General features: G+C 38.2%; 2 protein-coding genes across 2 annotated transcripts in view; one reads left to right on the top strand and one right to left on the bottom strand.

Annotated features, from left to right (window-relative positions):
- Positions 1 to 16,633: 16,633 nt before the first annotated feature.
- On the top strand, positions 16,634 to 48,008 carry LOC103507959 (protein dachsous). Its single transcript, XM_026822576.1, has 23 exons — positions 16,634 to 17,721; positions 20,917 to 21,229; positions 21,775 to 21,937; positions 22,798 to 23,289; positions 23,366 to 23,573; positions 30,515 to 30,660; positions 31,092 to 31,255; positions 31,479 to 31,591; positions 33,064 to 33,402; positions 35,280 to 35,655; positions 39,719 to 40,297; positions 40,421 to 40,461; positions 40,651 to 40,998; positions 41,559 to 41,731; positions 42,349 to 42,479; positions 42,651 to 42,725; positions 43,587 to 43,690; positions 44,047 to 44,337; positions 44,687 to 44,714; positions 44,842 to 44,970; positions 45,342 to 45,574; positions 45,709 to 47,003; positions 47,198 to 48,008. The coding sequence occupies exons 1-23, from the start codon at positions 16,749 to 16,751 to the stop codon at positions 47,960 to 47,962; spliced, it is 7,479 nt and encodes a 2,492-aa protein (XP_026678377.1). The 5' UTR covers positions 16,634 to 16,748; the 3' UTR covers positions 47,963 to 48,008.
- Positions 48,009 to 54,691: 6,683 nt separating this feature from the next.
- LOC103507952 (dual oxidase maturation factor 1-like) overlaps positions 54,692 to 72,089 on the bottom strand; it is a 48,390-nt gene continuing 30,992 nt past the window's right edge. The window contains exons 2-7 of the mRNA XM_026822563.1: positions 70,821 to 70,988; positions 59,903 to 59,960; positions 57,846 to 57,980; positions 56,227 to 56,553; positions 55,044 to 55,392; positions 54,692 to 54,771 (exon numbers count right to left, since the gene is read on the bottom strand). Coding sequence (XP_026678364.1) covers positions 55,055 to 55,392; positions 56,227 to 56,553; positions 57,846 to 57,980; positions 59,903 to 59,960; positions 70,821 to 70,979 — 1,017 coding nt within the window. The 5' untranslated portion in view covers positions 70,980 to 70,988 and the 3' untranslated portion in view covers positions 54,692 to 54,771; positions 55,044 to 55,054. The remainder of the gene's footprint in view (positions 54,772 to 55,043; positions 55,393 to 56,226; positions 56,554 to 57,845; positions 57,981 to 59,902; positions 59,961 to 70,820; positions 70,989 to 72,089) is intronic.

Here is a 72,089-nt window from a genome sequence, read left to right as displayed (position 1 = left end):
AATACTTCGAGAAATAGCTCATGTATACAAATGTCCAAGGTATCCTTGATAAATTCTTCCTATGCACCCAGTAACCTCTCGTTATGACTATTTCAGATGTTCTTTTCCAATATTATTATTAAAACCACAACACAATTCAAAATGGTGAAGAAGTCTTTTTCTGTGTAGCCTCCAGTCTATCATTAGAGATGATTATTAGGTTCTTTTTTTATGAATTTGTTTCGTGGAACAGAAGTATGATGAGATAGGATCATTTGGAAATAGATTCGAAGTAGACTTGTGTGTGAGTTCATGTACATATGTGCTTTTTCATCAATAAAATCAATAATAGCTCTCCAAAAAGTGCCATTACATGCTCCATCTGATTCTCGAATCTTTCTTGCTAACTTAAGATGCCAAACGATAAAATCGACGGAATAGTCACAGACATTCTAAAACCAGAACTAAATACAAAGTTATTTAATCACACGTTACATGTTCAAATATTTCAATAACAGGGAAATATTTTCTCTTACATAAAATCAAGCATGAAAGTGATTTTAGCAAGTAGGACTAACTGCATTAAGTTTCATAATGTTCTTTGATAGATTGAATGCTGAAAGTGATTTTAGCAAGTAGGACTAACTGCATTAAGTTTCATAATGTTCTTTGATAGATTGAATGCTGTCTACAAATGTACATATCTATTAGGTATTATTTCGTGAAAGTGAAATTTGTTCAAAGTCTCAAATGATAACGAGTCAAATCATAGGAAAGATTACAATTTACTACATTAGGAATTTCAAAATCAAAAACTCTGTCATTAACAAATAGTATAAGGAGTTCTATCAAAACATCTTGAGATCTATAATGACAAGTTTAAGGGTATGGTACTCAACGAGAGATTTCATAATGACCTGATGATGGTCAGAATCAAGAGGAACTCAACATCGGGCAATTAAAATGAACGAGGTGATGTTTGGGTGTAGACATCAAGAGTGTTGTAGTGCCATTAAAGTCATCAAAGTATTAGATACATACTTGTGTAAAGAAGAATAAATGAGTCTCCCTGGTGAAATGTTAGCAGGTCAACAGAACTGGTGAACTAATAGGCTATTTGGGGGAAAAAAATACACAACAAAGTTTCATTTTGGATAAAATGGTTGCACAACGGAATCATACTAAAACAAACTCCACCAACACACCATTCGCATTCAGGAGATTCATTTGTTTTGTCTCGGAAATTCAACAAAGACTTCACTTTGTCCGTTCAACGCGTATGCTGATGAGATAATTGGAATTGCTAATCTAGCTGAATTTCTCAAAATTGATAGAAAGAAAAAAGTAAGAACAGTAACGATCTACTATTGGAGGAGAACGTATTAAAAGAGATATTTACTTGGAGAAAAGAGGTTCATTTGAAGCTAGACAAAATCCCTTGAGCCCATAAAGGAACAGACAAAGTCGATATCAAGTTATCAACCTTCAAATCAAGGTAATCCCGACTACAAACAAAATTTAGGTACATTTTAAAAACCAAATAGTTTATTACTGTTATTTATTTTGTAGACCTGTTTTATGATATGATAGATAATGTAGAATACATAGCAGATGACACTATGGTACATTCCCATGTTTGCCTTTTGTAGCCAGGAATTCAGGATGTGCCTCTTCAGCAATTTCCCTAGTGTGCCTCATCGGATAATTTTATAAGTTGAATTACAATTTTGAGACATTGACAAACTGCAGACTATTACATAGCTATGATAGGATCTTTCACCATTTTCCTGTTGCTATTTAATGTTTTATTGGGTTTCCTTACCTCTGTCTGTGGCAACAACCGGGAACTCGTACGAACTTCGACTTTCAAAATCCAAATCCTGTGATATACAAATCTCCCCACTAACGGATTTCATGTAGAAATGGTTGGTACGGGATGGACTCTCTCCCAGGGTGTAGTTGACCATGGCATTCACACCACAGTCGGGGTCCGAGGCTGAGACCTGCAACGAGAAGAAAAAGAAGATTGTTAGATAACAGTAACATAATAAACCAACAACTTTATTGTTGACAAATTTGTAGTTCATAACTCTCAACATTTTGGATTGATGGATAGGGTTTTTATCGGAAAATTTTGCTGGACAAACATCGAAAATTGGAAATTTGAAGAAAAAAAATGTTTTGCCTTTCGCCACAGGTCTAATATGAAATCTCACATGAATTGGATTTTTCAATTGGTGTTATCCTATATGTGAAAATTTTCCCTGATACGGATTTCTGGGGAAGCATTTTGCAGTTTCCCTAGGAGTACAGACAATTTTCTTCTTTGATAAATAATAACACGAATTAATATTTTTAATTACATTTTTACTTTACTCCCTCTTTGTTGCTGCAGAAAGTAATAATGATTTTAATTTACTTTAACACTCTCGTAAACCAAACATTTCATTTGATTTTCCAGTTCACCTTGAAATTTTTGAGATATGTTTTGGCATGGCTTGTGCAAAGTTGAAAGCTTCCATGTATTCTATTGATATTAATATGGTTATTGATAGATGTTTGGCGAGATTAGTATTGAAAGCTCCCGAGTTGTGATTACTATACCATATCAGCAGTGCGCGGATACAGGGAAAATGGGAATGTAAAAATCTTGGTTGTCTTCGTGTCTCAAATCCATAACTGCAATCTGATTTCCAGTCTATTTCATAATTCGATTGAATTTTTGACCAATCCTATTCTCAGTTTTGTCCATTAGGCTTAAGTCTACCGCATCAACTATCCAATACAATGGTGTCTATTTATCACGTCGATCCGAGAAGATATAGTAAACCCCAAAAACAATTATTATTATCAATTTTCTTTATATCCCCGATTCCCAATATCCTTGGTATTTGCGGTTTCCATAATGTTCTCTAATAATACTACATGGACACTGAGACTTCCGACGCCGACAATATGATCCTGAATCCTGATTCTTATAGTGGTAAGCAATGATCCGGTACACCGACTTAGGAGGAGATCTTTACCTGATGGAACATTGCATGGAGAAAAATCATCTTCTTCTGTATTGTGGAGGGCAGCATCTTACGATATTGTGATTTTTACTTTCTCACGTTATACCTTGACTTCTCACCATTATCCCGACTCTTTCATTTCCTGTAGAGTTCTGTGTTCACACCCGTCAAATGGTCCTCTAATAGCTAGATCAGGGAGTCATAACCGCGCTACTAGGTTATTTTGTTTTATTTTTCAAAGTACCCATCTTCTAGCTTTTGAGGAGGAATCATACACCGACTTACTCAGCCTGTAAATTAGTTTTGATTTGAAATTATACATCGACGTTGTTTTTTCTAATTAACCTGACTCCGAAGGAAGAAAGGAAGATCTTCACAAATTGGAAACGACTTCTCACCATTATCCCGACTCTTTCATTTCCTGTAGAGTTCTGTGTTCATACCCGTCAAATGGTCCTCTAATAGCTAGATCAGGGAGTCATAACCGCGCTACTAAGTTATTTTGTTTTATTTTTCAAAGTACCCATCTTCTAGCTTTTGAGGAGGAATCATCGGAGGAGATCTTTACCTGATGGAACATTGCATGGAGAAAAATCATCTTCTTCTGTATTGTGGAGGGCAGCATCTTACGATATTGTGATGTTTACTTTCTCACGTTATACCTTCAGAAGTCTTGAGTTTCTGCTTAAATCGTCTGGTTACAGTTTTATTAGGACAATGACACATTGTGGAAATTTCTTCATGATAAAAGGCTTCAATCAGTTCATTTTCGATAGTTGACTCTGTAAATTCTAGTTGACAACGACAGCAAAGTGCTTCATGAAAAATAGTGAGTAGAAAAGTATTTTACAAACAGTGTGAACATTGTGCTTTGTCCAAGGGAATGTGTTTATTTTCAGACCCCGCAGGGCTACCCTATGTTTCCTTGTATTCTTTGAACCTCGTCATAATGGGAGTATTGTCGTCGTCTCTGGTTATTAGTTTCACAAAACATAGCAAACTGATTCATGCGTAATTACGGGTTTCGAACGGTTCACTAATTTACTTTGCAAAAGATACTTGTGGCTCCGGTAGTCCGGTTCAATGTATGTCAAGTAAATAGCTGGTCGCTCGCTTTGTCCTAGTGCTACAACAGTCCCTTTTCCCAAAAGTTCGGTCAAGTGATTCCGATTTGTAGAACCAGACAAGTCATGCCATTAAACTAAAAAGTTGAATCCTCGCGTGAAGAAGATAATATTTCTGTTGAGAATGAAACAAAATCCAAATTAGCAGAACTACTAGCATGGTATTAGGTAGGTACTTTTATTTCAAAGTATAGGTACAATAGGTATATTCGTACTGTGCTTAGTACTTGTAATATTTACAGAACTCATTAGATTTGCTCAGAACAATAGATACGCCAATGTTGATGTTCCATGTTCACTGCACAGAAATCTTCACCATTATAAACAATCATGATTCTTGGTTCTACGCTGCGCTCGCTGGGGAAATTATTTCGTTATGACTATTTCAGATGTTCTTTTCCAATATTATTATTAAAACCACAACACAATTCAAAATGGTGAAGAAGTCTTTTTCTGTGTAGCCTCCAGTCTATCATTAGAGATGATTATTAGGTTCTTTTTTTATGAATTTGTTTCGTGGAACAGATGTTTCTTCTTTTTAACGCAACTTGAGTCAATCGTCCTGGAGAATTCTAGATCTGTCTTATAAACGAGCATCCAATGCACTAAAAGGGGTTGTGAATCGAGTCTGGTAAGTGTTGAGTGTAATGTTAATGCATCCTGTGCTCAAGTGGTTATTCCTTTGCTTCCTTGGACAGATGTCGTATTTAGCACTCTTTCCTCCCAATATTGTTCTTATAGAAGTTCTTATCCCGATATTGTTCTTTTTGAATTCTTATTTGTTTCGGAGTGCTTTCCAATATTGGCGACCATCCTACGTATGATAACTTTGGCCTCTGATGCTTTCAATCTAAATAGTGTTTGTTCTTTGTTCTGAAAGGGTTCGTACAATATCATGATCCCGTTTCCACATCTAGCTTTCTAATGTATCGGAAACACTTTAGGTTTCAAGGTTTATGATGGGATTTGTTGTGATGTTGACATTAGTTACGCGGTCAGTTTCAATATTAGCTCGTTCATCCTCATCAAGGTGGGTGGTTGTTGTGTTTTGTTTAGTGGAAACAGGTAACACTGCCAGAGCAGTGGGTAGGATTATGAAACGTCAGTTTTGTCTGTTGCTTTGGTTCTCGAAAATTTTGAATTTATCGATTTCAAAAATAAAAAAAAATGACGTGATGATTAATTGATTTCAGGATTTTCTTCTCTTCTCTCTATTTAGTTCCTCTCTGTCTACTTAATCTTGTTAAAGTCTTCGTTCCAGAGCAGTGGGTAGGATTATGAAACGTCAGTTTTGTCTGTTGCTTTGGTTCTCGAAAATTTTGAATTTATCGATTTCAAAAATAAAAATAATGACGTGATGATTAATTGATTTCAGGATTTTCTTCTCTTCTCTCTATTTAGTTCTTCTCTGTCTACTTAATCTTGTTAAAGTCTTCGTTCTAAATTCATATCTTAGTGGTCAAAAGGAGAGTTTTTGTTTGTTTTAAGTCATGAAATTTAGTTGTCTCCATTGACGTATGCTACTGTTAACCACTGGATATGGTAAATCTTTCTGCAAATTCTTCATATTTCATTCAATCTGATTGACGCCATAAGGATTACTTTCCTAACGTATTGGTACATTTTGTTGCAATAACACATAAGCTACTGAAGTAGAAAATTCGTTTCAATTATTTGCTTGACCATTTTTTTAAAAAATAATCAACCTGAAAAGAATAAAATTAATGACTAGAACACAAGACACAAAAGATTCCTAACGTATTGGTACATTTTGTTGCAATAACACATAAGCTATTGAAGTAGAAAATTCGTTTCAATTATTTGCTTGACCATTTTTTAAAAAAATAATCAACCTGAAAAGAATTAATGACTAGAACACAAGACACAAAAGGTTCCTAACGTATTGGTACATTTTGTTGCAATAACACATAAGCTATTGAAGTAGAAAATTCGTTTCAATTATTTGCTTGACCATTTTTTTTAAAAATAATCAACCTGAAAAGAATTAATGACTAGAACACAAGACACAAAAGGAGCGGTACAGTTGAAAGCAAATGATTTCTTTTTCTTTCAAGCGACCCCGACGTAAAAGAACATTAACACATAGTCTACACTCTACATCTCTAGATTCTAGAACTCTAAAAAGATAGCAGCAAACCCCTAAAACCCCAAGGATTTTTTTTGCCCAAAATGTACTCACTTTTATGAGTACGGTAAATATTTGATTTTTCCCCTTCTTAATTCACATAAAGCGACCCCGACGTAAAAGAACATTAACACATAGTCTACACTCTACATCTCTAGATTCTAGAACTCTAAAAAGATAGCAGCAAACCCGTAAAACCCCAAGGATTTTTTTGCCCAAAATGTACTCACTTTTATGAGTACGGTAAATATTTGATTTTCCCCCTTCTTAATTCACATGTAAGACTGGGCAAACATATATAACCCTCATAAAAGTTACAAATATTTGGAAGGTTTTGGTTTATTATAGTTGTCCATATTTTTATGGCTACAATAAACCATGTTTTGAACCTTAATAATCACGTAGCTAGGGGGATATAAACATTTTGAAAGTATCATAAAGTCATTTCGAATGACAAAATAATCAATACCTGCGAGCTGCGACTGATCATGACTGATGCAAACCCATTGATGTTAAGGTTGATATTATGGGTTGAACTGGGTTAGATTACTATGTTGAGAACAATATGTACCTATCCCACGGTTCCTTTGAAATCAATGGGTATGATTTTTGTAGGACAACAATGATGTCTTGGTGTCCACAGTGACTAAGTAGTTTGGTATAGCTTATCATTAATACCCTGATGAACTCAGGGGGATATAATAAACGAGGCTTGGCATTGGAACCTTTTTTTCAGTGAAAGTTGTCTTTTTTTTATTATTTGCAATAACTTGGATCAGTGCTACTCAAACTTCGCACAAATTAAATGCAGAGAAGAATTAGGGACAACTTATTTTTATGTGGCCCACAAGACGAGACGTTCAAATAGAACAGACTACAGACGAAGGACCTACTGGAGGAGTCCGTCCATATTTGGGGACCACTGTTCCGACCCGTTGCAAAAGTAGAGCTCTAGATATATCACACCAAGACGGACTAAGATTACAGCAAAGACAGCAAATAATTAGGTACCTACCTGGGTAGTCAGGAATAAATAATAAGAAGATGAAAGTATCTAGAAAGTTTTCATATTCACAACCATTCCGTCCAAACTCCCATTTCGCGATCGTCAACTTTTCCGACCCGTTGCAAAAGTAGAGCTCTAGATATATCACACCAAGACGGACTAAGATTACAGCAAAGACAGCAAATAATTAGGTACCTGGGTAGTCCAGAATAAATAATAAGAAGATGAAAGTATCTAGAAAGTTTTCATATTCACAACCATTCCGTCCAAACTCCCATTTCGCGATCGTCAACTCAAAAGAGATTCTCTATATTTTTTCGAGTACCAGATTCACAAGCTCCAATTGGCTAGAACTCATAAAGATAATAATGAGAAATAATGTAATAGGAACAATAAAATAGAAAGTTTTGACTAATCCGAAACAATTCTAACGAGATGTGAACGCATCTCAGTTCACATCCTACGACTAATGGTTTCCTGACACAGGTTCGATGTGATAAAGCAGAACTTGGCCTCTAGCCACCTCACTAGCTGCACGTTACCACACAGAACATAAAGTACCTGAGGAGAGTGAAAACTCCACAGATATCACAGTTGTTGTCGTTATCAATTCGAAATATCTGGGCTGGGAATCTTTCATTCATTTCTCATTTGAATATGGCTAGGTTTGAATGATAACACCGCCAGCAAAATTCCCCCTCTCAAAACCTAGTGCACGCGCTACGAAGGTAAATTATAGGTATATACGAGTATCAAATACAAAGGTATCTAACACATTCAACGAACATGGTCAAATCTTACCTTGAACAGGAGACTTGAGCTGGTGAAGGTTGGTCGGTTGTCGTTTAAATCCAGAACTTCAACACGGAGTAGTCGAACCGTCTGACGGGATGGAAACCCGTTGTCCGTAGCAGCCACCGCTATCCGATAGATCGATCTGTCCTCGTGATCCAGAACGGATTTGGTTCGGATCACACCGGAAATCGGATCAATGGTGAAAACGCCGTAACCGTCTGTATCGCGACCTGAAAACATCCAGAACGGATTTGGTTCGGATCACACCGGAAATCGGATCAATGGTGAAAACGCCGTAACCGTCTGTATCGCGACCTGAAAACGAACGAAATTAATAAACAACGAAAATGGTGTTCAGCGAAATAATGGGACAAAAGTTGAACAGTGTAAAATTCTAAATAAGGTACATAGTTATTACACCAGTGGTACAATTGACATTATATCAAACACTACTCCATTTCTTCATTAGATCAAAATTTCCGAGCTCTAGCTTGAGTCCGTGTTTTTGTCTTTTAGTGCTAAAAACAACGTGATTCACGGTCTCGAGAATTTCAGTCGAAAATTGAGTTCTTAAAGTTTTTTCTTCAAATAACTTCGAATGCCAAACATAAAACTAGACAGATAATATTGTTTTAATATTAGCCCTTGTTGAGTCTAGGAGTTCTTAGAATTATCGTGCCATTATTCCAATCAGTATGGAAGAATGTTGAAAAAATATGCCTGTTCCGATATTATTGTTTTAATATTAGCCCTTGTTGAGTCTAGGAGTTCTTAGAATTATCGTGCCATTATTCCAATCAGTATGGAAGAATGTTAAAAAAATATGCCTGTTCCAGAAAAAAAAAAAAAAAATCAAATACTTGAAGACATGGAGCTGTGCTGAGATCAAGTAAGGGTTATTTAGTAAAGACCAAAAACAATGGCTCACAACTTTGTAGAATTCCTAAAATTTGGTTTCAGCTCAACAGCGAGGTTCAATATTGAAATATTAGAGAGGACTGACTTTTTGTGTGAATAAAATTAAAGACGAGGCATATTTCACTATTGGAAACACGTATAATAAGTATGAGGAAGAGGATTCATACAGGAATTCTACAATCTGAGATTTCAAATTGAATAGATTTCTCTCTGGAATACCTACGCTGCCGTGCTAAGCGAAAACGCCGTATGTCAAAACAATCGATTTTTGGTTTTTGGTGTCAAATGGTTCCTATGATCCTAAATTTTTTCTTTATCCTAAACCCCTTAAAAACCACACTAAAACGTTTTGCCGTATGTCAAAAACGTATGTTTGCGGTATAGATTGAAATCTTTGAACTCGATTTCCCGAAAGTAGGGTTTTTTGACATACGGCGTTTTCGCTTAGCACGGCAGTACTGTTGTCTCTTGAAAGAAATATGGTTCCTATGATCCTAAATTTTTTCTTTATCCTAAACCCCTTAAAAACCACACTAAAACGTTTTGCCGTATGTCAAAAACGTATGTTCGCGGTATAGATTGAAACCTTTGAACTCGATTTTCCGAAAGTAGGGTTTTTTGACATACGGCGTTTTCGCTTAGCACGGCAGTACTGTTGTCTCTTGAAAAAAATAACGAACAGAACCAATTAAATCTGATCTACAAAAGTGTCAGCATTTCCCTCAAGGTTGGAAAGAAATAACGAACAGAACCAATTAAATCTGATCTACAAAAGTGTCAGCATTTCCCTCAAGTTTAGAAAGAAATAACGAACAGAACCAATTAAATCTGATCTACAAAAGTGTCAGCATTTCCCTCAAGTTTAAGGTTGCCTTACACCTCAGACCCTTTGGACTTTTTGTGCCCTGAACTTGATTGTCAAGTTAAAGGCTTACAAACTCGGATTGAAAAGGAATTGCGCTTGGGTTAACAAGGGAAGGTTGACCCGGATTTAACTCTTAACCCCACATTGCCTCAGATTAGTAATCCCCAACTCTCTGAATTCCAGAATCAACTTACCTTTCAAGATAGAGTACGAGATGGTGGCATTGCTTCCGTCATCCTTATCCACGGCTCTCGCCCGCACCACCTCCGTGCCCGGCGGTTGTTCTTCCCGCACGGAAATTACGTCCTCCTGAGGATCGACTAGCTCCGGGGCATTATCGTTGACGTCTGTCACAGAGATTTTCACGGCGACGCGACTGCTGCGCGGGGGACTACCTTGGTCCCGGGCCTCGGCTACTAGCTCGTGAGAACTGCGGGCCTCGCGGTCCAGAGGCTCGCGGGTGCTGATTTCACCTGGGAACAGAACGGGGGGGTTTTGTTAGATTTTGAAAATTTTGAAGACGTATGGGATATGTTTCGGGAATTTTTGAGAAAGTATGGGAAATACTACTGGGGCTCAGGACCAGTACTGAGGACCCCAACAATGGATATGTTTCGGGAATTTTTGAGAAAGTATGGGAAATACTACTGGGGCCCAGGACCCCAACAGTACTGAAATACATAAAATGAATATATAAGAAGTGAATGATATGTAGAATTATTTACTAAGTCTCACCATGAACAGTATAGGCAATTGTGTATCATGTGATCATGTGACCGTTTAAATGTGAACTGGAATGAGCTAGAGACACTAGATAAAATCATGATGGATATGTTTCGGGAATTTTTGAGAAAGTATGGGAAATACTACTGGGGCCCAGGACCCCAACAGTACTGAAATACATAAAATGAATATAAATATAAGAAGTGAATGATATGTAGAATTATTTACTAAGTCTCACCATGAACAGTATAGGCAATTGTGTATCATGTGATCATGTGACCGTTCTTTTTGAGAAAGTATGGGAAATACTACTGGGGCTCAGGACCAGTACTGAGGACCCCAACAATGCTGAAATACATAAAATGAATATATACGAAGTGAATGATATGTAGAATTATTTACTAAGTCTCACCATGAACAGTATAGGCAATTGTGTGTCATGTGACCGTTTAATCATGATGATACTTCGAAAGGCGTTGAGCAGAACAACGTGAAAACCTGATACACGTATGTGAACTCTTCAGGAGCAAATAATAATTACTCATTTATAATTGAGTTAATCCAAAATTCTTCGTGGAATTTAGGAAAACCAGCAAGCTATTTTTTCCCCTCTTTTCTATTGGTTTGTTTGTTCAGCTACACCACTGGGGCGCAGATCCCAGACACGAATAATTACTCCTAATACAAAGCTCGCTTCATTATTTGGAGAAAAAATGCAAAGACAAACAAAAACAAGTAAATTCAACTATGTGGCGGTGGCATTGTGGAAATAAGCAGAAATAATTCAAGAATACGCGTGTGGTGAGATTTGAATGTGTTCCTGTTCTCACATCAATACCATTATCAAAGCAAACAGTTCTCATGGGGCTGGTTGTGTCAGGATATGTTGAGATGTCTTCATTGTGACAACAGACCCCGCCAGACACCCGGTACCTTTTCATCTTTCTAGACGTGACACACCTGACTGTATACCAGGTCACCCCAAAAACACTACCCACCTAACTTGGTAAGAAAATTTACTTTTAGTACCGAAGAATCACAAGTTATTGGGTTAATTATAATTATACGAGTAAAGCCGATATAGAATTTGAAGACTTGGTAAAAGAAAAGGATAAACCAGGTCACCCCAAAAACACTACCCACCTAACTTGGTAAGAAAATTTACTTTTAGTACCGAAGAATCACAAGTTATTGGGTTAATTAAAATTATACGAGTAAAGCCGATATAGAATTTGGAGACTTGGTAAAAGAAAAGGATAGACATTAGCCTAGGTCATGAAGATCTTGCTGCTAGGTGATTACCTGATGGGATGTTAATTATCCTGAGTAGGAGACACAGGAATGTCTAAGAAATTATCTTGCATCTCCGCGGATTTACTTTTTAGTCGAACCCAGTGAACGAGAGAATATCAGAATATAAAACTCGGACTTACCAAGAAATAGTAGGCCATTTACCTCCCATTGTTAGAATGCGAAATTACTTGGATAATTTCATTTTATTTTATCTTATTAACGGATTTTATGTTGGGTGTGTGATATAAAATGTGCTGATCTTTAGGAAACCACTTGCTTGATCTCTATTGACGAAGATGCAGTAACTCAACTAGATTAGATTTCAAATTGATTTTTCATTGTATTGAAATAGGGCAGTCAGGGCATTCGAGAGTTTTGGTAGGTATTTCATCTTTTCAAATTGTACTGTCTATGATGATGTCTTTTTTTGTCAAAGTTAGTTCTACGTTAGTTTGTAGAATGTCCTTTATACTTTTACCCCTTATGTATCTCATGTCTTTTCAGCATTTGCCCGTAAAGTATGTACTTGGTTCTCAAGTCTTCAGTATTTGGTTCTGCCACACCAGATTAATCAGATATAAAATGTGCTGATCTTTAGGAAACCACTTGCTTGATCTCTATTGACGAAGATGCAGTAACTCAACTAGATTAGATTTCAAATTTTCAAATTGATTTTTCATTGTATTGATATAGGGCAGTCAGGGCATTCGAGAGTTTTGGTAGGTATTTCATCTTTTCAAATTGTACTGTCTATGATGTCTCTTTTTGTCAAAGTTAGTTCTACTACGTTAGTTTGTAGAATGTCCTTTATACTTTTACCCCTTATGTATCTCATGTCTTTTCAGCATTTGCCCGTAAAGTATGTACTTGGTTCTCAAGTCTTCAGTATTTGGTTCTGCCACACCAGATTGATCACATGCTTGTCAGATTAGTTCTACGTTAGTTTGTAGAATGTCCTTTATACTTTTACCCCTTCTGTATCTCATGTCTTTTCAGCATTTGGCCGTAAAGTATGTACTTGGTTCTCAAGTCTTCAGTATTTGGTTCTGCCACACCAGATTGATCACATGCTTGTCAGATCTCTCTCTCTCTCTCTCTCCTAATTGTGAGTGGTGCACATTGGCATCTGACAACCGGTTTTGTCTCTCTCTATTTTCATAATCACGACATTCACACGTTTCAAAGCTCTTTTTTTTCTGTCTCCCTTTTCTTAATTCTTAATTGTTTGAGGTTTTTTGTCTCGTTTTACTGTTTGATCAATTAATTTAAGTTTCAAAAAAAAAAAAAAAAATCTGACAACCGGTTTTGTCTCTCTCTATTTTCATAATCACGACATTCACACGTTTCAAAGCTCTTTTTTTTCTGTCTCCCTTTTCTTAATTGTTTGAGGTTTTTTGTCTCGTTTTACTGTTTGATCAATTAATTTAAGTTTCAAAAAAAAAAACTTAATCTATTTCCTCGTGTCCACTTATTTTTTGTCGGTGTGATGTGCGAGGGTTTTGCTGTAAGCAGCAATTTAGTAGATATGGAATAAGATTGATTATTGTTGATTTAAAAGACGTGGTGCTCGGAATTTCATGGGCAGGTTTATCTCAAATTTCAATTCAACCTCTAAATATATGTAGATTTTCACGTCCACACCAAACATGGTTTCAAGATGCAAGTTCAAAAAAGTACCTATCGAACAATGAAGTTTGTCCCATATTGTATCACAGGTTTGTCGGTGTGATGTGCGAGGGTTTTGCTGTAAGCAGCAATTTAGTAGATATGGAATAAGATTGATTATTGTTGATTTAAAAGACGTTGTGCTCGGAATTTCATGGGCAGGTTTATCTCAAATTTCAATTCAACCTCTAAATATGTAGATTTTCATTGTCTTTGCTGTAATCTTAGTCCGTCTTGGTGTGATATATCTAGAGCTCTACTTTTGCAACGGGTCGGAATGAAACTGTCCTTTCCCCATGTTGTTTTGGTATCCATCTCTCCCAACGTTGTTTGGTCTACTTTTGCAACGGGTCGGAATGAAACTGTCCTTTCCCCGTGTTGTTTTGGTATCCATCTCTCCCAACGTTGTTTGGTCTTCTTCTTCTCTCTAAATATCACCGTTTATTACTCGTGTATTTGAAGCTAGATATACTACATCCAGGCATACTTGTTGTGTATCTTCCACAACTTGTTGTGCATTTACATCCAGATAGAGATTGGCAATGGGATGAAGAGGCTCAGGATAGAAAGTTTCATTACTATTTTTATTCTCGCTCACTCTGTGTGTCCTAATGTTGTAATTATTTCAGCATATTTTTTTACTTGTACACTATGTTTGTTCTGTATTTTATTATGTCAAGTAAAAGTTGCATAGTCTGGCTTGTTTATGTAAATGGACTCGCTGGATTCAAACAAGTGAACAATTTCTGGTCTCGAGTCTTGAGTAGGTGATGGGATATGTCTCTTGCCATGTGAGTTATATAATCGTTTCGATTTGATGTAACAATCATAAGTTCTACTCCTAGGAGTCCTAGGGTTGGTAGACATGTAGACATAATGCAAAAGTTCCATGTACCTTGGTTCGCAGTTGCTTCAGTCTCATACATAGTTCGCATTTGATAGTTTCGAATATTGTACGCATAGAAAACTGGATATAAAATGTGCTGATCTTTAGGAAACCACTTGCTTGATCTCTATTGACGAAGATGCAGTAACTCAACTAGATTAGATTTCAAATTGATTTTTCATTGTATTGAAATAGGGCAGTCAGGGCATTCGAGAGTTTTGGTAGGTATTTCATCTTTTCAAATTGTACTGTCTATGATGATGTCTTTTTTTGTCGTGCTCGGAATTTCATGGGCAGGTTTATCTCAAATTTCAATTCAACCTCTAAATATGTAGATTTTCACGTCCACACCAAACATGGTTTCAAGATGCAAGTTCAAAAAGTACCTATCGAACAATGAAGTTTGTCCCAAATTGTATCACAGAAAAGCTTTTGAATGTTAATCATAATGATAACTAGACTCTTTGTCAGCTCCATCAATCTGTTGAGTAACTAAGATTGATTATTGTTGATTTAAAAGACGTGGTGCTCGGAATTTCATGGGCAGGTTTATCTCAAATTTCAATTCAACCTCTAAATATGTAGATTTTCACGTCCACACCAAACATGGTTTCAAGATGCAAGTTCAAAAAGTACCTATCGAACAATGAAGTTTGTCCCAAACAGATTTTCACGTCCACACCAAACATGGTTTCAAGATGCAAGTTCAAAAAGTACCTATCGAACAATGAAGTTTGTCCCAAATTGTATCACAGAAAAGCTTTTGAATGTTAATCATAATGATAACTAGACTCTTTGTCAGCTCCATCAATCTGTTGAGTAACTAGGTACTTATTAAGGCAGGATTCTAATGCCATGAGGTCATGTTATGCTATATATGAATTCAAAGGAAATCTTGTGTACATAGATGTTGAGTAACTACTTATTAAGGCAGGATTCTAATGCCATGAGGTCATGTTATGCTATATGAATTCAAAGGAAATCTTGTGTACATAGACATTCCCATAAAGTCGATTCAAGCTGCTATAAAGTCTGATCAGTGATGCAATTCACTTTCATATTGACCTCATTTTCCAATCCGACCATTTGGATGCAGTGTTGCCACTACGGAGTCGTAAATAAATAATCGAGACTCAGTTTATTACCTCTTCGCGCATTGACTAACACCTCTTTAATGTTAGTAATTGCAAATAATGTATTCTCACTATTTGCATAATACTTGTAATGAACTCAGGCATTGACTAACACCTCTTTAATGTTAGTAATTGCAAATAATGTATTCTCACTATTTGCATAATACTTGTAATGAACTCAGGGGGATAGAATAAACGAGGCTTGGCATTGGAACCTTTTTTTCAGTGAAAGTTGTCTTTTTTTTATTATTTGCAAAAAGGGTGTTAAGTGTAAATTAGTTTGTTCGTTATGCATTTCTGCATAACATTATAATGCAAAAGTAATTGAAATGGAAAAGAAGTAATATGTATGTTGACTTGTTAACGTTTGGTTCTTATACCTAGGAACTTTCTATTCTCCAAGTCTTGTCATTCTTCTCTCTTAGAACTCAGAGACCAACATTTTGATCTTAATTTCAATTTATGATTATTATTCAATAACAAACTGCCAGACATTTTGACACTCATTCATTGTCATTCTTCTCTCTTAGAACTCAGAGACCAACATTTTGATCTTAATTTCAATTTATGATTATTATTCAATAACAAACTGCCAGACCTTTTGACACTCATTCCGTTTATGTAATCATATGTCCGTAGAGGTGTCAATTCAAAGGTCTACCATTATCTACATACCAATAAGTACCTAAATAACTACAGATAATGTCTACTTAACTGCATAGTTTTGTTAGTATAGGCATAGGCATTTGGTGCCCTATTAATTCGAAGCTTGAAGCTATAGGTTCCCAAGACGATAAATTGAAAGTTTGTCAATCAATTACATATGAATTTGATGTTGGGGCTATGAGTTTTCCAGTGTGCCTACATTCTACATACTCGTACAAATGTCTAATTGTCTATTCCATCGCAAAATATTATAACTTTACAACTCAAGTATTGATGTCTTTGTTCTTTTTCCTACACAAGTCCTTGAGCTAATTTCTATTTATATAGCTATGTAACCTTGCTCGGTTTCAACTCAAGTATTGATGTCTTTATTCTTTTTCCTACACAAGTCCTTGAGCTAATTTCTATTTATATAGCTATGTAACCTTGCTCGGTTCCCTCTCTGTTTCAGATCAAGGAAGATGTCCCCATAGGATTCACAGTAGGCAATGTAGTGTCTACAGATTCCACAGGGCGCGCTGGTGGTGGTCATGTCATGTATTCCCTCACATCCCTCTCCCCTACAGATCATAGTGGAGCATTTGACATTGATAAAAGCTCTGGTAGCCTAGTAGTGGCCCGTCAGTTAGACCGAGAGACATGTCCTGAGTATAAACTGGAAGTACGTGCTCTGGACACTAGCACGTCTAGTAACCCTCAGTCCAGTGCTGTGGCTATCAAGATAGAGATTGTAGATGTCAATGATAATGCACCTCGCTGGGGAGAGAATCCACTCACTATCCCTGTCAATGAAGATACACTGGTGGGATCCACCATCTGGAACTTTACCGCTACAGATGCTGATGATGGTTCTAATGGAGAACTACGCTATGGCCTCGTCCGGCAATATCCTGAGGGAAACCACTTCAGTGTGGATCATCTGACAGGCACCCTCACCCTCCTGCAACCCTTGGACTATGAGACATTGACCAGTTTTATCCTAGTGGTGAAAGTGACGGACCAGGCTGCTAATATATCAGAGAGGCTGAGTACTTCACTCACCGCCAGAGTTGTAGTTAAAGATCTGAATGATAATGCCCCCGTGTTTGTATCTCCCACGAGGGGGAGTCTTATCTATGTTAGCGAACAGACACGGGTAGGGAGTCACGTGACCAAGATGACAGCAGTGGATCAAGACTCTGGTGACAATGGTCGTGTTACATACGTTATATCAGGAGGCAATGAAGATGCAAGGTTTCATCTGGATCATGACAAGGGAATCCTATCTCTAGCGCGTGTTATATCAGAGTATGATCATCAGTCCAAGTTCCGAGCTGTTCTCAACATTACAGCTTCAGACCATGGCATTCCTCCCAAGTCTTCATCTCTTGTCATCAACATTCTATCGGAAACTGTGTCTACAAGCTTACCTACATTCCTCAGCCCAAGTTACCATGCCAATGTCTCTGAGGATGCTATCCCTGGTACCTATATCATCAAGGTTGTTGCTAGATCACCCTCTACCTATGGTAAGTGTACATTTATTTTTTATTTTAGCTGTACTGTAGGTAACTATGTTTATACTGAAGTATTCCTTGTCTCTGAGGATGCTATCCCTGGTACCTATATCATCAAGGTTGTTGCTAGATCTCCCTCTACCTATGGTAAGTGTACATTTATTTTTTCATTTTAGCTGTACTGTAGGTAACTATGTTTATACTGAAGTATTCTTTTACGTCTCTGAGGATGCTATCCCTGGTACCTATATCATCAAGGTTGTTGCTAGATCTCCCTCTACCTATGGTAAGTGTACATTTATTTTTTATTTTAGCTGTACTGTAGGTAACAATGTTTATACTGAAGTATTCCTTTACTTGCTTTCAAGTACCCAAAGAGGAACATCATCATGACAATTTACTGTGTGAAACCCACGGTGAGGTCTGATATTCTGGAATCAAATATACTTGCCTAAGCACAGGAATTTGTATCATACTCGTAAAATTCCTTTGTGCTTAATGTAGTGCCAGAAATTGCTTTGAGAATGCAAAGTCGTCATAAAATTTCGACTCTTGACCAAATTCCATTTGTTGTTCAAAGTTTATCAATATTGGTTGTACCGTGCACATTTTGGTAAATGAATATCTTTTACGATCAATTCATTTGTTAATGGCTGCATTCCTGACTGATGAGAAATCGGAAAGATGTTATCTCCACTAATGGATCTTTTTACAACATTATTTTTGAGCCACAAAAAAATAGCTAGTGCGATTTCGGTAAAACTTGCTAGATCCCTCAAGAAGATCTTTATGTTCATCTTTTCCTTGTAGCTTCCACCTTTACACTCTAAACATATGTACCTAGGTAAATATGTAGATACCGCCATACTTATGCCTAGATCTTATATTCCAACTCCAAAAATTCTGGGATTTTTTCAGAGCTCAATAATACCTAATATATTAAAAAAAAAACATGTTTCCAATAGCTTCGGTACCAAACCATGTTTCTTAAAAACGAGATTTGAGATCGATACACACATTAAAACATTATTTTTATGTCTAAACATATGTACCTAGGTAAATATGTAGATACCGCCATACTTATGCCTAGATCTTATATTCCAACTCCAAAAATTCTGGGATTTTGTCAGAGCTCAATAATACCTAATATATTAAAAAAAAACATGTTTCCAATAGCTTCGGTACCAAACCATGTTTCCTAAAAACGAGATTTGAGATCGATACACACATTAAAACATTATTTTTATTAGTTTTGGTTTAATTTTTGATATTAAATGTCGATTAAGTGAAATAAAAAGAATCTCCGAACGGACGATTTGTTTTTATTGTCATTCTGGTGGCTCTAATGTTATATTCTCATAAGTTGGAACTTGGGACTTTTATCTTCAAAATTTCTCGATTTTTACTAATTCCCCCAATAGCTGCGTTTGGTTAGATTCCGTTCTTAGAAATTTGTCCCTGCAGATCAAAATTACAACATTTATTAAGTAGGTATAACATTTATAACTCACATTATTCTATGAATCATACCTATGCCTCGCACAGATCAGGAAATCAAGCTTCAAGCGTACATTTACGTTTTCACTAAGAAGTTTTCTCAGTTTGCTCGATAGATATCGGAATTTTTCTCATTTCTTCTAGGAAGATAATGAAGTAGAAATTGACAACACAGTTCCTCAGTTCCTTGCTAGACAGGGCATTCTGTTTGTTACTCTCTTTTCACCAAGAGCTCATTAACAGCTTGAAAGTTGCGCTGGAATGTGTAATGCTGCAGTTTAGAGCAGTTTTTATTATGACAAGATATGCCTCTACATTACGTTTCTGACTTGGAGTATATTGTAATAGCTCTCAGCTCTCACCATCCAAGCATTGAGAGGATATTCCAGTTGTTAAAAATTGTTGTAATATTATCTATTATACATCGTAGGCGGCATTTCAGTACTAAAAGGTCGCCTGTTCATTGCAACCGAAAGGGAACATCACAAGTGTTCTTTGCGACTTCAGGATTTCACAGTAGAGATTATTATGTTCTTCCTGTTGACATGTTCCATAACTAGGTATCTCAGACTCAGAATCTAAATTTGGCTCCTTATTAGGAGATTAATTATGGCCAAGTGATTAAATAGCTCTTCATACATATTCACCTACTCGTATATGTAACGAACTAAATGATGAATTAGCACCTTATTTATCCACACTTGGTTTGTAATTTGTTTGATGCGAAAACCAACTAAAATCTCCTTTTCAGAAATTGTTAAATATTTTACCTTCATACATACACCTTACCTTGATTCTTTGACAATCCACTAAACTCCTGTCCTTTCGAACATTCATTAGTACAAGAGCAGCTCATTTCGCTTCAAGTGAACCACCGGCCTCGCTATGTACTTTATTGCACACTTTTACGACTACTGATAACTCTTGCAACTATTATGTCTTATTCCGAGAATCATAAAATCCAAACCAAACAGAAACCGTTGTTTCGTTCGCTCTCGGAACTTTCACGAGATGTTTGTTCTTGGAGTGACGTCAGAACAATTCGAAACGAATTCGGAAAAAATTGAAAGGAAGAATCAAACGAATTCGAGTATTTTAAGAGGAACGTCCACCCCATTAGTCAGAACATTCTAATTTCCAATTCAATCCAGGACAAAACACACTACTGTAGGTACACTGTACAGGTACAAAATACAAATTCAATTGAAACTGAGCATTCAGCAACCAACTGGACTGCGATGTTACTGGACGCTTGTAGTGTTTGTAATACAGCCATTAGGGACCGATCTTTCAGAATTATCAATCAGATTATGATAACAATAAAATTATATGTATATTTACTTGTATGCTTATTTATTTTACAAATTTCAATCATTTTATCACATGTACTTTATATCTCATTTTAAGAAGACCGTCCACCCCATTAGTCAGAACATTCTAATTTCCAATTCAATCCAGGACAAAATACACTACTGTAGGTACACTGTACAGGTACAAAATACAAATTCAATTGAAACTAAGCATTCAGCAACCAACTGATGGACTGCGATGTTACTGGACGCCTGTAGTGTTTGTAATACAGCCATTAGGGACTGATCTTTCAGACTTATCAATCAGATTATGATAATAATAAAATTATATATTTATTTGTATGTTTATTTTACAATTTTCAATCAGTTTATCACATGTACTTGATATCTGATTTTTCAGGCTACAACCTCACCTACATGATCCCGGCAGGTGTGGCAGATGACATGTTCAAAATCGACGCCGAAACCGGAGTTGTCACTCTGGCTCGATCTTTAGACCGGGAGACCGTGGACCAATACAATCTAGTGGTCCATGTGACTGACTCCAAGTCCGGAGATTACGATACAACCAATGTGTTCATAACGATACTGGATGTCAATGATAACGCGCCGGAATTCAAGTCCGGTTCCTGCTATCCGATTACAATACCGGAGAATAGTGAAGCGGCCAATGTCCATACGTTCATCGCCACGGATTTTGGCAATTTTCACAAGTCATTTATTGACTCTAGTTAAAAATTCAGTGACCGATTGAAAATTTTAATCTTTTGAGCCAAGACCGTACCGTCACACGGCCAACACTCAAATGTGAAACAGCCACAAACCAGTGTTGAATACTAAAATAATAAACGATTTTTAGTAATGAAATATGAAGTAGTTTGGCAATTTTCACAAGTCATTTATTGACTCTAGTTAAAAATTCAGTGACCGATTGAAAATTTTAATCTTTTGAGCCAAGACCGTACACGGCCGACACTCAAATGTGAAACAGCCACAAACCAGTGTTGAATACTAAAATAATAAACGATTTTTAGTAGAAAATATGAAGTAAAAATAAAATCACTTACATTCAGAATTTAAACAACAACGATGTTCATGGAGGTTGTTTTCTTCCAATCTTGCAGCGCATTCTATGCCGCGACTCAGTATAATGCACATTACATTGTATACGTCAATATCTTCGGACTAGTGTACAGATATAGGGTCTTTTCCTTGCCAAGAGCAACGATGTTCATGTTGGTCTTTTCCTTGCCAAGAGCAACGATGTTCATGGAGGTCTTTTCTTTGCCAAGAGCAACGATGTCCATGGAGGTCTTTTCTTTGCCAAGGGCGACGATGTCCATGGTGGTCTTTTCTTTGCCGTTCAGGGCAACAACATCCATGACGATTCTTTCTTGACCCATTTTGAAGAGTTTGGTTTTGTTGAACTTGAAGGAGATGAAATCTGAAAATTTAAAAGTTGAAAAAAATAAATTAAATACCTATATACTTTTGCGAAAATCAACCTGCTAAGAGGGATAGTTTACCTCATTAGAGTTCAAAAACAATGATTTAGGAAAGAGCAGCACATAAAAAGAAGGAAATATGCAAGCCCATCGGTCTTTTCCTTGCCAAGAGCAACGATGTCCATGGAGGTCTTTTCCTTGCCAAGGGCAACGATGTCCATGGTGGTCTTTTCTTTGCCGTTCAGGGCAACAACATCCATGACGATTCTTTCTTGACCCATATTGAAGAGTTTGGTTTTGTTGAACTTGAAGGAGATGAAATCTGAAAATTTAAAAGTTGAAAAAAATAAATGAAATACCTACATACTTTTGCGAAAATCAACCTACTAAGAGGGATAGTTTACCTCATTAAAGTTCAAAAACAATGATTTAGGAAAGAGTATGTGCTGCTTTAAGAAGGAAATATGCAAGCCCATCTTGTTTATTTTCTGGTAGAACTAGGTATGAAATTTAGTAAAACATGTAAAGTTAAAAAAAAAAAAAAATCACTTGGAAGAAATGAGTTAGTTTACCCACTGAGAAAATGAAAACGCGCTCACTGGTCTGGTTACAACCAATGCAGTGTTTGATTATGAGGCGAGGAGTCGGTATGCATTCACCTTGCTATCTACTGATAGTGGTGGTAGAACCTGTAAGGTCAAAGTCCGTGTTGAAATAGAAAGCAGAGATGAGTTCCATCCACAGTTCACAGAGAGAACATTCAAGTTTATCTTGTCTGGTACGGATCTACCAGTAGGTTATGTCGTAGGACATGTGGAACTATTCCATTATCTCAGCAGCAGCGTCTGGCTATACAGGCTGTGGATCCTCTCACTGGTGTTCTATCTGTACAACAACCTCTAGACTACGACACTGGCTCCTCTGAACATCTACTTATACTCAAAGTAGAGGACGGAGGCAAGCCCCCTCTAGATTCACCACTGTCCTCCATTACACACTTGAAGATAACACTGCAGGATGAGAATGATAATGCACCCAAGTTCCCTATTACAGAATACTTGGAGTTTGTAGGAGAGAATGAACCCATCGGATCTTCTGTCTTCACAGCCAGAGCCACAGACATGGACAAGGGAGATTATGGTAAACTGAACTATTCCATTATCTCAGCAGCAGCGTCTGGCTATACAGATGTGGATGACTCCTGGAAACTATTCCGTGTGGACGCGCTCACTGGTTTGGTCACGACCAATGCAGTGTTTGATTATGAGGCGAGGAGTCGGTATGCATTCACCTTGCTATCTACGTATTCCGTGTGGACGCGCTCACTGGTTTGGTCACGACCAATGCAGTGTTTGATTATGAGGCGAGGAGTCGGTATGCATTCACCTTGCTGTCTACGGATAGTACGCGCTCACTGGTCTGGTTACAACCAATGCAGTGTTTGATTATGAGGCGAGGAGTCGGTATGCATTCACCTTGCTATCTACTGATAGCGGTGGTAGAACCTGTAAGGTCAAAGTCCGTGTTGAAATAGAAAGCAGAGATGAGTTCCATCCACAGTTCACGGAGAGAACATTCAAGTTTATCTTGTCTGGTACGGATCTACCAGTAGGTTATGTCGTAGGACATGTCAGTTTTGGTTTAATTTTTGATATTAAATGTCGATTAAGTGAAATAAAAAGAATCTCCGAACGGACGATTTGTTTTTATTGTCATTCTGGTGGCTCTAATGTTATATTCTCATAAGTTGGAACTTGGGACTTTTATCTTCAAAATTTCTCGATTTTTATTAATTCCCCCAATAGCTGCGTTTGGTTAGATTCCGTTCTTAGAAATTTGTCCCTGCAGATCAAAATTACAACATTTATTTAAGTAGGTATAACATTTATAACTCACATTATTCTATGAATCACATGTCCTCTTTGAAGGCTTAATCATTAGGTACCACAGTGACCTATAGTAATATGCCTCGCACAGATCAGAAAATCAAGCTTCAAGCGTACATTTACGTTTTCACTAAGAAGTATTCTCAGTTTGCTCGATAGCGTTCTTAGAAATTTGTCCCTGCAGATCAAAATTACAACATTTATTAAGTAGGTATAACATTTATAACTCACATTATTCTATGAATCATACCTATGCCTCGCACAGATCAGGAAATCAAGCTTCAAGCGTACATTTACGTTTTCATTAACCAAAAACACTACCCACCTAACTTGGTAAGAAAATTTACTTTTAGTACCGAAGAATCACAAGTTATTGGGTTAATTATAATTATACGATATAGAATTTGGAGACTTGGTAAAAGAAAAGGATAGACAGCCCATATTAAACTGGAGGGGGGACTGGAAGATTGGCAAAGAAAAATACGAGTATGTACTATGTAGGTACCTCAAACACTAAAATTGGCAACAACAAACCCATATTTATTATTCCAAAAATTGATATCCCCATTATTTATCTGTCCTGTACAATTCACCTCTCGTTTCGTGGTCGCCACATTCTGATACACCCTGTAATTCCTCCTCTATGTTAATCTCTATCTGATAATCTCAAGTGTAGGATAAATATTGGCCCCGGTAAACACATCTCCACAATACACGAATACGCTTTTATTCTATTCTAGTGAAAATCTCGCCCGCCTTAGCTTTGGCACTGTGTTTCCCAACATATCAGAGATTTCTGGAAGATATCTGAGATTCTGGTCAATTGATGACGAGATAAGACTTTGTTGTTTGTGTACTTGGACAATACACGAATACGCTTTTATTCTATTCTAGTGAAAATCTCGCCCGCCTTAGCTTTGGCACTGTGTTTCCCAACATATCAGAGATTCCTGGAAGATATCTGAGATTCTGGTCAATTGATGACGATATAAGACTTTGTTGTTTGTGTACTTATATTTTTTGGACGTAGAACAAATATGACAATGTGGGTTCCTATTTACAAAGCTTGATGATTGATTATTTGCTGAAATTTGGCAAGAGTCTCAGGCATCAGAATATAAACCACCAGACCCTTACAACGCGACGCAATATGACAATGTGGGTTCCTATTTACAAAGCTTGATGATTGATTATTTGCTGAAATTTGGCAAGAGTCTCAGGCATCAGAATATAAAAGAAAACCACCAGACCCTTACAACGCGACGCGAAGAGACGTTTTAGAGTCAGACCCATTTACGAAACATCATTTCACAATTATTTCAAGCTTAAACCCAAATCTCCAGCAAATCAATTGACATCCCACAATTCACACACCCAACATAAAATCCGTTAATAAGATAAAATAAAATGAAATTATCCAAGTAATTTCGCATTCTAACAATGGGAGGTAAATGGAATTAAGTGAAACCCATCCTCATTCCTCTGATAGTTAAGATGGTTTCCAAGTAAAAGAATAATGGGGGTGCTACAGATCTGCCATTATAAATAAAATTATTAGGTACCTTCTTGAGGATTCCAAATCCTTAGGAAGTAGAAAGATCACAGAAATATAAAAATAAAGTATGTATTTTATTGACACTTCAACCCAAAAAACAAGTCGTTTGAACTAAAGAGCATAACTTGGATCAGTGCTACTCAAACTTCGCACAAATTAAATGCAGAGAAGAATTAGGGACAACTTATTTTTATGTGGCCTACAAGACTATACGTTCAAATAGAACAGACTACAGACGAAGGACCTACTGGAAGAGTCCGTCCATATTTGGGGGCCACTAATAACTTGGATCAGTGCTACTCAAACTTCGCACAAATTAAATGCAGAGAAGAATTAGGGACAACTTATTTTTATGTGGCCCACAAGACTATACGTTCAAATAGGACAGACTACAGACGAAGGACCTACTGGAGGAGTCCGTCCATATTTGGGGACCACTAATGTAGTCCAAACTTCGAAAGAATCGAAAATCCACGGTTTCCAAGAATTAAAAGTTTGAGCTCATAATGTCCTATATTTTACTGCACCTCTTAATTGAGAGAAGTATCAAGGCTGTAGTGAACAAATAAAATATTCGAAATGTTTTTATTAGTCAGTCGGACCATACTGGGTGAGATGATTGCGGAACGCTAGGTCGTGGGTTCGAACCCCTTTGAAAGATAGGATAAGCCCAGTGAGACCATTCTGGTAACAGATTCATTGAGCACGTTCTAGACCCAACTTGTGAGGAGTGCAAAAAAGAATTAACCATGTGGATAATGAAACCAGAAAGACTAAGAAAGAGTAATAATAGAAAAGAACAATACAGCACTTTAAGACGCCATGTTTTTATTAGTCAGTCGGACCATACTGGGTGAGATGATTGCGGGACGCTAGGTCGTGGGTTCGAACCCCTTTGAAAGATAGGATAAGTCCAGTGAGACCATTATTTTCTGCTGATATGGTCAATTTTCAAACCAATGAGAATCCATCCCACGACTGGAACCGAACCCACGGACGCCTGTTATAAAGAATACTAATGAAGACATCATCGTTGTAATTATGAGACAGGCTCAGATTTAGGATTTGAAGGAACCGTGACACTATGACACTTCTCCTGTATAAAGACACCATTAGGAATTTATCTAGCGACTACCGATTCAGCTGAATACATTGCAGAGATAGAGAGTGTTTAAACCGAACCCACGGACGCCTGTTAACCGTGCTGACCTTTGGACAGGGACAATGTAAAGACACCATTAGGAATTTATCTAGCGACTACCAATTCAGCTGAATACATTGCAGAGATAGAGAGTGTTGAAGCTATTTTTTCCACTGATTAGCAGAACAGAAGACTTACGACTCTTGCGAGTCATATTTGCTGATGCTTAACTGGGTTTGGCACGCAAAGGAAAGGTAGCTACTACTGAGCTGGATTTGCTGAAGTCTTCAGGTTCGATACCCAGTCCTGGATTACAGTTTCAGTTAATCTGATGTGGATATTTATTTTTCCCCTTTAGAGAAAAAAAGGTAATTTTAGACTACCAAACTGGCAACACATGTCGTTCCTCCATTAAAACACTGTGCTAAATTGTATGTCCTGACTTGGACTCGAACCATCAATCTCCTATGTGGGACATACCTAGCTGTATAGCTTGAAGAAATATGGTGGATATTTATTTTTCCCCTTTAGAGAAAAAAGGTAATTTTAGAGTACCAAACTGGCAACACATGTCGTTCCTCGATTAAAACACTGCGCTAAATTGTATGTCCTGACTTGGACTCGAACCATCAATCTCCTATGTGGGACGTACCTAGCTGCATAGCTTGAAGAAATATGGTTCCAAACTAACGAAATATCGATGGAATTTGACGGATTCATGTGGATATTTATTTTTCCCCTTTAGAGAAAAAAGGTAATTTTAGAGTACCAAACTGGCAACACATGTCGTTCCTCGATTAAAACACTGTGCTAAATTGTATGTCCTGACTTGGACTCGAACCATCAATCTCCTATGTGGGACATACCTAAGCTGCATAGCTTGAAGAAATATTGTTCCAAACTAACGAAATATCGATGGAATTTGACGGATTCAACTTTTCGGTGTCGATTTTTCGAGACTTCATTTCCAATCTCTTGCTCATTAGAGTTCTAAAATCCACCTTATTTTTTTAGTCTGGTGGGTTGATTTCCTTGCGGGGAGGGAAGTACATATCTGGCAAATTATATCGAAAGTGAACATTGATATTCAAGAAGCATGCGATACAATCGATAGCGAAACCGTATAATTAAATCTCAATGAATGCCAAACTCTAGGCAACAAGAGATCAAATTAACAAAACACAGGGGATCAAATTACGAACCAATTTAATTGGACGCGTGTACCAAGTAATTATGATTTGGTTGCCTAGACTTCAAGGTTAGAAAATTTCAACGAATAATTATTTGGGCGATTTTTTCCCCTCTTTATGTTGGCAGATAATAAGTACTTGTTTATGTGGACATAGCACCAGAAATATTTTTTAGGAATATCGTGTAAGCTCTCTGTCTTACATGAAATGGGTACTTAAGTACTCTAATATGATATGAAAAAGTATTCAACCCAGGATTCAATACTTTGTGAAAAAAGCAAGAAAATTACATTTGTTTGTTCTGTACTTTTGATGAGCTCTGGTCAACCCAGGATTCAATACTTTGTGAAAAAAGCAAGAAAATTACATTTGTTTGTTCTGTACTTTTGATGAGCTCTGAGCAAAATAATATCAGTCGCGCTCCTATATCACCAAAGATTGGAAAATAGATCAGTTGCGCTTACTTGGGTGATGTTTCAAAGTCATAGAGCAGGAAAAATAAGGACTAACGGAACTTCTACGACTTCTAGATACCGAGATAAATCGATTTAAATAATACCGATAAATCGTAAAGTTTGACGTCACGACTCAACCCAGGATTCAATACTTTGTGAAAAAAGCAAGAAAATTACATTTGTTTGTTCTGTACTTTTGATGAGCTCTGAGCAAAATCAATTCTCGTCCTTTCAGAAATCTTAAATTTGAAGTTCTTTAGCCATAAGTTCTTTACCTTTACCCATCTGATGATTTTACAGAAGTCTCCGTCCTTCTTTCATCAGCCTAATGTTTAGATTAGTGCTATTACTATGAACGCTGAGATGACACAAAATGGCACCTGACCATAATTTTATTTAGCCGAACATAAGAACCAAGGAAGGATTCTCCTAAACCGGTGCCCCCAATACCCCTTGTCCAAGTCCATTACTCATTAGAGCGTTCAATGTTCTTTGTGTGAACCGAAATTAACTCATTAGTTTGTTACCAGAGCAACGAGCAAAAAAAATCCTAGCATGTTAACTTCTCGAGTTGCCCAGCAAATAGCGTGTTACGGGGGAAATTGAATAGTCTGATCTTTACACTCCGGAATATTAAATCCTAGCATGTTAACTTCTCGAGTTGCCCAGCAAATAGCGTGTTACGGGGGAAATTGAATAGTCTGATCTTTACACTCCGGAATATTTAGACGAGAAGCAATTTTCTTGTAGTGAAGGAAGATCGAATTGTAATGAGTACTTGCAGTATGACACTCCGGAATATTTAGACGAGAAGCAATTTTCTTGTAGTGAAGGAAGATCGAATTGTAATGAGTACTTGCAGTATGGTATTACGGCATGAAGGAAGATCGAATTGTAATGAGTACTTGCAGTATGGTATTACGGCGGGAAGTGAGCAGGGATTTATAAGTAGCTAGCTGTAAGTACTATACCTCATGTGTAGAACAGAACAAATCCCATTTAAGTTGCTAAGAAGATCAAGATAGCAAAGTCCCTTTATTTTTCTATTCTAAAGGAAGGAGTGCCGAGGAAAGATCTGGTGTACCTATTGAGAATAGTTCAGATAAAACATTAGAATTGGAAAAGAGAGGTTGGTTGAGGGTAGAAGAAAGCCAGTCAAGTTTAGTTCGTGAGGTATAGGTATATCAATTAAGGGGTCGATTCTGGAGGCAAATTTCGAGTCCTTTACCACAAGAAAGCCAAAGCCCTCCGGAGTCAAAGTACTACACTGTGCCTAGGAAAGATCTGGTGTACCTATTGAGAATAGTTCAGATAAAACATTAGAATTGGAAAAGAGAGGTTGGTTGAGGGTAGTAGAAAGCCAGTCAAGTTTAGTTCGTGAGGTATAGGTATATCAATTAAGGGGTCGATTCTGGAGGCAAATTTAGAGTCCTTTACCACAAGAAAGCCAAAGCCCTCCATACGGAGTCAAAGTACTACACAGGTATCATTCGAATGTCAAACCATGGAATACATTTATGTGATGTTCTTATGTATTCGTACAGATGTACACTTCTGAGGTTTTGATTCTATGGATGTGATATTCCATCAAAACAGGGCAGAGTTCAGGTTTTCGAGAAAAACGATACACCAAGGTTTCAGGATATTTCCTGGATTCTAAATAAGCTAACTCCTAAGGATTAATAATACTTCTCAATGTCCCTGTCCAGATATAGTATTTCTTGGGAAGTAGGTATAATAATCCTAGTTAGAATTTATAGAATGTATTTGAATTTGATTGGAAAGGGCTACGAGTACAACCACTGGAGCATCAGCAAATGACTAGAAAGTAGGTACCTTCACCTAAGGCCCAAGTCTGGTATGTACGCGCCTGTCTTTACATTTTCTATAGCAAAGTTCATAGCAAACCCTACTACTAGACTGTATATTATGGGGTATAATAATCCTAGTTAGAATTTATAGAATGTATTTGAATTTGATTGGAAAGGGCTACGAGTACAACCACTGGAGCATCAGCAAATTACTAGAAAGTAGGTACCTTCACCTAAGGCCCAAGTCTGGTATGTACGCGCCTGCCTTTACATTTTCTATAGCAAAGTTCATAGCAAACCCTACTACTAGACTGTATAAAAATGTCGGAACACTAAAACGAGCGCTGAGGTTATAAAAAGAACAGAGGAACACTGGTTGAAAGTTGAAAATACGAAACACAAGGGATCGAACCCAGGACCTCTAGTGGGAACTTGCAACACGACTATAATTGTCGAGGACCAAAACGACAACAACCCAATTTTCCCGGTGTCCCAATACTCGCTGTCTATTCCAGAAGATGTACCAGTGGGTACTGTGGTGCAGGTGGTGTCTGCTAGTGATGCAGACCTAGGCGTCAACTCTAAGCTGAGTTGGAATGAATTAGAACCTAATGGACTGTTCAGTTCAGACTTGAGAGTAGAGTGGGTCATCAACCGAAGTGTTGACCAACATACAAACAAGTGAACATTGTCCTTCTACTAATACATATGTATAACGGAGTGCAAGTAGAGAATACTCTTCTTACCTGAGAACGGATTGATCTGGAAACTCGTGTTGCTCGGAATCAGACTGTATCTCAACGCTGCATTGCTGGCCAAATCCTCATCCGTTGCCTTCACACTGCCCACGACAGTTCCTCGCGGCAAATTCTCCTCAATGCTGAACTCATAGTCCTGTTTGGAAAACTTGGGATCGTTATCATTGGCATCCAGGACATTGATAGCCACGGTGGCGTAGGCAGTGCTCACTGGAGTACCATTGTCACAAGCGGCGATCTTGAGGAGGAATTTATCACGGGTTTCCCGGTCCATGGGTTGTTTGAGTGAGAGCCAACCAGTGTTCGGCATGATGTGAAATGTGTCGTGAACCAGTTTGTCGTCCTGGATGAGTTTGTATGTGATGCGAGCATTGTTACCAGTGTCCAGGTCTACGGCAGTGTCGTCCTGGATGAGTTTGTATGTGATGCGAGCATTGTTACCAGTGTCCAGGTCTACGGCAGTCACTTGAAGGATCTGAAACAAACATGGAACCATTAGTGAAGCTAATCCAATGTGACAAGACAAATTTCTACGGCAGTCACTTGAAGGATCTGAAACAAACAGGGAACCATTAGTGAAGCTAATCCAATGTGACAAGACAAATGAATGTAAAACTTGTACAAATAGGAACCTAAAACTAGTAAAAATGGGAAATAAGGCTACATTTTACGACCAAAAGTCAATTTTAAATCATCAATTTGACCCCGCTAAAGGAAACAGCTCAGGTCTACGGCAGTCACTTGAAGGATCTGAAACAAACAGGGAACCATTAGTGAAGCTAATCCAATGTGACAAGACAAATGAATGTAAAACTAGTAAAAATGGAAGTGAGAGTGAGACTACATTTAATGACCAAAAGTCAATTTTAAATCATCAATTTGACCCAGCTAAAGGAAACAGCTCAGGCACTCAGTAGAATACTGAAATATTATGCTCGTATTTGTCTATCCCAGTGTTTCTTAATTAGTTTGGCCCGCGGAACCCTTTCAAAAGGTGAACATCTTTGCGGAACCCTGAACTTTCAAGATTGCACCCCCCCACCCCCCTTATTATAAAAATACAACAAGTTTTTTTTATATAACCGCCCGGGGCGGATTTTATCCTAAACAGATAAAGTTTGTTCTCGGAACGGCTAGCTTTCCTCCCGAAAGGGAACATCACAAGTGTTCTTTGCGACTTCAGGATTTCACAGTAGAGATTATTATGTTCTTCCTGTTGACATGTTCCATAACTTGGCTCCTTATTAGGAGATTAATTATGGCCAAGTGATTAAATAGATCTTCATACATATTCACCTACTCGTATATGTAACGAACTAATGATGAATTAGCACCTTATCCACACTTGGTTTGTAATTTGTTTGTTGCGAAAACCAACTAAAATCTCCTTTTCAAAAATTGTTAACTCTATATTTTACCTTCATACATACGCCTTACCTTGATTTCTTGGTTTGTAATTTGTTTGATGCGAAAACCAACTAAAATCTCCTTTTCAGAAATTGTTAACTCTATATTTTACCTTCATACATACACGCATACACCTTACCTTGATTCTTTGACAATCCACTAAACTCCTGTCCTTTCGAACATTCATTAGTACAAGAGCAGCTCATTTCGCTTCAAGTGAACCACCGGCCTCGCTATGTACTTTATTGCACACTTTTACGACTACTGATAACTCTTGCAACTATTATGTCTTATTCCGAGAATCATAAAATCCAAACCAAACAGAAACCGTTGTTTCGTTCGCTCTCGGAACTTTCACGAGATGTTTGCTCTTGAAGTGACGTCAGAACAATTCGAAACGAATTCGGAAAAAATTGAAAGGAAGAATCAAACGAATTCGAGTAGGTATTTTAAGAAACCAAACAGAAACCGTTGTTTCGTTCGCTCTCGGAACTTTCACGAGATGTTTGTTCTTGGAGTGACGTCAGAACAATTCGAAACGAATTCGGAAAAAATTGAAAGGAAGAATCAAACGAATTCGAGTATTTTAAGAGGAACGTCCACCCCATTAGTCAGAACATTCTAATTTCCAATTCAATCCAGGACAAAACACACTACTGTAGGTACACTGTACAGGTACAAAATACAAATTCAATTGAAACTGAGCATTCAGCAACCAACTGGACTGCGATGTTACTGGACGCTTGTAGTGTTTGTAATACAGCCATTAGGGACCGATCTTTCAGAATTATCAATCAGATTATGATAACAATAAAATTATATGTATATTTACTTGTATGCTTATTTATTTTACAAATTTCAATCATTTTATCACATGTACTTTATATCTCATTTTTCAGGCTACAACCTCACCTACATGATCCCGGCAGGTGTGGCAGATGACATGTTCAAAATCGACGCCGAAACCGGAGTTGTCACTCTGGCTCGATCTTTAGACCGGGAGACCGTGGACCAATACAATCTAGTGGTCCATGTGACTGACTCCAAGTCAGGAGATTACGATACGACAAATGTGTTCATAACGATACTGGATGTCAATGATAACGCGCCGGAATTCAAGTCCGGTTCCTGCTATCCGATTACAATACCGGAGAATAGTGAAGCGGCCAATGTCCATACGTTCATCGCCACGGATTTGGATCTCGGACTCAACAGTCAGATTACATACTCGATAACAGGTGAGTGCTGGCTTACTACTCGTATTATTGATAATACTGGCTTACTGCTCGTATTAGCTTACAATTATTTACTGTTCAATGAACCACGGATTTGGATCTCGGACTCAACAGTCAGATTACATACTCGATAACAGGTGAGTGCTGGCTTACTACTCGTATTATTGATAATGCAGGCTTACTGCTCGTATCAGCTTACTATTATTTACTGTTCAATGAGGTTTATCCGTAGTGCGATTAGTGTTGAAACTAATCGAATTCGCATTGGGCGTTTTGATCCAAATAAATCATTGTCTTTCGATTTCAACAAATAATGTACAGTTATTACAGTTTATTTTGTCCTTTGGTAGGTATAGAATCCATCAGCTGATTTCCAGGCAATTTTTAACCAGTAAATCTTTATCACTTTGGCGAGTAGTACCTAATATATATAAAAAAATAATAATAAAAAATTGATATCTATTTAAAATTGTTTATTTAATAATTTTCCATTTATTATTTGTTGTGAATAAATACAAAGTTAAGCAGGAACGTAAAAAATATTGACCTTGAAGAAGAAAAGGCTGAACAATAAGGCATGTCATTGGAACCTAGCATTGCTTCTTATATCCAGGCGAATATCAACTATATCTATGTACTAAATGTTTTCTTCCAATCTTGCAGCGCATTCTATGCCGCGACTCAGTATAATGCACATTACATTGTATACGTCAATATCTTCGGACTAGTAATCCAATTGGCATTGGGCGTTTTGATCCAAGTAAATCATTGTCTTTCGATTTCAACAAATGTACAGTTATTACAGTTTATTTTGTCCTTTGGTAGGTATAGAATCCATCAACTGATTTCCAGGAAATTTTTAACCAGTAAATCTTTATCACTTTGGCGAGTACCTAATATATAAAGAAAATAATAATAAAAATTGATATCTATTTAAAATTGTTTATTTAATAATTTTCCATTTATTATTTGTTGTGAATAAATACAAAGTTAAGCAGGAACGTAAAAAATATTGACCTTGAAGAAGAAAAGGCTGAACAATAAGGCATGTCATTGGAACCTAGCATTGCTTCTTATATCCAGGCGAATATCAACTATATCTATGTACTAAATGTTTTCTTCCAATCTTGCAGCGCATTCTATGCCGCGACTCAGTATAATGCACATTACATTGTATACGTCAATATCTTCGGACTAGTGATATAGAGTTTGGTTATGGATGCAGGCTACATTGTATTAGCGCAGGGGCCCAGGCTGTTAGTAATTTGATCTGCAATTCAGATAGCCAACGTTATTGACTTACCAAAGCCCCGGGGCGGGTTTGAATTGGATTAGAAATATCGCTGAGCTCGTCACCTCTTTATATTTCTCTGATAGTTCTCGGAGTGGTTTCATATTTTGTGAGCGCTCTGAGTGAAGTGTGCTGGTGTAGTGGGCGATTTCTTACCTTGACACTGAAGCCTGTAGCCGCTCCTAACGACGTATCGTTACCTATATCTTCAGAGTATTGAAATGCTCTGAGTGAAGTGTGCTGGTGTAGTGGGCGATTTCTTACCTTGACACTGAAGCCTGTAGCCGCTCCTAACGACGTATCGTTACCTACATATATCTTCAGAGTATTGAAACATTCTAGTTGAAAGTTTTAGTTTTACTTTATCTTAAATGGAGAGGGGTCTTCAATTATTCACCTTTAGATTGTGGGTACTAGTTTGGTCCACTAGTTGAAATTTCAAAAAGCAATAAGATGTCTTCCTTTCTAGGCAATTTTAAGAATAATAGAAGTCGCCATCGAATACTATCCACTTCGTCTCTCTTTTTTTTTTTTGCTGTAGGCGCATTCTACTTCTCTTTATCTAATACTTTGTTTCCTCTCTCCCCAGGTGGTAACCTAGGTAACAAGTTCCACATTGACCCTCACACTGGTCAACTCACAGCCCGATCTCTAGACCGCGAACTCCAAGCCAAATACTACCTCGTCATTTCCGCCCAGGACAAGGGATCGAACCCAGGACCTCTAGTGGGAACTTGCAACACGACTATAATTGTCGAGGACCAAAACGACAACAACCCAATTTTCCCCGTGTCCCAGTACTCGCTTTCTATTCCAGAAGATGTACCAGTGGGTACTGTGGTGCAGGTGGTGTCTGCTAGTGATGCAGACCTAGGAGTCAACTCTAAGCTAGTGTTCTCGCTGAGTAATGAAACGGATGCCTCGTTCCATATTGACAACACCACGGGAGCTATCACCACAACAACGTGAGTATTGCAACTTTTTACTAATCTGTATTGTAGGTGTTTCATCTTAAGGGTTTCAGATCTTTTAGTTACTCAGGACATTGAAGTTACATTGCATTATTTTAAGTTATACACAGTTAGTTCTAGATATCCGCGGCTTGTTCGCGGTATTCGCGGATTGTTCGCGGTATTCGCGGATTGTTCGCGGTATCCGGGAAATTGAGGGCATTTAATTTTATTTTTATTAGACATCCTGATTTCATTTATCTGTAGTGAGACCGAAAACAATTGACATTACAAAATTTCTCCCGATGATAGTATTAACTACTATCTAATTAATACTTCAACTCTTTTCCATCCCCTCCAGATCTCAGCATTCAAGTCAGACGGTCGCCGGCAACGTATTAGTTACAGTTTTGGTTCCGGTAACGAGGCTGGTATATTTGATCTGGATAGAGATACCGGTATTATACGGGTGCGAGATAGTCGTCTCTTGGATTATGAACTACACGCAGAACTCAACCTAGTGGTTGTAGCTCAGGTAAGATTGAATTTTATTAATTTTATTTCACTCTATTAGGGTGTGATATTGAATTTACTTTATGTAGGGCTGATTGAGAGGCTGACGAAACACGCCGACCACCGGTATTATACGGGTGCGAGATAGTCGTCTCTTGGATTATGAACTACACGCAGAACTCAACCTAGTGGTTGTAGCTCAGGTAAGATTTAATTTTATTTCATTCTATTATAATTAGGGTGTGATATTGAATTTACTTCATGTGGGGCTGATTGAGAGGCTGACGAAAAACGCCGACCCCGTATGTACACGGGAAAAGGTGTAGAAAAAGAAGATTGATTTTACTTTATGTGCAGGAGTGGGAATAGACTGCGGGGGTAAAGGGACTTTCCCAGCAGATTTTTTTTTTTGATTTTACTTTATGTGCAGGAGTGGGAATAGACTGCGGGGGTAAAGGGACTTTCCCAGCAGATTTTTTTTTTCTCTCTCTCTCTCTCTCTTCTTTTTACTGTTTTGACTGTTCTTGGTCCTAAATATTCACCTTAGCACTCTTCTAATATTGTTTCTCCTATGGTTATTGTTCAGGTGGATCGGGAAAAGGCGTAGAAAGAGAAGATTAAATTTACTTTATGTGAGGAGTCAGAATAGACTGCGGGGGTAAAGGGACTGACTTTTCAGTCCTTTCCCAGCAGGATAGACAAGGTATATTCAAGGTATACCGTTTTGACTATTCTTGGTCTTTAATGGTCACCATCAAACTCTTCTAATATTGTTTCTCCTTATTGTTCAGGTGGACTTATTATGACAAGATATGCCTCTACATTACGTTTCTGACTTGGAGTATATTGTAATAGCTCTCAGCTCTCACCATCCAAGCATTGAGAGGATATTCCAGTTGTTAAAAATTGTTGTAATATTATCTATTATACATCGTAGGCGGCATTTCAGTACTAAAAGGTCGCCTGTTCATTGCAACCGAAAGGGAACATCACAAGTGTTCTTTGCGACTTCAGGATTTCACAGTAGAGATTATTATGTTCTTCCTGTTGACCATAACTAGGTATCTCAGACTCAGAATCTAAATTTGGCTTCTTTAGGGAACCTTTGTGGTGCAGGTGAGTGATAGTTATTGTTCTAGTGTTGAAAGTTCGGTTTTGAGGTCGGATAGTTAGGTAAGCTAATAGATTTAGAAGGATTCCCATTTCTTGCTGATTCAGAAGGATTGAACATCAGCAGGATATGGAGTTTATGGAGTATCAGCAAAATTTAGTTTGTTATCAAAATCGTTGATCAAAGTTATTTTGGCTCCTTATTAGGAGATTAATTATGGCCAAGTGATTAAATAGCTCTTCATACATATTCACCTACTCGTATATGTAACGAACTAAATGATGAATTAGCACCTTATTTATCCACACTTGGTTTGTAATTTGTTTGATGCGAAAACCAACTAAAATCTCCTTTTCAGAAATTGTTAAATATTTTACCTTCATACATACACCTTACCTTGATTCTTTGACAATCCACTAAACTCCTGTCCTTTTAGATCTTCATACATATTCACCTACTCGTATATGTAACGAACTAATGATGAATTAGCACCTTATCCACACTTGGTTTGTAATTTGTTTGATGCGAAAACCAACTAAAATCTCCTTTTCAGAAATTGTTAACTCTATATTTTACCTTCATACATACACCTTACCTTGATTCTTTGACAAAGAAGGAAATATGCAAGCCCATCTTGTTTATTTTCTGGTAGAACTAGGTATGAAATTTAGTAAAACATGTAAAGTTAAAAAAAAAAAAAAATCACTTGGAAGAAATGAGTTAGTTTACCCACTGAGAAAATGAAAGTTCAGATTTTGTTGGTTCTTTTTGTGAAAATTATTTTTCACTCACGTTAGTAGGTAAACACGAGAAATTAGAATATTTAAAGTAATGAAAATGAAAGTTCAGATTTTGTTGGTTCTTTTTGTGAAAATTATTTTTCACTCACGTTAGTAGGTAAACACGAGAAATTAGAATATTAAATTTAAAGTAACCCTAGCGCTTACAACGCAGACGCGCTACCCTCCAAGTTACTCTAGATTGGGTATGAAGTAGGTACTCATTCTCATCTCTTTTAAAGTAATGAAATACTAAACTATAAACTCTAAAGTACTTACCGATATGAGAACTGGTGAGTGACTGTGCCTAAGCTTTTGCCAGCGGGAGCTTTTATACTCCGGGCTCCTTATCTCGCCGGCCTGACTTAGTGTGGTCCGATGGTTTGATCTCTGCAGGGGATCATCCGATGTGTAGCGTGATTCAAACAAAGGACAGGGAAGTGGTTTTACATTAGTTAACAGTTATTTAGCTATAAATAAAGTTATTTACTATAATAGGTTCTTAATAACTATTTTAACTATATTGCATTGACGTCACACTTCTAAACCCAATATGTGAATCGCTGATTGCAAAAAAGAATTCCAAAGGTCTTTTTTTTTTAAGAGATGAGAATGAGTACCTACGTACTTCATACCCAATCTAGAGTAACTTGGAGGGTAGCGCGTCTGCGTTGTAAGCGCTAGGCCGGGGGTTCAATTCCTGTCCGGGGCGAATTTTATCCTTAGAGTAACTTGGAGGGTAGCGCGTCTGCGTTGTAAGCGCTAGGCCGGGGGTTCAATTCCTGTCCGGGGCGAATTTTATCCTGAACGGATGATGTTCGTTCTCGGAACAGCTGGCTTTCTCCTATCCGCTCTTCCTTCTCTCTTCGATTTCGGGACGATAAGACCTTAGCAGTTACAGTTCCCTCTATCAAACCTCTTAAAAGAAAAAAATAACGGCTTTCGTCCATTAAATTCTCTTCCTTCTCTCTTCGATTTCGGGACGATAAGACCTTAGCAGTTACAGTTCCCTCTATCAAACCTCTTAAAAGAAAAAAATAAATAAAATAACGGCTTTCGTCCATTACATTGACCTTTAGGCCATTTCAGCAACAAACATGGGCCTTTAGGCTAATATTTATCACTGAAGTAACGTCACACCTACCTAGGTGGTGTATAGGACTAGACTTTCTATATTCTAATGAATTCTTCTATTTCTCTATCCCAGGTGGCAGCCACTGATTCAGCAACAAACATGGGCCTTTAGGCTAATATTTATCACTGAAGTAACGTCACACCTACCTAGGTGGTGTATAGGACTAGACTTTCTAAATTCTAATGAATTCTTCTATTTCTCTATCCCAGGTGGCAGCCACTGACTTCCATATTGACAACACCACGGGAGCTATCACCACAACAACGTGAGTATTGCAACTTTTTACTAATCTGTATTGTAGGTGTTTCATCTCATGGGTTTCAGATCTTTTAGTTACCCAGGGGATCGACTAGTCCTTTTTTCTCGACTACTAACATGTAGCGAATAAAGCCTTCAAAGGAGATAAAGGGTTTAGTAAGTGACGAAAATGAAATAACTGATTATGGTGTTTTATGTTTTATGAAAAGGAAAGCTCCTCAGAACTGCATGCTAGAGTACGTCAGAACACTCTTCATTAACTATATCTACTCTCTTCCCCAGGTTATTCGACCGTGAGAGCCGCTCCTCCTATTACTTCCTCGTGGTCGCTACCGATGGAGGTCGCTACGATAGACGCTCAGCCCGTGTACCTGTTCACATCGGTATTGAAGATGTCAACGACAACGCACCCGCCTTCAGTCGCTACCCTTTCACCGTAACCATCCCCTCGTACACACAACCAGGACACGACATTCTACGAATATCCGCGAGTGATGCCGACGAGGGTCAAAACGCTGAGATCGTATACAAATTTGTCTTCGAGTCCCCGAATAACAAATTCCGAATAAACCCGAACACAGGGGTCGTGTCTGCGACCTCTTCCCTCGTTGGTGAAACGGGCAAATATTTCGGTCTCGAGGTGATGGCGACAGACAAGGGGAACCCACCGCTGAGTGCCACGGGACTGGTAGAGATTCGTGTCGGGGAAATGAGTGACGGAGCACCCGTGTTGAAGTTCCAGAATGCGAGCTATGTCATCAATATCGCCGAGAATACGCCCAATGGAAATGAAGTGCTCCAGGTGAGTGAAGTGCTAGAAGTTGCTTCTTCTTTATACTTTATACAGTTCATATACACCATGTAAATAAAACACAGGTCGTAATATTATTTATTAACTTGGGATTTTCCGGAACTTGAAGTTACATATGTATCGTATTCGCTTCCTCTTTCCATAAGTATGTTTCGACTTTGACTCGTTAAAAGCGCACATAATTCGAGAACCGTCATTCTTAGAGACTCCAAATGTACACCAATCGATTTCTCGTGAAAAGTTACATAGGAAAGACTCCTTGGTTATCTTAAATAATCTAATGGGAACTCTTGGGTTTCAAAAAACCATGTTGGAATCTTTGGAGACATGAGAGAGAGTAGAGAGGGATCAGGAAGAGAGAACCTTCCAATCTGAAATCAGAAGAGAGAATGAACTGTGTAAGTTCGTCTCATACTCTTGCCGTCAATTTATCTCACTTTCAACTCTCTCATTTCCACAGACAAAGCAGTGGGCAGTGTTCTAACCGCAGTGACAGCCAACGACGTCGACACCAACCCTCCCCTCACCTATACTCTCCTAGACAGCGATGACACTTTCAGTATTGACCAGTACAGTGGTCGAATACTATTACGCCGACCTCTGGACTACGAGACCACTAAGCAGTACCGTCTGAGTGTATCAGCGTCAGATATGGCCCACTCCGCTCAGACTACGCTCACTCTCAATGTGCTTGATTATAATGACAATCCGCCGGTCTTCTCGCAACATTTCTATCAGGCTTCCATACCAGGTAAGTTAAAATGAAATTTGCTTAAAGTTAAAGGAAAGTGGGGGAAAAGTTGAGAGTTGAAAATGCCGAAAAAACATAAAACTCTCTGACAAAAATCTAGGTCTAAAGAAACCTCCCCTTGACCCCCTACTACCATAAATGAAAGTAGGGGGTCAGGGGAAATGTAGGGGGTTAAGGGGAGGTTTCTCCTACATTTTGATCATAGGTTTGGATATTCCTATTTGGTTATTGGGATAGAAGTTACATTGCATTATTTTAAGTTATACACAGTTAGTTCTAGATATCCGCGGCTTGTTCGCGGTATTCGCGGATTGTTCGCGGTATCCAAATATAGGCCGGGTGGCGATGGCGCTTCGAACTCTTGACGTTCGCGCGCCTCCCGGCACGCTTTATGCAGCCTGGCTTCTTTTGTTGGAAGTGTAGATAGAAGTGTCGGTTCTTTTGTTTATGATAAATGTTTCTTTTGCTGTCTTCTATGTACGAATATATCCTTGGAAAAAAATTAAACTTGCATGCGATAAATAATAGGTAAATAATATTTTTCCTTTATTTTCCCCCAGAACTGAGAGATGGAGACAAGATACTGACTGTGAACGCCACTGATTTAGACTCGGGTGTTAATTCAGTCCTGCACTACTCACTAGTCAACCCGACCAGTGGCGGCTTTATCATTGATGATAAGACAGGGGACATCTATGCTAACCGATCCAGCTTTAGAGGATACTCCAATCAGGTAAGAGAATAATCTAAAATCTAATATGATGATAAGACAGGGGACATCTATGCTAACCGATCCAGCTTTAGAGGATACTCCAATCAGGTAAGAGAATAATCTAAAATCTAATATGTATTTCGAAATTTAATGGTAGGCTAATCCATGAATTCCTCTGATTTATCCCTCCTAGTTAGCTTGAAAGGTAGCGCGCCTGCCCTATAAGCGCTAAATTGTGGGTTTATTGTATCCTAAACACAATAGGTTCTTCCTTGGAACGGCAGTGTTTTTGTTACTTTAACTTAAAGACCTCCATTGTCCATTGTTATAAACCCCTATATCAAACCTCTTAAAAAAATTCTGAAGTAAAGTTGTGGATAATTTTTTAGATCTTGGCGGGGATTGAACCCGAGTCCTCTATCGGGCGGACGTCTTGACCTCTACACCACCGTGGCAGAGCTAATAACAGCTAATCTTCTTCTTTTCCTTCGCCTTTTCCTTTGTACAGACGGGATCGGCGTTTTTCGTCAGCCTCTCAATCAGCCCTAACTAAAGTGATTGCTTCGGGCTGACATTTGATATAGGCTACAAAACAAAGATTTCATAACTAATAATAACCTTGTATTATCTGATTACAGGGTATCTTCGATCTCGTGGTGATGGCAAGAGACTCAGGGTCTCCTTCCCTCTCCAGTACTGTGCCTGTGAGGATCTATGTAGAGAATATAGGAGGACGAGCGAGGCTCAAATTCACCCAGGATGAGTTCAGGTGAGTTGACAAGTGTCCTGGGTTCGATTCAATGAAAAAAAAAAGTGGTGACAAAAATATGACGTGTCTTGTTTTGTTGTATCTAAAGGTAGAAACGCCCTACTATAAGGTCCCGTCAGCTCCTAGGGAGTCAGACCTGGCAAGAGACTCAGGGTCTCCTTCCCTCTCCAGTACTGTGCCTGTGAGGATCTATGTAGAGAATATAGGAGGACGAGCGAGGCTCAAGTTCACCCAGGATGAGTTCAGGTGAGTTGACAAGTGTCCTGGGTTCGATTCCATGAAAAAAAGAAAGTAAAAAGTGGTGACAAAAAATTGACGTGTCTTGTTTTGTTGTATCTTAAGGTAGAAACGCCCTACTATCACCTCCCGTCAGCTCCTTGGGAGTCAGAAAGATGTAGTTCAAAGTTTTCCCATAATATTGTAGGTAATTTCGTACGGGACAGCTACACTACTATCGCGTCACGTGACGTGAGGGCGTGATAGTAGTGTGTTTCTACGTTAACTCGAGAAACACACTAATATCCATGTTTTTTAAAAATATTTTAATCTTTTCAATTTTATTTTAATGTAACATGTCTGTTTGAGTTGTATGCTGTGTCATCTAGCAATCCAGACTCTACTCTGGGCAGCTCATCAATAAATTATTGATTGTTTTTCTCTCTATTATTTATCCCTAGTTAAAAAAAAAAAAAAAAAAAAAAAAAAAAAAAAAAACACCAGGATTTGAACGTAGAACCTTCGATTTGAGAGTCATCGAACCACTCGGTCAATATCACCACACGACATCAGAAAATAAATACCAAAGTAAAACCTCCCCAATACCTACTCCTACTTGTAAGACTAGTTCTTAGTTATGTTGGATAAGAAGTAAGAAGACAGAGATATTTGAACTAAAATTAGGACGTGATAGTAGTGTGTTTCTACGTTAACTCGAGAAACACACTAATATCCATGTTTTTAAAAAAGATTTTAATCTTTTCAATTTGATTTCAATGTAACATGTCTGTTTGAGTTGTATGCTGTGTCATCTGGCAATCCAGACTCTAGGCAGCTCATCAATATATTATTGATTGTTTCTCTATTATTTATCCCTAGTTAAATCTGTAGGGAAAATTCTTTCCCCGGCACTGCCATGGTGAAGATCAATATCATTGATGTGAATGACAACCAGCCCACGTTCCCGCCCCATAGCAGCGTGAAGATTAGTGAAAGTAAGTTATGTTGTATTGGCAAGAGATTTCCAGAAATAGAACGCGGAACCCTGGAACCTGTGGATTATTTGAAGGGCGGGTAGGGGGTGATCTTTATAATTTTCTTTGTCTATTTTAGTTTTCCCTCATCAAATTGGACAGAGGAAAGAAAGAGGAATCTGTAAATATAGGGGGTGATCTTTATAATTTTCTTTGTCTATTTTAGTTTTCCCTCATCAAATTGGACAGAGGAAAGAAAGAGGAATCTGTAAATAGACCTTCGCAAAATTTTAGAGTCATATTTCATAGACCTGTGTAAGTTCGTCTCATACTCTTGCCGTCAATTTATCTCACTTTCAACTCTCTCATTTCCACAGACAAAGCAGTGGGCAGTGTTCTGACCGCAGTGACAGCCAACGACGTCGACACCAACCCTCCCCTCACCTATACTCTCCTAGACAGCGATGACACTTTCAGTATTGACCAGTACAGTGGTCGAATACTATTACGCCGACCTCTGGACTACGAGACCACTAAGCAGTACCGTCTGAGTGTATCAGCGTCAGATATGGCCCACTCCGCTCAGACTACGCTCACTCTCAATGTGCTTGATTATAATGACAATCCGCCGGTCTTCTCGCAACATTTCTATCAGGCTTCCATACCAGGTAAGAGAATGAAATGAAATTTGCTTAAAGTTAAAGGAAAGTTGAGAGTTGAAAATGCCGAAAAAACATAAAACTCAATTTCGTGTTAATATAGGCCGGGTGGCGATGGCGCTTCGAACTCTTGACGTTCGCGCGCCTCCCGGCACGCTTTATGCAGCCTGGCTTCTTTTGTTGGTGTAGATAGAAGTGTCAGTTCTTTTGTTTATGATAAATGTTTCTTTTGCTGTCTTCTATGTACGAATATATCCTTGGAAAAAATTGAACTTTCATGCGATAAATAGGTATCCATGTTTTTAAAAAAAGGTTTTAATCTTTTCAATTTGATTTTAATGTAACATGTCTGTTTGAGTTGTATGCTGTGTCAGTCCAGACTCTAGGCAGCTCATCAATAAATTATTGATTGTTTCTCTCTCTATTATTTATCCCTAGTTAAATCTGTAGGGAAAATTCTTTCTATTTCGTTCCACATTCTAATATATATTCATGTCATACATTGTGTTTCAGAATATCTGTACGGGAAGATACACCGCGTGGTAGTGTTATATTGAAGGTAGCATCGGCAGGTCTTATTGATGATATGACATCTTACGACATTATCAGCGGGGATGATCTTGGACATTTCCTTATCAATAGGTAAGTTGTCATTATGTCCTATTGTGCTTCGTACTATAGAATCTTGATCTAACGTAAATCATAGGAGTAATTCTCTCAAACCTACCTATACCTGAATTGTGTTACCTATGTCTTGGCGAACTGCGGATTTGAAGGTCCAGGTCATGTAAAATAAGATCGACATTTATGACCAGATGTCACGTAAATCATAGGAGTAATTCTCTCAAACCTACCTATACCTGAATTGTGTTACCTATGTCTTGGCGAACTGCGGATTTGAAGGTCCAGGGTCCAGGTCATGTAAAATCATGACATTTATGACCAGAATTCATGCTTAGGTATTGTACTTTGCTTCTTCTCTGACCTATGTTCAATTTTGTGTTTGATTTCAGTAAAACTGGTGAGCTGATCATAGTGAAAGACTTGGATCGTGAATCGTGTGACTCCTATAAACTCTGGATTAGTTCTGGTCCCAATAGTTCTTCTGCTCTGGTCAATATTATCATAGAAGATGCTAATGATAACACACCGCACTTCCTGGGTGTTGAAACTGCTGTCACATTATCCGAAGGTGTTCCTGTAGGTCATACCATACTGAGGCTGACTGCCACTGATGTGGATCTACCACCCAACTCGGATGTACGGTTTGAAATAACTTCTGGTAACGAGGAAGAACTATTTAAACTGCTGTCACATTATCCGAAGGTGTTCCTGTAGGTCATACCATACTGAGGCTGACTGCCACTGATGTGGATCTACCACCCAACTCTGATGTACGGTTTGAAATAACTTCTGGTAACGAGGAAGAGTTATTCGCTGTGGATCCTCTCACTGGTGTTCTATCTGTACAACAACCTCTAGACTACGACACTGGCTCCTCTGAACATCTACTTATACTCAAAGTAGAGGACGGAGGCAAGCCCCCTCTAGATTCACCACTGTCCTCCATTACACACTTGAAGATAACACTGCAGGATGAGAATGATAATGCACCCAAGTTCCCTATTACAGAATACTTGGAGTTTGTAGGAGAGAATGAACCCATCGGATCTTCTGTCTTCACAGCCAGAGCCACAGACATGGACAAGGGAGATTATGGTAAACTGAACTATTCCATTATCTCAGCAGCAGCGTCTGGCTATACAGATGTGGATGACTCCTGGAAACTATTCCGTGTGGACGCGCTCACTGGTTTGGTCACGACCAATGCAGTGTTTGATTATGAGGCGAGGAGTCGGTATGCATTCACCTTGCTATCTACTGATAGTGGTGGTAGAACCTGTAAGGTCAAAGTCCGTGTTGAAATAGAAAGCAGAGATGAGTTCCATCCACAGTTCACAGAGAGAACATTCAAGTTTATCTTGTCTGGTACGGATCTACCAGTAGGTTATGTCGTAGGACATGTGACTGCTACGGATAGAGATAAAGGTCCTGATGGTCGTGTTGTCTATCAGTTGACATCTCAGCATTCCTTCTTCAAGGTGAATAGAACAACAGGTGCTGTGCTCATCAAGAAGAAGTTGGATGGTTTAGAGACTGGACAGGATATTAGTCTTGTGATTACTGCTAGTTCAGGACGACAAGGTTCTCTCACTAACATGAGCGTCGTAGAGATTGCTATTGATCCTCTAGGATACACCGGTACTAATCATATAGAAGGTAATACTGTATCTGCTTCATCTAGTAGTGGTGTTACAAACTGGGCTATCACATTACTTGTTATCTTTCTACTAATCATCATAGCATCAGCAGGGATCTTTGTATTTCTTCACTTGAAGAACAGACGTCAGAAGAAAGTGAACAAGCCAGGTCTATCGAATGCTACCACGTCTGAAAATAACTATGTAGATCCTGGCTCATTTGATACAATTCCTATACGAGGCAGTAGTGTCGGTGTAGCAAGTCCTCCCAAGTATGATGAGATCCCTACCTATAGGAATAATGCAAGTGGTTCTAACTCTGCTGCTGCTACCTCAGAGTTATCAGGTTCAGATCAGTCAGGTTCTAGTGGGAGGGGGAGTGCAGAGGATGGTGATGATGTAGAGGATGAAGAGATCAGGATGATCAATGAGGGAAGGAGGAAGGAAGAGGATAATATGTCTGTACATAATACACAGGAGTATCTAGCCAGGCTTGGTATAGTAGAGATGGCCACAGCCCCAGGGTCTATAGGTACTGCTAGTGCGGGGCCCATGGACCCTCAGCTCAATGTATTTGAAGAGCCTGACCCAATGTAGAGGATGAAGAGATCAGGATGATCAATGAGGGAAGGAGGAAGGAAGAGGATAATATGTCTGTACATAATACACAGGAGTATCTGGCCAGGCTTGGTATAGTAGAGATGGCCACGGCCCCAGGGTCTATAGGTACTGCTAGTGCGGGGCCCATGGATCCTCAGCTCAATGTATTTGAAGAGCCTGACCCTGATGTTAGTACTCTGATTTATGCTAAACTTAGTGATGTAGGGAGTGAGAGGGGCGGGGAGGATGTAGTGTGTGGGAGACCCAGTATGACAGGGTCCCTCAGCTCTATTGTACATAGTGAGGAAGAACTAACAGGGAGTTATAACTGGGACTATCTCCTGGACTGGGGACCCCAGTATCAACCCCTAGCCCATGTGTTCTCGGAGATAGCAAGGTTGAAGGATGATGCTGCCTCTGTGAAGAGTGGTGCTAGTGGCGCCTCTAGTAGTAAAAGTAAAAGTATACCTCCTGTAGTGAAGACTGTACCACCGCCCCTGCTAACGAATGTCGCTCCTCGGTCTATAGCAGCCCCTATGCTAGCGGCCAGGGCCTCTCATCTTCAGCCTCAGTTATTATTATTACCACGATCACCTATTAGTCATGATCCTGCTAACTTTCCTACCTCAGCTGCCATGTCACCTTCCTTCTCTCCCTCCCTCTCCCCTCTAGCTAATAGATCCCCCTCCATCTCCCCTCTACACCCCCCTGGTGTACCTCCTCATCATATTAGACAAAGACATCAAAGTACAGATAATGAGCTGAGGATATAAGTAAACAAGTTTGCCACTCTTGAAAAGAGATCTAGAAATCCACGCACTCTAGTTAATTTTACCTCATGACAAATCCTAGCCCGTACTACTTATCTAACAAACAGAGTTGTACCTTTACCTAGACATGACCTATAAAATTTGATTTTATTCATTAACACCGATATATTTTGTGTTGGATTTGAACGTTGTATTTTATAAATACGAAAATTATGAAATTTACTTACTCGTAGTTTTCGAGTGTGTTTTATTCATTAACACCGATATATTTTGTGTTACCAATGGTCTTCCAATATCCAACGCCCTCTTGGATTTGAACGTTGTATTTTATAAATACGAAAATTATGAAATTTACTTACTCGTAGTTTTCGAGTGTGTATTTTAATAAAGTGTTCCAAATTCCGGACTAAAGTGGACAAATCCTAGCCCGTACTACTTATCTAACAAACAGAGTTGTACCTTTACCTAGACATGACCTATAAAATTTGATTTTATTCATTAACACCGATATATTTTGTGTTACCAATGGTCTTCCAATATCCAACGCCCTCTTGGATTTGAACGTTGTATTTTATAAATACGAAAATTATGAAATTTACTTACTCGTAGTTTTCGAGTGTGTATTTTAATAAAGTGTTCCAAATTCCGGACTAAAGTGATTTCTAAAATTCTTTTAGTTTGAATAGCAAATTGAATTTCGAACACTTTACACTTTAGGTACGAAATTTTAGATTTTTATAAAAATCAAAAAAATGTTTTCATGTACTTACTTATACATACTTAGTTTATGTAGTTATTGAATTTGAATGTAAAGAATAATGTGTCATACATTTGTTTTAATGTAAATGTTATTGTACAAGTTTGTGTCATATTTTTTTCGAATGTTCTTTTTTAAAAATCAAAATTTTACTGCAATTATTGAGTCATGAATTTGTTTACCTATTTAATTAGAATGATATTTTTTATGGCTTTTTTTTCGAATGTTCTTTTTTAAAAATCAAAATTTTACTGCAATAATTGAGTCATGAATTTGTTTACCTTTCGAATGTTCTTTTTTAAAAATCAAAATTTTACTGCAATAATTGAGTCATGAATTTGTTTACCTATTTGATTAGAATGATATTTTTATGGCTTTTCTCACTGGTTGATGTAAAATGTGCTTTTTTGTACTTATTGTGGGCAATTTTCGAATCAGTTTAGCTATTCTAGACCGCTTTTCGTACTTAAGTGTCATTTGGTAAAATGTGCTTTTTTTGTACTTATTGTGGGCAATTTTCGAATCAGTTTAGCTATTCTAGACCGCTTTTCGTACTTAAGTGTCATTTAGTTGTGCGTGTTACCACAGTACTGATGTAGGATTGAATATTCAAGCCTAGTAGTAGCACAATTTAATGCACGAATAAAAACGAATATCTAATCAAAAAAGCCATTTATCCTTCAGCTCTAATTGAGCCTTAATCAATTTTGACTGAACTTTTGTCCATTTTTGTGCCGTGTATTTTTTTGAAAAGTCTCTCTATTTTTTTTATAATATTGTAGATAAATTTGTAAATATTTTGTAAAGTTTAAACTTTAATTTCCAATTTGAGTCTGTGATAATATAAAAGCCATTTATCCTTCAGCTCTAATTGAGCCTTAATCAATTTTGACTGAACTTTTGTCCATTTTTGTGCCGTGTATTTTTTTGAAAGTCTCTCTATTTTTTTATAATATTGTAGATAAATTTGTAAATATCTTGTAAAGTTTAAACTTTAATTTCCAATTTGAGTCTGTGATAATAAAAGGTTCAAGTAGCTACTCACTATGTTCAAGAAAACCTGTCTTGTGGTGTTTTAAGGATTTGGGTAGCCAAGGTACCTACCCAGATAGGTAAGTAGGTAGCTAATGAAAATAAATATGTACATACCTTAAATTCTTTTAGTTTGAATAGCAAATTGAATTTCGAACACTTTACACTTTAGGTACGAAATTTTAGATTTTTATAAAAATCAAAAAAATAGCAAATTGAATTTCGAACACTTTACACTTTAGGTACGAAATTTTAGATTTTTATAAAAATCAAAAAAAAAAAATGTTTTCATGTACTTATACATACTTAGTTTATGTAGTTATTGAATTTGAATGTAAAGAATAATGTGTCTATAAATTTTTTTTTTTTTTTTTTTTTTTTTTTTTTTTTAGAGAGGTTTGTTCAGTGGCGTAGCGTGGTCTAAAGTCAAGTAAAGGCGTGTAGGGCACTAATTTCCATCACCATGCACATTACTACATAAGTCATGCACATGCTTCTTCATAAATATGTAAAGTCAATATTTAGGGGACTTTGAGTAATTTTTGAGTGTATGGCGGCCATACACGCCCTACATGGACGCTACGCCACTGGGTTTGTTTGATAGAGGGAACTATAACTGCTAAGGTGTTATCATCCCGAAAGCGAAAAGAGAAGGAAGACAGGATAGGAGAAAGCCAGCCATTCCAAGAATAAACCTTACCTGTTTTGGGAAAAAAATCCGCCCCGGGCAGGAATCGAGCCCGCTACTTAGCGCTCACAAGTCACAATGCAGACTCACTACCTTACAAGTGAACTAGGCTGGCTTCTGGCTTCAATGCCATTATTACACTGGTGCTAAGGTGTTATCATCCCGAAAGCGAAAAGAGAAGGAAGACAGGATAGGAGAAAGCCAGCCATTCCAAGAATAAACCTTACCTGTTATGGGAAAAAAAAATCCGCCCCGGGCAGGAATCGAACCCGCTACTTAGCGCTCACAAGTCACAATGCAAAGTCACTACCTAAATCAGTTTCGGGTCGGGCAAATCGGAACGCCTGGTAAATGGCAACCCGCAGTACATCGAACAAACTATTCCTAGAAGTTCACTTTTAATCCGCTAGAGTGCAGCACAAATATCATTTTCCATTTGTTGTTTTGAGATTTTGAGGTTATTTTCCTCCAAGTTCCTTCAAATTTTTGTTGGATTGATGTGGAATTTGTGTGAGTAATTTACAATTTTTCCAATATTCTGTGTTCCTGTTATCTAATTCGAAGTTCTTCAGGATTTCGAGATTTGACTGTGCCGATTAAAACCTGAAGCTTCAAGAGGATCCACCTTTTCATTGTAAGTAAAAATACAGGTGTAAGAATCAGCAGATACCTAGGTGACCTACCTACCTGAGTACCCACCTATAGTTTGGCTGAAATATCTTGTAGACTTGTACTCCCCTTCCTACCTATCATACTAAGACCTGTGCTAGAAAGTTGTTATCAGTATCTTGCTATAATCAAACGTAATTTGTAGATAACGTTGCTACTTAAAAGTAGGTAGGTAAAACAGCTGTAAAATGAAGTAAGTATGGTGACTACATAGTATTCTTGAGAACATCTTGTCACCTAGGTATTTGTAAGGTGATGCAAGCAAAAGTGCAGTTTCCAGGAAGTCATTTCTGATCCACTTCATTCTCACGAGTCTCATTTCCTAAAGCTAAACTGACTCTGGTCAGTCAATATAGTGAATTCATCAAAATCAACTCGGGTAGTGTAGAGTCACAAATAGTAGTCTAACTCCGTAGGTATGTAGGTTTTTGTAAATACCTATTTAAAATAAGTATAGACATGTCGAAGAATAAATAATTCAAATGATATTGTTAGTTAGTAAAGGGCAACAGATAATTTTATCTTAGGTAGGTAGAGTCCTTGATTCTTAAAATGAAAAAAAAAAGTCTGCTAAGGTCAAATTTCTATTGGGTGCAATGGGACTACTGAGTCCTATTTAATATTTTGAAGGTGTGTACACCCTACACACTGCATATTGTAGGTATTATTATTATTATTTGTTAAGTACCTACTCCGACATAGTGATTTTTCATTTCAATCTATGCCCACTCAACCAAAACTGTTTCATGGCAAATCAAATTGTGACCTATTGTAAAAGAATGCTATCCATTTCAAGGCAGAAAATATATATATATATATCTCTGTAGATTGGTATCTACCAAAATAACTAAGGTTTTATAGTTTTTAATTGATTAATAGCCTGATAGGTGCTCACTTGTTTATTGCTAAGTATAGGTATGTAATCTCAACATTTACTTGATTAGTATACCTACTTTACTATTTGTAGGTAGGTAGATACCTATCTCCTTATTAGTTTACACTTTTTCCAACTGGTTATCTTTTTGTGCTTTAGTCCTGTAAAAAGATTGCTATTGATCCTCTAGGATACACCGGTACTAATCATATAGAAGGTAATACTGTATCTGCTTCATCTAGTAGTGGTGTTACAAATTGGGCTATCACATTACTTGTTATCTTTCTACTAATCATCATAGCATCAGCTGGGATCTTTGTATTTCTTCACTTGAAGAACAGACGTCAGAAGAAAGTGAACAAGCCTTTACAAACTGGGCTATCACATTGCTTGTTATCTTTCTACTAATCATCATAGCATCAGCAGGGATCTTTGTATTTCTTCACTTGAAGAACAGACGTCAGAAGAAAGTGAACAAGCCAGGTCTATCGAATGCTACCACGTCTGAAAATAACTATGTAGATCCTGGCTCATTTGATACAATTCCTATACGAGGGCTAATATGAGCGTCGTAGAGATTGCTATTGATCCTCTAGGATACACCGGTACTAATCATATAGAAGGTAATACTGTATCTGCTTCATCTAGTAGTGGTGTTACAAACTGGGCTATCACATTACTTGTTATCTTTCTACTAATCATCATAGCATCAGCAGGGATCTTTGTATTTCTTCACTTGAAGAATAGACGTCAGAAGAAAGTGAACAAGCCTGGTTTATCGAATGCTACCACGTCTGAGAATAACTATGTAGATCCTGGCTCATTTGATACAATTCCTATACGAGGCCCTACCTGAGTACCCACCTATAGTTTGGCTGAAATATCTTGTAGACTTGTACTCCCCTTCCTACCTATCATACTAAGACCTGTGCTAGGAAGTTGTTATCAGTATCTTGCTATAATCAAACGTAATTTGTAGATAACGTTGCTAAAAGTAGGTAGGTAAAACAGCTGTAAAATGAAGTAGGTATGGTGACTACATAGTATTCTTGAGAACATCTTGTCACCTAGCTATTTGTAAGGTGATGCAAGCAAAAGTGCAGTTTCCAGGAAGTCATTTCTGATCCACTTCATTCTCACGAGTCTCATTTCCTAAAGCTAAAGGTTGAGCAAGCAAAAGTGCAGTTTCCAGGAAGTCATTTCTGATCCACTTCATTCTCACGAGTCTCATTTCCTAAAGCTAAAGGTTGAAGTCAGAGTCAGTCAATATAGTGAATTCATCAAAATCAACTCGGGTAGTGTAGAGTCACAAATAGTAGTCTAACTGGGTAGGTATGTAGGTTTTTGTAAATACCTATTTAAAATAAGTATAGACATATAGAGTCACAAATAGTAGTCTAACTGGGTAGGTATGTAGGTTTTTGTAAATACCTATTTAAAATAAGTATAGACATGTCGAAGAATAAATAATTCAAATGATATTGTTAGTTAGTAAAGAGCAACAGATAATTTTATCTTAGGTAGGTAGAGTCCTTGATTCTTAAAATTAAAAAAAGTCTGCTAAGGTCAAATTTCTATTGGGTGTAATGGGACTACTGAGTCCTATTTAATATTTTGAAGGTGTGTACACCCTACACACTGCATATTGTATTCTATTGGGTGTAATGGGACTACTGAGTCCTATTTAATATTTTGAAGGTGTGTACACCCTACACACTGCATATTGTATTATTATTATTTGTTAAGTACCTACTCTGACATAGTGATTTTTCATTTCAATCTATGCCCACTCAACCAAAACTGTTTCATGGCAAATCAAATTGTGACCTATTGTAAAAGAATGCTATCCATTTCAAGGCAGAAAATATATATTATATATATATCTGTAGATTGGTATCTACCAAAGTAACTAAGGTTTTATAGTTTTTAATTGATTAATAGCCTGATAGGTGCTCACTTGTTTATTGCTAAGTATAGGTATGTAATCTCAACATTCACTTGATTAGTATACCTACTTTGCTATTTGTAGGTAGGTAGATACCTATCTCCTTATTAGTTTACACTTTTTCCAACTGGTTATCTTTTTGTGCTTTAGTCATGTAAAGCTTTACTATTTGTAGGTAGGTAGATACCTATCTCCTTATTAGTTTACACTTTTTCCAACTGGTTATCTTTTTGTGCTTTAGTCATGTAGTAAATAAATAGTTTTAAATAAAATAGGTAAGTTGTAAATAGGTATTGAACGTATCAAGATTGAATTAGTTGTCTAGGTAAGTAAGTACCTACATACAATTGTTTATAGTTGTGCTAGCCATCATCATTGACAGGTACCTACTGTTAGTAGGTTATGTTGAGATTACATACTAATAAGCACTTGGACTTGTACATATTACCAGTGGGAAATAGGTGTGATTCATGTTTTATCTACCAAAAGGTTCAATACTAATAAGCACTTGGACTTGTACATATTACCAGTGGGAAATAGGTGTGATTCATGTTTTATCTACCAAAAGGTTCAAGTAGCTACTTAAGTACTATGTTCAAGAAAACCTGTCTTGTGGTGTTTTAAGGATTTGGGTAGCCAAGGTACCTCTACCCAGATAGGTAAGTAGGTAGCTAATGAAAATAAATATGTACATACCTTGTAGTCCTTGTACCTATTCAAACCTGAATAAAAATTTTGATCACAGCCAAATATTAAGTAATTTTTTAGGGGGAAAAATTTTGCGGTCTTATGGAAAAAATCTATCAAATTGTCCAACAATTCTTCATATCATCCGTGAGGTGACGATCTGTAACAAACAAAAAAGAGAATCCATTCGTTTACTACCTACTTATTACTGTAACTGTAAAGAAAGTAAATTTCAGAGAGCTCCTCTTAAAAACCCCAGAATTATATTGATGAACGTAAAAGAGGCCCTCTTTTCGATAACCAATTGAAAATACATAGGTAAGTGGCCTGTGCGCCTGTGGCAGCAAGTGTGGACGTCCGAAGCGAAATCTCTTTGGTTCTGCCATGTTGAATCTAAAAAGAGTCCCATAAAAAAAATACAGGTTTTCTCACCTTGTCCCATTTCACCTCGTGTGTAGGGCAGAGGGGTGCGTGGCTCTCAGAGGTCGATGTTGAGGGAACTCGGCAAAGTGTACCGAAGCCTTCGCAATGCTCGACGTACTAGAAGTTGAGTCCTGGGATTCGGTACGCTGGAATGCGGTCCCCTGGATAGCAGGACGTTGGAACGGGTATCTCCAGGGCGACTTGGGAGGCTCCTGGTCAAAGGCGCGATTATCCAGGCCGTGAAGGCGCATAGGCTCTGAGGAAGATGCCTCTTCCTTTTCGTCCTTCTTCGAGGAGAGTCGTCTGAAATCGGGAAAGGGAATATGAGTTTTTAGTTCAGATAATAACTCATGTGCCACTAGCCTTAAGCAAAATCCACTAGACTGCACTATCAATTGCAAATTAATAAACTGCATACACAGTACCTATCAGTTCGGCCATGCCTTTTCTACAAGTTTGGCCATGCCTCGGGATAAACTAGCGGGATTCCGGAGCGAAGCGACGGAATGGAGTCGGAAAAGGGATTGAAAAAAGATAGTTTATTGTATTTATCAGAATGAGAGAGTGTTTTAAAAATAAGACGCTATGCACTAATGGAATGGGTTATAAGACACCTAAAATACGAATGTACCTATCATTGGATTTATTGGTCGGACCAAAATACAGTGGACGAGAAATGTAAATTTCAGACTTTGCATGTTTATTTTTTCTTGATATAAAATATAAAACATACCTGAACCTAACCTACCTACCTCTGTTTACCTTGTTTGCAAGAATATCGAATTAAATCGTAAGGCATCACGTGAGTGTCCAGTGTACTCAGAAGTTAAAGCGATAAATTTATAGTCACCTCAGAGATAAAGACATCAAGTTGTATTTGTGAGTAATAGGTACATCAACAGAACCATCTAGCCACGTCGGATTATATTAGGATTTAGTGAAATCCTGTAATCCTACATATGTAGATCAGCCTAGGTAGTAGTCTATTATATCACTCTGTGCTCCTGGCCATAAGGTATTCAGGTGTCCCCAAACACTTCCCGTGCACTGTGTATACCAGGGAAAATAAGCTTGCGGTTCCCTTAAAATGGGCTCGCGGTTCCCAAGGGAACCGCGGTTCCCGGTTTGGCCACCCCTGACCATCTAGCCACGTCGGATTATATTAGGATTTAGTGAAATCCTGTAATCCTACATATGTAGATCAGCCTAGGTAGTAGTCTATTATAACACTCTGTGCTCCTGGCCATAAGGTATTCAGGTGTCCCCAAACACTTCCCGTGCACTGTGTATACTGACCAGAGCAGGATCCCAGCATAGTAGCCCGCGGCCCTGTATTGGCCTCCCCAAGCGAAGCCCTCCTGTCCGAGACTGAAATATTCAGCCACCGTCAGAATTGGGAATGGCAATCCCCTGACGAGGCCTTCCCGATAGCTTTCTCCCATCTCATAGGATCCGATCCAGGAAAATCGCTCGTTGAAATCAATGTCCTCTACTTCTGTGCTGTTGTCTGTAGGCAGAACTGAAATCAGAATGGAAAGTGGGAAGCTAGAATTCAGTCTGCCAAAAGGAATATTCAATTTGTATGAACGCCTGTAAACTATTGTGATTATGCAATGTGCAATACACAAATAAATTTCCATCCTTGCAGTATGTTGTCTGTAGGCAGAACTGAAATCAGAATGGAAAGTGGGAAGCTAGAATTCAGTCTGCCAAAAGGAATATTCAATTTGTATGAACGCCTGTAAACTATTGTGATTATGCAATGTGCAATACACAAATAAATTTCCATCCTTGCAGTATTACCGTTGTCTGTAGGCAGAACTGAAATCAGAATGGAAAGTGGGAAGCTAGAATTCAGTCTGCCAAAAGGAATATTCAATTTGTATGAACGCTTGTAAACTATTGTGATTATGCAATGTGCAATACACAAATAAATTTCCATCCTTGCAGTATTACCTAGGTACCACCGTTGATAAGGTTCGTCCCCGGAACGGATGGCTTCCTTCTATCCTGTCCTTCTCTCTTCCAATTTTTATAGAAAACTACCTCCGTTGTTATAGTTCACTCCATTAAATCTCTTGGGGAAAAAATCATCTAGTCCCAAACCTATTTTTAAATAGGTAAACTTTGCACCTGTGTACCTAATGTAAACTTTACCTAGGTATATGTAATCTTATATTATAAGAACAAGATCCATTCACTCATTCACATTTCACAGTTCACATTTCACACACTGATCGCTCTATCTCTATAACCACAACACCTAGAAAGCTGAAATTTGGTAGGGATATTCCTTTTATGGTCTAGGTGTGCAATAAGGAAGGATTTTGCGAAAATCTAAACCGATCCTGAGATATGATCAATTTTTGATCGCTAAAATCTCCATAAGAAATACACAGGAAGCAGAATCTCTTGGGGAAAAAATCATCTAGTCCCAAACCTATTTTTAAATAGGTAAACTTTGCACCTGTGTACCTAATGTAAACTTTACCTATATACCTATGTAATATATTATAAGACCTTGTTTAGACTGCGAGATCAAAGGGACTTTTCAGTCTCATTCTGGCAGGATAAACAAGTTATATTCTATTCTAACTTACCTCTCAAGGTAATATTGATATGGTTGAGTCCAAGTTCGGCCATGCCTTTTCCACAAGTTTGGCCATGCCTCGGGATGAACTAGCGGGATTCCGGAGCGAAGCGACAGAATTCAGCTAGTATATTATAAGACCTTGTTTAGACTGCGAGATCAAAGGGACTTTTCAGTCTCATTCTGGCAGGATAAACAAGTTATATTCTATTCTAACTTACCTCTCAAGGTAATATTGATATGGTTGAGTCCAATATATCCACCAAGTTCCGCGTTGATAAGTTCTCTAGAATAAGCTCGATATGTACTGACGATCTCCGTTTTGCCAACGTGCCAACCAGAGCCGCATTTAGTCACTGAAAAAATAAGAGATACCTACGTTTATAGAACAAGTAAGAGATACCTACGTTAATAGAACAAGTAAGAGATACCTAGGTAAGTAGGTACGTTTATAAATCAAGTAGGTAAGGCCGTATTTAGTCACAAAAAAAAAGAGAGAGAGAGACAGATAGATACCTACTTTGGTTGAGTCCAATATATCCACCAAGTTCCGCGTTGATAAGTTCTCTAGAATAAGCTCGATATGTACTGACGATCTCCGTTTTGCCAACATGCCAACCAGAGCCGCATTTAGTCACTGAAAAAATAAGAGATACCTACGTTTATAGACATACTACTGCGCTTTTTTTGGGTAGAGACTAGATAGATTTTCAGTCTTAAGACGTCGTGTCGGTCGACATTAAGGGGAAAAAGATCGAGGATTAGGCTAACAAGATTGATTATTATTATTACTTTCTATTTTTTTCTAAAGAGTTATCTTAAAACTGGAATAAACACACACAGATATCCAGTTCAGATAATAACTCATGTGCCACTAGCCTTAAGCAAAATCCACTAGACTGCTCTATCAATTGCAAATTAATAAACTGCATAGTGCATACACACTCCATGTTGCGTGCATGACACTTAGGTACCTAAGTACCTATCTTGATCCAAATCCAATAAACAGAGAAATTTCTTACCATCAACACAAATATGTCACGCACGTTATGCAATGAAACTTGAACATGTACCAAAGCCACCATAAAATTACGGATTTTTACATAGACGTCTATCGCCGATCTAATATTTATTAGATAAGTTAGTTACCTGCATATACGAGAATAAATAATGACTTAGACTAACGAGATTGAATTAAATTGAAACTAGGTAACTAGGTATTAACATGATGTCTCTGGCAGTAAAAACTTTTTCAGCAGTGAAAACTGAAAAAGTGCCCAGCCTAGTTAGCTTGGAAGGTAGCGTAGGTATCTTGTAACCGGTAAGTCTAAGGTTCGATTCCGCCCGGGGCGAGCTTTATTCTTTCTAAACAGACTGATAAGGTTCATCCCCAGAATGGCTGGATTTCTCCTGTTCAGTCCTCCTTCTCTATTCCATTTCGGGACGATAAAACCTTAGGCTTAGCAGTTAAAGTTCTTTCTAAAAAAAATCCTGAAAAATCAAATGATTCCTAACTTGTATCCACGAAATATTCACTCTTCAGAGGAATATGACTTGACCAGACAAACAAAAGGTGGTTTACACAAATTTACAAGAAGATACAGATTTGAATATTTTAATCAAATTGGTCATCAGCAAAATCAACTCAGAATGAGTCACGTCCTAATAATCCATTTAATCATAACGCCCACCACGTCATACGTCCACTACTTCCACTAAATTCCATCTGAAGAAGGTCGTCCATGTCAGTTATAGATGACTTCCTTATTCACCATGTCGTAAACACAACGGAAGGACGCGGTGGTATACTGGATAATATGATCATCTAGCATTCTAGCAAGATAGAAGAAGGTCGTCCATGTCAGTTATAGATGACTTCCTTATTCACCATGTCGTAAACACAACGGAAGGACGCGGTGATATACTGGATAACATGATCATCTAGCAAGATATACCTAGGTGCACCTACTCGTACTGGGCATAGTAAATGATCTTCTAGCAAGACTAGGCCTATGAAATGTCTATGAAGTCAAGACTGATAGTAAAATACTAAATGTAATGTCAGTTAGTGACGAATAGGCAAGCTATAAATGACTTACCTAAAATCACATTTCCCACGAACAGACTGAGAGTTACACTCATGAACGTTGTAAATCTCTGGAAAAAGAAAATCAGAATATCACATTAGACAGGTACATAGCTACTTACCAAATCGGCGTTTTTCGTCAGCCTCTCAATCAGCCCTAGCTAGGTGATTGCTTTGGGCTATATGACTTACCTAAAATCACATTTCCCACGAACAGACTGAGAGTTACACTCATGAACGTTGTAAATCTCTGGAAAAAGAAAATCAGAATGATATCACATTAGACAGGTACATAGCTACTTACCAAATCGGCGTTTTTCATCAGCCTCTCAATCAGCTCTAGCTAGGTGATTGCTTTGGGCTGACATTTGGTTTTGGCTACAAAAAATTACAAGTGGATGCCCTTCGCACTCAACCTTTGCCATTTTGTTAGCAAGGGAAATTTCAGTCTGGTATTTTCCCCGTTTAAAGTCCTCTAGCCAGCCTTTAACGTCCCTCGACCAGACTAAGCTGATCTACTCCCTGTTTCAATTCCCCCAGTCAGACTGTATAATGTCAATGACACCTTCAGCAATCTCTTCTGATTGGCTCTATTGTAACACCTTAAACTTGGTCTGGTCTAGTTTGTATGGGCACATGTATTATTTAAAGAGGAGGTTTGACACAGGGAACTGTAAAAACGAAAATCTTATCTCCGAAAGCAAATAGTCTTGATTTCGAAGAGAAGGAGAAAACCAGCCGATCCGGAAACGAACCTTACCTGTTTACTATTTAGGATAAAGTTCGCCCTGGGAATCGAGCCCGCGACCTAGCGCTTACAAGGTGCGCTACCGTCCAAACTAACTAGTCTACGCCACTAGGCGTACATTTGGTTTTGGCTACAAAAAATTACGAGTGGATGCCCTTCGCACTCAACCTTTGCCATTTTGTTAGCAAGGGAAATTTCAGTCTGACTTTCCTACCGAACAATTAGGGCTTGAATGGAAGAGATACCACACATAGTCGACCGTTCGGCCGTCGATCGACATCGGATGTCGACTGAACCGTCCACATTGCCTTGATAACATAGATTCATCTCGTTGATCGACGCGACGGCCGGTCGACTATGTTTGGACATACCTTTAGACATAAATCCCGCCTCTAATGAAGAGTAAAATACCCGTCGCTAAAAACAAAGGAGTTATACAATTAGGATAAAGTTCGCCCTGGGAATGGAGCCCGCGACCTAGCGCTTACAAGGTGCGCTACCGTCCAAACTAACTAGTCTACGCCACTATAGGCGAGTATATTCATTAACCAATTAGATAAGCACCTCATGACATCCCATGACCGAGGGTAGAACTCTGTGGAATGCAGCACGCCAGCAAGTCCAAAACAGCCTTGGATGACCTTACGAAAAATGTAAACTTGAAATCTAAATGTGGATATACTCGTAAGTACAAGATACGCGTACAGTAAGCGTATCTTGTATAGTATCCAAAACAGCCTTGGATGACCTTACGAAAAATGTAAACTTGAAATCTAAATGTGGATATACTCGTAAGTATAGCTATACAAGATACGCGTACCTATCACATATAATTATGTAGGTACAAGATATGAAGTACCTAGCGATCGAGATGTGTTGTGGACCAAACCAGATGGTATGTGGACTTAGGCCAGCCACTCACTATCAGGTAGACCTGACAAGTACTCCTGAACAAGGCCGCTTGTCAGGTTTACCTGATACCTGAGGAGCAGCTATACAAGATACGCGTACCTATCACATATAATTATGTAGGTACAAGATATGAAGTACCTAGCGATCGAGATGTGTTGTGGACCAAATCAGATGGTATGTGGACTTAGGTCAGCCACTCACTATCAGATAGACCTGACAGGTACACCTAAACAGGTCCGCTTGTCAGGTCTACCTGATACCTGAGAAGCACACACACACTACCTCAGTTGTCAGGTTGAACTGATTGAATATTCATCAGTTATCATGCAGGTTTCTTTCGGGTTGCCTGATTTCTACCACACGGGTAGACCTGACGGACCTCTCTGGTCTACCTGATAGTGAGTTGCCGCCCTAAGAGAACTGGTGACTATCAGCTGAGAACAACTTGAAAGTAAACCCCAGGTTGAGATCTCTGGAACCACACTACGAGACTTGTTGAAAATTGATTTAGGTATCTAATATTATACATCAGATAAAGACATACAGACCTACATATCACTTACATGACTTAAAAACGCCATGAAACATTGAAATAGAGTGTGGTGAGGGGGGAATAAAAATATTTTGTGCAATATCGGGCATGTCTTAATGTGCATAAACCGCCAATACCTTCTGTATAAATAGGTACTAGGTATTATAAAAAAAAAAGTAAAAATATTTTTGAAACTTCAGATGTCACCATTATTCCATCTTATTTCAAAATTAGTATTGTCTCAATATTATCGGTGATTTTGTCAGTAAGTAAAAAACCCCATTTGATCCACACCTTCTATGTGGTCCAGTGATTCAAACCTATGTTTGCCCTATAGCATAATCTTTGTACATAGAATACAAAATTGTTTATATTGTACTTATGTTAGTGGGTAGGCCATTCCATTAACAAAATAGAGGGTGTATTAATATTCTAAAATGTATAATACGGTTTGTGTCTACCCACCCCTAATATTTTACGACTCCCCAATTTTCCTAATAGCTTTCAAAGCTTCGTTTTATTTTATTCTTAGTCCGTCCATTCCGGGGGCCAGATTTTGGCCAGAAAAGGGGCATTGAGATATTTCTCCCCTATAAAATTAACTGTTTGACAAAGATGTTCGTCTCATTTTGATAAAATATCGGTTGAATAGTATGTTGTAACCTCTGACAGCCTTTAGTACCGCATAAATTATGACAAAATTCCAGTATATTTTATTCTTGTCCTTTTTTTTAATATCCTATTCCTCATATTCCATTATCTTGTACAAAAGATCTTTATGAACTAAAATAAATTTCCGTTTATTGTATTTTATCGCTCAAAAATATTAAATTTTGTTTTTACTTTATTTGTACTCTTTTAGATTTTAAAATTACTTAGGTAGGTACCTGAGAGACTTGTTGATGTTTTTCATGTCGTTTAGGAGTGAATATTTATTTGTCTAGTTAAATTTGGTTGAAAAGGAAAAGAACAACACCGAATACATCGGGTTCGTTATAAATAAATAAGTATAATTATTGTTTATGATATATTTTTCGTGGCACTACTTAGTACTACAAATTACAAATATTGGAATGTATTTACAATAAGTCTATACCTGTATAATCACTGTGTGCATTTTGTGAGAACTGTGGCCGGTTTCATCAACGATTTAACTGGTTTTTGATCACGCTGAATCGAATGGTGCAACTTCTAGCACTATCTGTCGTACAGTTGAAAAGTTACGGGGAGTATCGAACCCGTAACTTTTTAACTGTAAGTTCAATAGTAAGCGAAAACTAAACTAAACCTAGGCTTGCCAAACGTCCCGAATTGGCCGGGACAGTCCCGAATTTCAGGGGGTGTCCGGCGTCCCGTTCAGTTTTTCATTTTGGGATAATCACTGTGTGCATTTTGTGAGAACTGTGGCCGGTTTCATCAACGATTTAACTGGTTTTTGATCACGCTGAATCGAATGGTGCAATTTCTAGCACTATCTGTCGTACAGTTGAAAAGTTACGGGGAGTATCGAACCCGTTCAATAGTGTTAGAAGTTGCACCATTCGGTTCGGCGTTAAAAATCACATAGAATTGACTATTCACATGCTTATTTGACAATAGTCCTGTTACCTATATTAAAACGAGTTAAATTCGGTTCGGCGTTAAAAATCACATAGAATTGACTATTCACATGCTTATTTGACAATAGTCCTGTTACCTATATTAAAACGAGTTAACCAATGCTCAAAAAGTCGAATCGCTGAGTCTCTAAAGCAACGCCTGTTATTTAGAAATTCAATGCAACAAGCAGTACTCCAAAAAAGGTAAGTTCTGAAATCAACTCTGTGGCCACATTTTAGGAACCGCTGCCAAACCGAACCGCTTGAGAACATGTGGGTCTTAAACCCCATCATTTAGTGTCACAATCGAAATATAACGTAAAATTTGGGCTTTACGCCCCTTAGGTTTTGAAGCGGTGTCCAAAATATGAGTCTAAAGTGGCCATAGTTTCGGAACCGCTTCAGAACATGTGGGTCTTAAACCCCATCATTTAGTGTCACAATCGAAATAGACCGTAAAATCTGGGCTTTCAGCCCCTTATGTTCCACAGCGGTTCCGAAACTATGGCCACTAGGGAGTAAATATTTTAAATTCTCAAATTTGAGTCGTATACATCTCAAACTTTCTCCATGGAGTTCCTCATAAAAAAATCACAGAGGATTGACTATTTACATGCCTATTTATAGTAAGGAAAGTAAAAAACTAGTAAAATCCCTTGACACAGGGGATTATTGAAAATATTCAAATAAGGGTTTTAGGTCGTGGTTATGTACCAGGTTGGGTTGGGTTCGGAGTAGTTCAGACAGGATATTGTTTCTACAGTTTGGCCTGGGAATGGTAATTCAAAAACAAGGTTAGTTTACCAACCTTGCCTATACCAACCCGGTACATAACCACGACCTTAAAGTTGGAAGGTATCCAGTTAATGCGTTGATGAGACCTGCCATTTCACATCTTTCGACAAGAAACGAGAACCTATCGACCTAATCTGACTCTGATATGGGTAGGTCGAAAAGTAGACATGGTTCCTTATTTTAAAAAACCTTAAAACTAGGGAGTTTTCGCTTGGTAGTGCAATTAGTTAGCTAGCTATCTATACCCTTTCGACAAGAAACGAGAACCTATCGACCTAATCTGACTCTGATATGGGTAGGTCGAAAAGTAGACATGGTTCCTTATTTTAAAAAATCTTAAAACTAGGGAGTTTTCGCTTGGTAGTGCAATTAGTTACCTATAGCTATCTATACTGCACAAACAGGGAATCGTGTGTGACGCTTCGACCCAAGTCGGGTCAAGTGCAAGATAATTAGGTAGGTACCTAGAAGTTCACAGGTTACACAAGTCAAGTTTATGAACTTTACTATAACAGACCATCTGCTTCTGTCAAACTGTTCGTAACCCATTTGAGTTCAACCTTATCTCTAAACCTAACAAATAAATCCTACATTTATACAAAGAATAAAAAAAATGGCAAAGAACTTAACAATTTGGGTCAAGTTCAAACACATATCTAACTTACAAAAAATACTAATAAAAATTTTGATCACAGCCAAATATTAAGTAATTTTTTAGGGGGAAAAATTTTGCGGTCTTATGGAAAAAATCTATCAAATTGTCCAACAATTCTTCATATCATCCGTGAGGTGACGATCTGTAACAAACAAAAAAGAGAATCCATTATTAAAACGAGTTAACCAATGCTCAAAAAGTCGAATCGCTGAGTCTCTAAAGCAACGCCTGTTATTTAGAAAAATTCAATGCAACAAGCAGTACTCCAAAAAAGGTAAGTTCTGAAATTAACTCTGTGGCCACATTTTAGGAACCGCTGCCAAACGATAAATAGAACGTAAAATTTGGGCTTTACGCTCCTTAGGTTTTGAAGCGGTGTCCAAAATATGAGTCTAAAGTGGCCATAGTTTCGGAACCGCTTGAGAACATGTGGGTCTTAAACCCCATCATTTAGTGTCACAATCGAAATATAACGTAAAATTTGGGCTTTACGCCCCTTAGGTTTTGAAGCGGTGTCCAAAATATGAGTCTAAAGTGGCCATAGTTTCGGAACCGCTTCAGAACATGTGGGTCTTAAACCCCATCATTTAGTGTCACAATCGAAATAGACCGTAAAATCTGGGCTTTCAGCCCCTTATGTTCCACAGCGGTTCCGAAACTATGGCCACTAGGGAGTAAATATTTTAAATTCTCAAATTTGAGTCGTATACATCTCAAACTTTCTCCATGGAGTTCCTCATAAAAAAATCACAGAGGATTGACTATTTACATGCCTATTTATAGTAAGGAAAGTAAAAAACTAGTAAAATCCCTTGACACAGGGGATTATTGAAAATATTCAAATGAGGGTTTTAGGTCGTGGTTATGTACCAGGTTGGGTTGGGTTCGGAGTAGTTCAGACAGGATATTGTTTCTACAGTTTGGCCTGGGAATGGTAATTCAAAAACAAGGTTAGTTTACCAACCTTGCCTATACCAACCCGGTACATAACCACGACCTTAAAGTTGGAAGGTATCCAGTTAATGCGTTGATGAGACCTGCCATTTCACATCTTTCGACAAGAAACGAGAACCTATCGACCTAATCTGACTCTGATATGGGTAGGTCGAAAAGTAGACATGGTTCCTTATTTTAAATAAACCCCATCATTTAGTGTCACAATCGAAATAGACCGTAAAATCTGGGCTTTCAGCCCCTTATGTTCCACAGCGGTTCCGAAACTATGGCCACTAGGGAGTAAATATTTTAAATTCTCAAATTTGAGTCGTATACATCTCAAACTTTCTCCATGGAGTTCCTCATAAAAAAATCACAGAGGATTGACTATTTACATGCCTATTTATAGTAAGGAAAGTAAAAAACTAGTAAAATCCCTTGACACAGGGGATTATTGAAAATATTCAAATAAGGGTTTTAGGTCGTGGTTATGTACCAGGTTGGGTTGGGTTCGGAGTAGTTCAGACAGGATATTGTTTCTACAGTTTGGCCTGGGAATGGTAATTCAAAAACAAGGTTAGTTTACCAACCTTGCCTATACCAACCCGGTACATAACCACGACCTTAAAGTTGGAAGGTATCCAGTTAATGCGTTGATGAGACCTGCCATTTCACATCTTTCGACAAGAAACGAGAACCTATCGACCTAATCTGACTCTGATATGGGTAGGTCGAAAAGTAGACATGGTTCCTTATTTTAAAAAATCTTAAAACTAGGGAGTTTTCGCTTGGTAGTGCAATTAGTTACCTATAGCTATCTATACTGCACAAACAGGGAATCGTGTGTGACGCTTCGACCCAAGTCGGGTCAAGTGCAAGATAATTAGGTAGGTACCTAGAAGTTCACAGGTTACACAAGTCAAGTTTATGAACTTTACTATAACAGACCATCTGCTTCTGTCAAACTGTTCGTAACCCATTTGAGTTCAACCTTATCTCTAAACCTAACAAATAAATCCTACATTTATACAAAGAATAAAAAAAATGGCAAAGAACTTAACAATTTGGGTCAAGTTCAAACACATATCTAACTTACAAAAAATACTAATAAAAATTTTGATCACAGCCAAATATTAAGTAATTTTTTAGGGGGAAAAATTTTGCGGTCTTATGGAAAAAATCTATCAAATTGTCCAACAATTCTTCATATCATCCGTGAGGTGACGATCTGTAACAAACAAAAAAGAGAATCCATTCGTTTACTACCTACTTATTACTGTAACTGTAAAGAAAGTAAATTTCAGAGAGCTCCTCTTAAAAACCCCAGAATTATGTATACGTATATTGATGAACGTAAAAGAGGCCCTCTTTCCGATAACCAATTGAACATACATAGGTAAGTGGCCTGTGCGCCTATGGCAGCAAGTGCATGTGGACGTCAAAGCGGAATCTCTTTGGTTCTGCCATGTGGAATCTAAAAAGAGTCCCATAATAAAATACGGGTTTTCTCACCTTGTCCCATTTCACCTCGTGTGTAGGGCAGAGGGGTGCGTGGCTCTCAGAGGTCGATGTTGAGGGAACTCGGCAAAGTGTACCGAAGCCTTCGCAATGCTCGACGTACTAGAAGTTGAGTCCTGGGATTCGGTACGCTGGAATGCGGTCCCCTGGATAGCAGGACGCTGGAACGGGTATCTCCAGGGCGACTTGGGAGGCTCCTGGTCAAAGGCACGATTATCCAGGCCGTGAAGGCGCATGGGCTCTGAGGAAGATGCCTCTTCCTTTTCGTCCTTCTTCGAGGAGAGTCGTCTGAAATCGGGAAAGGGAATGTGAGTTTTCCTACCGAACAATTAGGGCTTGAATGGAAGAGATACCACACATAGTCGACCGTTCGGCCGTCGATCGACATCGGATGTCGACTGAGCCGTCCACATTGCCTTGATAACATAGATTCATCTCGTCGATCGACGCGACGGCCGGTCGACTATGTTTGGACATACCTTTAGACATTAATCCCGCCTCTAATGAAGAGTAAAATACCCGTCGCTAAAAACAAAGGAGTTATACAATGACGTTGAACTGCCTTTTTTTTTTCGGCCCGAACGACCTACTGTCCGTCAAAAGGAGAAAGAGAGAGAGAAAGAGAATCCAAATCCAATAAACAGAGAAATTTCTTACCATCAACACAAATATGTCACGCACGTTATGCAATGAAACTTGAACATGTACCAAAGATACCATAAAATTACGGATTTTTACATAGACGTCTATTGCCGATCTAATATTTATTAGATAACTTAGTTACCTGCATATAAATAATGACTTAGACTAACGAGATTGATTTAAATTGAAACTAGGTATTAACATGATCTCTTTGGCAGTAAAAACTTTTTCAGCAGTGAAAACTGAAAAAGTGCCCTTAACAACACCCACAGTAAAAAATTAGGTGCATGGTAAATGTGTTTATCTAGTTGTCTGTGTACTGTACAGTGCAAACAAAATCACCTCTCACCAAATAGAAGCACCAGCCGAAGTGGAACGACAGCACCTTGTTGGATTCGAACCGAATCATGAGCGGAACTTTGGGGAGCATACAATGATAGACCGTGGCAGAGAGGACCATCAGAATACCGGTACAGGTCATGGCGTAGGCACCATAGCGTGGTACAACCACTAGGAGGAGGTTCATGAGGAGCCACGCGGCAAATGCGGCCCTGTGGAGGTCAGAGATTAAAGGGGTGTTAGTTCGATTCCTTGTGGGGGAAAGAGTTTGAAATTTCATAAAAATGACATGGGAAAGGGTTGTTTGTTCGATTCCTTGTGGGGAAAGAGTTTGTAATCTCACAAAAATGACATTGGAGAGGAAAAAGGGTGTTTGAATATTCTTGCGGAGTCGGAAAAGGGATTGAAAAAAGATAGTTTATTGTATTTATCAGAATGAGAGAGTGTTTTAAAAATAAGACGCTATGCACTGCCGATCTAATATTTATTAGATAACTTAGTTACCTGCATATAAATAATGACTTAGACTAACGAGATTGATTTAAATTGAAACTAGGTAACTATAGGTATTAACATGATCTCTTTGGCAGTAAAAACTTTTTCAGCAGTGAAAACTGAACAGCTTGGAAGCCTAGTTAGCTTGGAAGGTAGCGTATCTTGTAACCGGTAAGTCTAAGGTTCGATTCCGCCCGGGGCGAGCTTTATTCTAAACAGACTGAAAAGGTTCATCCCCAGAATGGCTGGATTTCTCCTGTTCAGTCCTCCTTCTCTATTCCATTTCGGGACGATAAAATCTTAGGCTTAGCAGTTAAAGTTCTTTCTAAAAAAAAAATCCTGAAAAATCAAATGTTTCCTAACTTGTATCCACGAATTATTCACTCTTCAGAAGAATATGACTCGACCAGACAAAGCCTGTTCAGTCCTCCTTCTCTATTCCATTTCGGGATGATAAAACCTTAGGCTTAGCAATTAAAGTTCTTTCTGAAAAAAAAATCCTGAAAATTCAAATGATTCACTCGAATTATTCACTCAGAGTGAATAATTCGAGATATCCAGTTATTCGAGATATCGGCAATAGACGTCTATGTAAAGATCCTTGTATCCACGAATTATTCACTCTTCAGAGGAATATGACTTGACCAGACAAACAAAAGGTGCTTTACACAAATTTACAAGAAGATACAGATCTGAATATTTTAATCAAATTGGTCATCAGCAAAATCAACTCAGAATGAGTCACGTCCTAGTAATCCATTTAATCATAACGCCCACCACGTCATACGTCCACTACTTCCACCAAATTCCATCTGAAGAAGGTCGTCCATGTCAGTTATAGATGACTTCCTTATTCACCATGTCGTAAACACAACGGAAGGACGCGGTGATATACTGGATAATATGATCATCTAGCAAGATATAGGTGCACCTACTCGTACTAGGCATAGTAAATGATCTTCTAGCAAGACTAGGCCTATGAAATGTCTATGAAGTCAAGACTGATAGTAAAATACTAAATGTCATGTCAGTTAGTGACAAATAGGCAAGCTTTACAAATATTTGAGCTCTGTAAAAGAAATGCCATTTTCTGAACTTTTATTAAATGATCTTCTAGCAAGACTAGGCCTATGAAATGTCTATGAAGTCAAGACTGATAGTAAAATACTAAATGTCATGTCAGTTAGTGACGAATAGGCAAGCTATACAAATATTTGAGCTCTGTAAAAGAAATGCCATTTTCTGAACTTTCATTATTATTATTTAAAGAGGAGGTTTGACACAGGGAACTGTAAAAACGAAAATCTTATCTCCGAAAGCAAATAGTCTTGATTTCGAAGAGAAGAAGATAGGAGAAAACCAGCCGATCCGGAAACGAACCTTACCTGTTTACTATTTAGGATAAAGTTCGCCCTGGGAATGGAGCCCGCGACCTAGCGCTTACAAGGTGCGCTACCGTCCAAACTAACTAGTCTACGCCACTAGGCGAGTATATTCAGTCAGACTGTTTAAAGTCCCCCAGCCATACTGTGCTGGTCTAATCAATCTTTATAGTCCCCCAGCCATATTATGCTGGTCTAATCCCTATTTAAAGTCCCCCAGCCAGACTATGCTGGTCTAATAACTCTCTAAAGTCCCCCAGCCAGACTGTTTAAAGTCCCCCAGCCAATCCAGTCATACTATGCTGGTCTAATCCCTCTTTAAAGTCCCCCAGCCAGGCTCGTCAGACTGTTTAAAGTCCCCCAGCCATACTGTGCTGGTCTAATCAATCTTTATAGTCCCCCAGCCATATTATGCTGGTCTAATCCCTCTTTAAAGTCCCCCCAGCCAGACTATGCTGGTTTAATCAATCTTTAAAGTCCCCCAGCCAATCCAGTCATACTATGCTGATCTAATCCCTCTTTAAAGTCCCCCAGCCAGGCTACTCTTTCCTTACTTACCTCTTTCCGTACTCCAGGAAATATGATGAGGAACGCCAGGAAGAGAGTGAAGAAGACCAGGTACACGAAGATAGCCTGGACATCTCCGGTGACGGGGGTCCTGTTGGGGTTGTTATACAGGGTGGGCCCCCCGTCCGTCCTCAACCAGCCCTTCATCATGGTGGCCTCCTGGAAGAAATAGGGATGAGAAAATTAGAACACCAAGAACACACGGTTCAAAGTAAGCTCTTAACAGACCAATTGATAATATGTGTCTGTCTCTTGCTGCTTTATTAATAGAATGAGCAGCCCATTTGCCATATGAAACATATTAGTAGAGCATCGATTTTCCAAAAAGATATAAATGATATAATCAAAAATCAATGATAATTTAATTATACTATCATTATGAATGTGATAAGAAATAGATAAGAGGTGGCCTATCTTATGCTTCATTAATCATTTAATGCCCATCGTAGTTCAGACTACGACAGAAGAGGAGATAAAAATCAATATTTTGGAATTTATATAAAGGTTGTTAATTCATTATCTTCTAGACAGAAGAGGAGATAAAAATCAATATTTTGGAATTTATATAAAGGTTGTTAATTCGTCATCCATCTTCTGTCTACATAAATCGACAGGCGTTACATTGAAATGGGGATCTTTTTTGACGAAATTCCTGTGTACGGAGTTCAGTATGTAGGACTATTGCACCTCAAATCGACAGGCAAGATAGGTATTTGATCAGGTCAATCCAACCACCGCACCGCCACCGTCGCGTCAGTCGCCCAGTGGTTATCACATGACCTGGGAGGCAGGAGGTCCCGAGTTCAGGAACATATCACATATTTAAGTATGATGTCTTTTCATCAGATTTTATAGACAAATCATTGGCGGGCGAACCAGGGACAGACCTAGAGCAAGCTATTTTGAAAACATAGGCCTACAGATGCAAATGGGCTGCTCAAAGTGCTCATCCTATCAACACATGGAAGCATTAACAACTCAAGGAAGCAACAAAAGAGACAGACACATTTGGCTACAATGACTGCCTTTAGAAGCTGATGATGATAGACACACGTTTACCACACCACTACAAAACACCAGATTACCAGATACATACTTTGGCTACAATGACTGCCTTTAGAAGCTGATGATGATAGACACACGTTTACCACACCACTACAAAACACCAGATTACCAGATACATAGGTATAAAAGATAAAAGAGACAGACACATTTGGCTACAATGACTGCCTTTAGAAGCTGATGATGATAGACACACGT

The sequence above is a fragment of the Diaphorina citri genome, unplaced genomic scaffold, assembly GCF_000475195.1.
Source record: "Diaphorina citri unplaced genomic scaffold, Diaci psyllid genome assembly version 1.1 scaffold18, whole genome shotgun sequence".
Taxonomy (NCBI): Eukaryota; Metazoa; Arthropoda; class Insecta; order Hemiptera; family Psyllidae; genus Diaphorina; species Diaphorina citri.
This window is presented reverse-complemented; position numbering and strand designations above follow the sequence as displayed.

Bases quoted from the DNA above. Each gene is read 5' to 3' on its own strand.
- LOC103507959 (XM_026822576.1), top strand. From the start codon at position 16,749: ATGTATTCCCTCACATCCCTCTCCCCTACAGATCATAGTGGAGCATTT. The intron at 21,230-21,774 runs GTCATTTATTGA...CCTTGCCAAGAG, and splicing joins GATTTTGGCAATTTTCACAA to CAACGATGTTCATGGAGGTC. The intron at 44,715-44,841 runs GCAGCTCATCAA...ATTGTGTTTCAG, and splicing joins TGTGTCAGTCCAGACTCTAG to AATATCTGTACGGGAAGATA.